The 72089-nt window shown below is 50.1% G+C and overlaps 1 long non-coding RNA gene across 1 annotated transcript; it reads left to right on the top strand.

Annotated features, from left to right (window-relative positions):
• Nucleotides 1-22846: 22846 nt before the first annotated feature.
• On the top strand, nt 22847-50643 carry LOC144165282 (uncharacterized). Its single transcript, XR_013321439.1, has 3 exons — nt 22847-23017; nt 33805-33950; nt 48471-50643. It is a non-coding gene; the product is annotated as an uncharacterized LOC144165282 (long non-coding RNA).
• The last annotated feature ends 21446 nt before the right edge of the window (nt 50644-72089 follow it).

Genomic DNA, 72089 nt, shown 5'->3' with positions numbered 1-72089 from the left:
GAACGCTTTTCCGTCTACGAAATGCAATTGCTAGACGTGAGCTACTGTGGAAACTCGGGCGACGCTTACTGCACGAGCGTAGTACAACAAATAGTCACCTAAGCTGCTTGAAATGCCAAAACAAAATAAAAGTGTAAACCGGTTGTACAATATATACCCTATATTATGACGGCCTTCGCATTGACCACTGTTTTGTGCTGTGCCGTGACGCGGTGTTTTTCTGGGACGTTTTGCAACGGACACTAAAAAAGGACATTGATATCACCCCATACACCATTCGCTTCTTGCCATTTGAGGACGTTAATCGGGTGCCGTATGACGTTTTTGTGCTCCTAGGTTTGTTTAGCTTGTGGAAGTGCCGCATGACTGATCGGCATGCTGAACCACCTAGGCCGACCAAGGTCATTTTTCGGGAACAGGCGGCGTTGGTACGGAGCGTTTACGTTGCGCAGAGTGATCCACCAGAGGGGCTGCATCTTTTGGATGCGTGCGTTTGCTTGCCTGAGTTTTGAATTGGTGCCGACCTTTGTTAGACTGACGTGCTTACCCTTTGCTGTCTGTTAGTGTTTATATTGTGTGTCAATTGTCTTGGCTGACTTCTCTCTAAAATTTCGATGTATGAAAGAAAAAAAAAAAAAGTTCCGTTGCTCAGTGGTCTGGGGCGCTAGGTATGTCACCGCAAGTGTTTCGCAAGTCACGAGTTCGAATCCCCGCGGGTACGTGTTTTTTTTTTTTTTTGTAAGGTAACTTTTTTGTTTTCCGCCGATGTTTTCTATATTGAGTTCACCTTTTTTTGGGCCTCAACGTTCATGGCTACACGAACTAGTTCACAAAACGCGCGCAGGCTGGCACTGGCGCGCTAACGAGTTCTCGTTGGCGTGCTGTTGCCATAAGCACCGACTGCTTGCGGGCAGTGGGCACAGGCCCGAATGAACAGACCCTTGGCCTGGTGCGAACACGCTTTTTACGATACAGACATGAGGGAGGCAAGCTCCAAATATGGGGGAAAAGCGCATGACATTTGGGCGTCTGCGGGTACGCGGAGGGCGTTCATGCACTGCGTAGGTCTCGGCTAGTGAATGCTACGACTACAAGTCGTCCTGGGAGGCTTATCTTGTGCATTTTACAGCCGACAACATGGCAGAAGCGCGGTACGATGATTACTGAGATATTGAGAATGCCCATCCAACAACACCATTGGTTGTGTTTTACAGAACCGAAACCGAAACCGAAACTTGTTTGATTGCTAACCTTGTGCATCGTCCAATCACGGCGCCCCTCCTCCCAACGTCACAGCCTTAGTTGGTGCGGCCGCCGCAAACCGCGCATGGCAGTTTTTCTTCTTTCGCGCTTTGTAAAATAATTACCGATTTGTCAACCGGATAAACGATGAAAAGTGTGCTAATTTGAGCCAGTCTACGCAGTGCAAGCAAAAACGGGAGCTTGACAAATTCACTTCAGTGTCCCTTTAAAAGTGTGGTAATTTATTTTTGTTACGCTCACAATCAAGTGACCGCGGTCACCAAACTTGCAATTTCGCGTCTAACAGCCAAAACCGCAGATTGCGATAACCGCGGTTAAAGTTTAGTAACCACGGTTAAACTTAACTGCGGTTACTTTAGCCGTGTAACCAGGGTATAAGTTTGCCACCCAACGCCGGTATAAATCCGGCTTAGAGCGAGGGAATCTGCGAAACAAGAGCGACAGCTTAAAAACGCAACTGATTTGACATTTGCGTTTCGCTGCGTATCACGCACGTCGTACAGAATATTGTAATACTTCCAAGTGGAACGTCTTCCCAGACGACTTCTCTGGTCTGCTTGTGCAGTTGACGGCGCAACAAGCAGACATTTTTGGCGGAATGCGCGCGAAACCAGCCCTATAGGCTCCGTGCAGTCAAGTTTGCCGAGCGAGCGCAGCGCCATCTACCGCGCCTCCGCGCAACACTGGGAAGGCCGAGCCGCACCGTCCTGGCCGGCCGCCTGCTTTACGCACTGTGCACGCGCCCTTGCAAAGGTGTCTATCAAGTGGTTATGTGCGCTATAAGTGGCTTAAGTTTGCGTGATACGCTGCAACGGCGACAGGATGGAGTGTTATCGACTGAGAGGCGTTAAAAGAAACAGCGCAGATGGAACGCTACCGCCTTCGCTGCCCTAAATCGTCCGAGTTGGGAAGGCGGTCACAGCCTCAGGCGGCACATGTCTCCGTGAAATTTTTAGAAAATACAACGGCGATGACTACCAAGCAGATTACATGCTGCTGTCAAAATAAAATATATCGGTTTGCCAGCTGTTAATACTCGTGAGCTTACAATAAATTGGTTGGTTTCTCTGCTTTGTGCCTGCGTCTTCCGCGGCGTTTATAATGAAAATTCATGCGGCATGTAACACTCAGCCGTATTTTAATTGTAAGAGAACTAATTGATGGCTGCAACATCTCACCCGTTTTTTGGAAAAAAATATGATTGTTCTTAAACACGGTAGGGCCATTTGTTTGAAAATAAGCTGTCAAAAAGTCGAAATACCTACGTCAGTACAAGAAGCAATGCATGTGGGATTTTTGCGCTGCAAATAAATGCTGTTCAAAAAAACAAAGTCGTTTTAACGGGGCTCACAACAGCAACATCAGAGAGCAATAAAAAATAAACGGAGTATATGATGATTCTAATATTTGGAGGCCCTGCGTACCCCGTAAAAAGGAAGAGGTAGTCTCAAATCGTTCACGGGCATTTTCTGGAGGGTTTGGAGCGAAACCCATGTACGTTGTGAATGTATTCACGGAAAAGGAGACGGAAGGCACAGAGGTTGAGTCTTCCTTTCGCTCATGAGGCGATACTGCTTGAACTCGTACGCGGAGCAAGAAAACGTGCTCGCTCTGTGATCTAGGGGTGGGACGAACCGGCACCAGCGGAAACGAACTGTCAGGGGCGAGGAGCAGGACGCATTCTGGGAATGTTTGGCGATAATTGAAGCCGTGAAGTTGAAAATCGTCGTCAGGTTCGTTTCCCGGCCGCAGCGGCCGCTTTCCCGATTGAGGCGAAAAGCGAAAACGCCCGTGTGCTCGAGATTCCGGCCACGTGAAAGATCCCCAGGTGGTCAAAATTAATCCCGATCCCTCCACTACGGCGCGCCTCATCGCCCGTCTGGCGTCGGCGGGTTGAACCGCACAATCAATCAATCGAAAATCGCCGCCAGTTGGTTCGCAGTTCTCAATGCTTCCCACCCGCCTGATACACATTAGAGCCCGCGTATTTCAGGTAATTATATTTGCTTTGAAGTCAATGCTACTAGCACGTAGCGCAGCGTACAGAGCGCACTACACCCAAACAATCGATCCTGTGAGACGGAGCACCGTACTCGCAAAACCACGGCGGTTCGATCTCAAGTATGCGAACAAAACGGATTCTCTGCAATGCTGTGAACAGCTAATTAATGTGTGCTTTCTAGCGGAAACACAAATTCACTGAAAAAAAAAACTATGTGGAAACGTGCGCACGAAATGCTGCACTTGCGTTCTGGCTATGCGTGGCACTGGGAAGTCAATATCGCCTGCCCCCTTCCTCCGTACGTGTAGTCAACAGTTCAGTCCTTCGGTGTATTCCTAGCAAAACTATGTGGAAACGTGCGCACGAAATGCTGCACTTGCGTTCTGGCTATGCGTGGCACTGGGAAGTCAATATCGCCTGCCCCCTTCCTCCGTACGTGTAGTCAACAGTTCAGTCCTTCGGTGTATTCCTAGCCCGGTGCGGTAGAATTACTGCAGCATGCTTTAGTTAATATAATCCGGTTGCGCCAATCAGGAGCGCAACCGAAACACGAGCACGCTGGCGAGCGGCGGCCGACCCAGTATTTTTCTTATTCCCCGATGGCGGCGCTGGGCGTCGCGGCTCAGTGTCGCCCTCTGTTCACTGCACGGCGCCTATAGTGTAGGGGGAGGGGTGCGGACCTGTTGTTGAGAGCGAGGAGGTTAGCGCGATTCGGGAGAGGAGGAGTGGGGGATAGGGCACACCTGGAACGGTTGTTGCGGATGCCGAGGCACGCCAACGCCGACAACGCCGGGTGATAGCGTGAGTTAAAGAAATGCTCTGCATTTAAAAAAAAAAAATCGCGCCAATCCACCCCGTGAATGTGGTTTGAAAGCAAAGCTGTAAACGGCACCCATAACGATTACCCATGCGACGTCACTTAAGTTCACTCACAACGCTCTACAAATAGCAAAACCAGAGAGAAGTGAAATGCACCTAACCACACCATTTATTACTTCTTGTTAAGGTTAAATCAATGCATGAAGCATGAACAGTGTATGGTTGAGTTGTATTGGTGTAGCACAAGAGTGGAAACTTTTTTTATAAAATTAGTAAGCTCCAACCCGGTGTTAGACGATCTGTCTTCTCCGTCTCTGCGCCGCGGACAGAGGCGACGAGATTTGCATCAGAGAAGGAGGAGGAGGAATAAATACTTCTGTTGAGATTTCTGAACGGCCCAGAGTGCAGCCCTGGGGAGTGATTCCTTCTTCTGTGGGGCCCATATGCAGTCCGCGCGGCCTGTGTTGTGTCCACCCGCTGAAGCTGGGTAGGTAGAGAGGGCCTGGACAGCACCCCAAGCAGCAGAAATTGCCAAGCCCAAGCATGGCAAAACATCAGTGGCCAATGTGTCCGAGCTTGGCAATACCTCGGCCGCCAATATTGGCTGGTGTTTGGGAAAGGTGACAAGCCAACAATTGGCCAAGCCCTGGAAGGCCAATATTGGACAACGCTTGGCAAAGTACCTTGCCATGATAATGCCAATGGGTGGACCCCACGCTATTTCCATGCACATTTTTGGCTTTGTGGCCAGTCCTTATGACCAATGCTTATTTTACGAGTTGCCTCGCGGCCCGATTTCTGCTTTATACATGCCAGTATACAGGAAATTATTAAACGGGTGGGCATTATTTATTTAATGCGCACTCGTTAAATAATTTCCTGTACAATGGCATGTATAAAACAGAAATGGGACCGCGAGGCACAATAAGCAAACTGCATCAACTTTGCGAAGCAATTATACATACGTGACTTGCCAAAAACAATGGAGCAACACAACACACCGGGTCTCTCTGTGTAGCTTTTTTATTATGAACATCAAATATACGAGAAACCTGGCTTAACAGTGGCAAAAATACGAACACAAACATGAAAGCAAACACAAATAACAGTCGAGAAAAAATTTTAAAAAGCGCTGCTCATGAAGCGCGAACCGATTATCATTCGTTTAACTGCTTGAGATGCCTACAAAACAGAAGCATTCAGGTAAATGAAAACAGGACCCTCATTCCCGGTAATTCGCCGACCTGCCAAGACCACAATATGTTTTTGAACAGCACTATTGTCGAATAGCCCAGCTTGGAAAGCTTGTCACTGCTGCATCCGCCACTTGTCCACGGGAAACACCTGTGCGTCGTAGCGCCTGTAATAAGTAAAAAAAAAATAGTTCACTATAATGCTAAATTCACGCTGCTTACTAAATTCAGCACCTATACAAGCCTTACCACATATCCGTGTGAAAATATTCAGCCTAAAGTTCTAGCTTGTTAACACTCGCTATGAAACATAAAACGTACTGCACTATTCATTTTTCAATACTGCGTTTTACGGTAGCAGTTACTTGGCTCGTTCTTGAGAAAACAGTCCGCAATTTCACCGAAAATGGGCTTCACTCTTATTGCAGTAGCGCAAAGTAATATAAAAAGTCCAATAGACAAAGCGACACGCCAGCGGTTCCGTGAAATTTTGTTGTGCCTTCGCTCACTTCTACCCCGTCAGACGCGGAATTCAGACGCGAACGGAACCGACGGAGAAGCCCAGCGGTAGTGTAATTACTTTGTCGCTCGACAATACCTTTACGTTGCTCAAGAAAATAATGAAACGAAAGCTTCATTAATAGGTAGAGTTTAATTAAGCCAGCTTAATACATCCGCAACTCTTATACTGCACACGAGTCTTGCTTCAACGCATGCTGAACGTCGTGAACCTGCAGTGGGAGCACGGCTGCTTGTTCGGAAAACACAAAGCCGGAAAAGGATAGCTAGAACTGGCGTCACACAATTGGAAGCACATGTATGTGACCACTTTTTTCTTCGCAAGAACCAACAACACTAAGCAGCACTCGCGAGCGCCAGTTATAAACGACAGCTGAAGTTTTGGCGGAAACGAGCGCGAGCACTCCCGCACCGCGAAAAAATGAAATGGTGACTTACGTTTTCAGCGGCGGCCGTAGCAGGCAAACGATGTTATTACACCAGTCAGGTATACTTCACACAGCCACCGACACCAAAACGCACCTCACAGACACGTACAGGAGTACTACCGCAGTTTCAATGCCACAAAAGAGACGGAGCCGTCGGTGCAACGCGCCCGTCCACCGGACCCGCCGCGGGTTCAAAGAACGCGCAAAGGCACAACGCTGAAGTAGTTCGACGTTCACCGTTGCGTTAGGACACACAAATGACCAATTCCTACTGAACGTTTAACACTCTCTCTCTCTCACGCTGTTTTGAATAAGCTGCACTTTAGTTTAAGTACGCTTTGTTTCGTGGCACGGTGCTGTGGCTCTTTAGGTAACTACTTTTTGCTGCGTTTTGGCCTGTTCACCGCGCTCTAACCGTCGTAATCCGTCATGTTGGGGAACCGCCGCGGGCAACGACCGCAGTGCTGCCCTCGAGTGGTGCTGCTTGCGCGCCGGGTGCGCATATACACATGCAAAATAACGCACACGAGTGCTCTACAGTGAGACTTCATGCAACAATATGCAACAACCGGCAAGGCTGTCGGCATTTACACCTGCCAATACTTTTTATTTAAATGTGCTACTTGACACAAGCTTGAAAATGATTTGGAACTACTTTTTTTGTTGTGCGCTGCGCGTGAAAACAAATTCAAAAACACGCTAACTTCAGTAATATTTTGAGTGAACGTGAGTGGTCATTCAACTAAGAACATGCCAAGACGTGCGTAAAGGCACTCATAAATACCTGCGTCACATATAGGCTACTACTCTTCATAAAATTTTATGATAAAAAAAAATTGCCCCCACCTCCCCGAAGGGAATCGTGAGGAAGTGCGAATGCATTTCTTGCGCCGAGAGTACACGGCGTAGTAATTCTGCCATCGCCTTGAGAGGCGCAGTACCGGCGAGGGGGAGCTGTCAGGCGAGGGGAGAGGCGCGCGCCAAGGGTGAGTGCAAACCTAACGGGGGGAGAGGCGCGCCAGCTGCAGAGCATGTGACGTCACGGCGCGAGGAGAGGGGGAGCAGACGCAAAGGCGCCAGCGCGCGGTCACGTGGGAGTGTGACGTCACGGCGCGAGGAGCGGTGCGGGAGCCGGCGCGGGCGCGCGCAGCCACGGCGCGGGAGGCGGAGCGCGCGCGGGTCACGTGGGGTGTGACGTCGCTGCGCCGTTGCTACAGACGCTCCTCTCCGCTCCTCGCGCCGTTGCTAGGGGAGAGGAGGAGGAGCAATGCGGACGGCGGATTCAGGGTCGCTTATAAAGTGCATCGCACTTAAAATTACGTCTGAATGAGCGCGCTGTCCGGTGTGATTTTTTGCGCACCGGCCAATGCGTGTCCTCAAGGCCGGTCGTATAGCGCTCGTTGTCCACGAATGGCTTTTGCGTACAGGCCGGCGTCTGGCCAAGCTATCGGAAGCCAAAGGGAAGCCAAGGGGCGTCCAATGATTGGCTATCGGCCAATGCTGCTTGGGAGCATCTCCCATTGCTCTTGTTGGGTAGTTGACGGAAAGAGAGGAGGGTGCTCAGGGCTAAAGTCGCACACCCCGATTACGGGGCGGAGTGTTTCTACTTCTGAGCAAAATTTATATTCAGCGTCGTAGCGATTCGGATACATTAGGTGAAGACGCGTAGGCTGTGGGAAGGAGCCCGGATTGTATGAGCCGCAGGGTAGTCTGTTGTTCTCTGGAAACGTCAGGGTAAGGCGCAGGTACGGTCTGTCTCAGAAGGCGATAAGGCTGGGTTATCTCCCTGAACGTGACAAGCTTGTGACTATTCTCGTGCAGCTCCATAGCACGGGAGGTAAAAGCGCAGGCTTGTTGGGTGGGTGTATTTGTTGCCCTCCATTGAAGCGTGAGATGGTGTCCAGATGAGCTTAATTGAACCGTTTGGGGAGTGGTTTTTTATCACGCGCAGTGCCGGTCAGGACACCCAACCCTACTGGTAATTCCAGTAGGCTTGCTGGGAATCGATGACTACCCTCCGAACCCCTGGTTGAGCGAGAGCCAAGGTGATGGCTGCCTCTTAAGCTGCCGTCATTTTTTGGGTCCTAAGCGAGGTAAACGCAAGGAGGTTGGTTCTGGAGGTAGCCACAATGATGGCGTATTGCTGCCCTCGATGTTTGGAGGCGTCTGTGTAGATAACTGCATGATCCCCACCGAGGGTGGTGTATAGCGCTTGAGCCCGTGCTTTTCGGTGCCCCTTGTCATGTGAGGGGTTCATATTTCTAAGCAAAGGGGGCATCTTTAGTTTTAGTCGCCAAGAGTCTGGGAGTACGTCAAGCGGAGTGACATTCGGGGCTGCCCAGCCAATCTGGTGAAGCATGCGGTTACCCATCGCAGTTCTGAGTCGGACCTTCTGGTTAGAAAGATGGCCTTCTATCACCTCTTCAGCTCTTCCACCGTGTTGTGGAGCCCCGTGCTAAGGAGCATCTGTGCGGGCGCACTCATGAGAAGACCAATGGCCTGCTCGACCGCCTTTCTAATCATTATATAAAGCATCTCTATGTCTTCCTTGTCGAGAAGAAGACAGGGGATTGACGTAAGTGACTCTCGAGAGGACAACAGCTTCAATTAATCGAAAGGTCATGATTGACAATCCAGCGCGCGAAAACACGGCACAAACAGAACGAGAGTCAATCATGAACTTTCACCAACTCGCCCAAATCACAGTCCTCTTAATGGAAAGGTACCGGATTCCTTTAGGCCTCGGTCCTTGGTGGCAACTCGCCTGATCATGTGTGTAATTTATTAATGCTGTTTTTGAGGCGCTGCAAGGAGACGTCACTCTTGGTGTTAGCCTCGAGAAGTAGGCCCAGGATCTTGATGCTGGGGTTTAGAGTGATGGCCTGACCATCAAAGAGTATTTGAATGTATGCCTTGCTTTGGCGTGAGGGCGGACGAGAAGGAGCTGTGATTGTTTACGTGAACACTGGAGGCCACAGGCTTTATTGGCGTACTAGAAGTGAGATGCCATGCATTGGTGTGAGCTTCCTTTAATTTTTGTAACTCTTAGCACATGAGCAAGGTGCGCAAGGGGCCGCTAGACGGGCGTGAGTGGTCGCGTGACGCTTTCACGTGGCATTCAGCGAGAACGCAGGGGGTAAACCCGTAGATGTGCGTAGTGAGTACACCACCTGTCTTCACTGTCTTCACGTGGGCTTGTAGCTGGAGGCCACAGGCTTTATTGGCGTTAACAGCGGAGTCTCCCGTCGGACACCGAAGGGAGCGGTCATGTCAGGAGCGAGCTCCTCGCGTTCGGCAGGCGCACCCGCGTCAAACCGGTCCTTCCCCGGCACATCGGCGACCGTCCCCGGCTCATCGGAGTACAGGATGCTTCTCCCCACCCTGCCCACGGGAAAGAAAGGTGACGGAGAATTCGCTGTTTCTGCACTGTGATCCGGCAGCCCGTCCATACGGAATCCAAGATATCGCAGCGGGCCTCTCAGCTGTTATCGAGCTGAAAGGCATCGCCAGCCTTGGAGGCTTCCAGTTCAATCACGTATGGATGATCACTTTCAAGACGGGAGAAGACATGGCTCCCCTGGCATCCAAGTCCGAAATCACAGTCAAAGGGAGGAAGTGCGTCGTGATCGACCCGAACGTACAGGAGAAAGAGATCAAGGCGCACTGGGTTCCACACCACGTCCCGGACGTCCTCATCGCCCAACAACTTGGCCGCTGCGGGAAAGTGAAGCGGGTCGTTCGTGAGAAATGGAGGATCCCGGGCCTAGAGGAGGCTGAAACGAACACCAGAGTCGTGCAGCTGGCACCCCGCGACGCCGAGGCGCTCAACGAGGTGCCCCACCAAGCGAAGATCGACGGCGTGCCGATTCTGATCGCCGTACCGGGACGGCCCCCCCTTTGCTTACGCTGCAGGCAACTAAGCCACATACGCAGGCAATGCAGAGCCACGTGGTGCCGGAAATGTCGTTCTTTCGGCCACATTGACGCGGACTGCGTACAAACCTACGCGTCTAAAACCAAGCAACGGTCGGCCCCGCAAACGATGGACGACTTTATGGACGCGGAGGATATCGAGGCGGCGAAATCGACAGCGGCTGCGCCCGGGGCCATTGCTGCAGCTGAGAGCAAGGCAGGCGGTGACCCCAAGGAACCGGTTACGGAGAGCGCGACCGAGACTTCCCCCCCACCCACCGCCAAGCCCAACGCGGACGAGCAGCAGAGCGGAGAGGAGAAGCCGGCCGAACCGGAGGGAGAGGAGGTGCCCGCCCCGAGCGACCAGCCAGGAGGGACCGACGGAGCCGACGCCGACGAGTATCCCCCGACAAAGGACGCAGCAGCACCGCGCCAACCCGCCACCGCGGGCGTGGAGACGCGGCGGAGGGCGCGCGGGAAACAAGGCGGCGCAGCCCCCAACCATCCAAGCCAGGGAGAGACCGGGTCAACGAACCCCGAGGGCAGCTCAACGAGCGGAAGGAGTTGAAGACCCAGTCGGTAAGCGCCTTTCACACCATGACACCACAACAGAGCGCAGTGACGCTTGCCACATTAAATGTGGTAAGTCTAACCTCGCAGAAACGGAAGCATTGGCTGGCCGACCTCCTTAATGAAAACAAGATAGACGTTGCTTTTTTACAAGAAACCAAAATTGCTTCTCGAGAGGACGCTCAAAATTTTGTACGTTTTTTTTGGCCACCAATTTTGGTGTTTTTACACCCTTACAGCTACCCGTGCGGGCGGAACCGCTATTCTAATTCGCAAACATAATTCCTTAACCGTAATTGACTGCGAGCTGGCGTGGGACGGGCGTTTTTGCACCGTCGATGTCCTGGTGGGAGGGGAGCTTACGCGCTTTGTTTGCGTTTATGCACCGAACGATCAGGCGGCGCGCGCCGATTTCTTCTCTTCCCTTCGTGACATCCTGGTGATTCCGGGTCGACTCGTCCTGGCAGGCGACTTCAATCCGCCTCTTTCACAACCCCATTGCGCATGCGCAATCCCCTAGCGGCCAAGTCCCTAAGCAGTCCAGTAGGGGCAGCAGACGACATTCCCCACAGCTCCCGCACAAGCGGGAAGGGGTCGTGGTTGTATTTACATCGTTTGATTTTTTGTGTGTGCTCGTTGTGCGCGGAACAATGCCCACAACTTGTGCTGCGTTCCGCTGTAACTCGGAGTGCCGAAAAGGGAACGGTGTCAGCTTGTATCGCTTCCCGTCGGCCGCACGCGATCGGCTACGGCGGCTTGCGTCGCTCGCGTCGGCTCGGGTGTTGGGAACATTAGGCTTGGCATCCTGGCGGATATTTGATCGCTGCTATCTGTGCAACTGCGAATAACAATCCGCAACACAACTTTTCACTACACTATCATCCCCTTTCTCGCATGTGGAACTCCATTTAGGTTATAACTGCCGTTTGAGAGATCGGTGACCGAGACATCTGCGTAGCCTGTTTCGATGCTTCCGCGCAGATCGCCATCTCTGGGCCGCTCGGCGCAACGCGCGCCGCGGCGACCGGTCAGCGTATACGCTTGCATCGCGGCAGATATATCTGATCGCCGCTTTTAAAATAAGCCCTGACAACAATCTCTAGCACAATTTTTCACCACACTAACACCTACTTTCTCGCATGTGGAACTTTTTAGCGATCAGATTGACAGAGCAGCGACAAGCGCGGTTGCTACCATGGTCTGCGCCGGTTCGAGCCGCTGAGTGCGTCGAGCTGGCAGGCGCGGCCGGCGTGTGCGCGGACTGTTTCCGAAGGCAGAAAACGCTTCACGATTGCTTGCTTTATCCATTTCTTGCGAACAAAAGCGCAGAATCTACAAATTCAGCTCAGCGATCATCGTAGTTGACCGTGGAGCAAAAACAGTGGGCGGAGCGACGCCGACGACGCATCTCATGCGCGCATCGGGCCGTCTCAAATTCACGCGTACGACTAGTCGTGGCGACAGTCGTAACGATCAGTCGCATGCGAATCGCGTGTACCAATCGTACATGTGTCCAGCGCTTAAAGGCATTTTGCGAACTGCCGGCCTTTGTTGAGCTGGCGATCGCACTTCATGCCAGGCGACTCCAAGTACTGCTCGCTCTGCTACTCGGCCGGCACACCGGGCACACGGATCTGTCCGAGATTTCTTTGCCAGCCCTCATTCAGTGATAAGAAGCCGCCTGGTATTATGTGATGACCAGGGGCTGTCATCTTAAGGCGTTATAACACCAACACAGAAGAAAAACTTCGGCTGCTCCTCGCCGTAATGGGATTGCCGTGCATACAACGAGAACGCAGCCGGAGGAAACGCCGGCAAACCCTACGGCTTCAATTTCCGCTAGGCACGCTAGGTGGCAGCACACCGCAATGAAAGAGGTGGATTGCAGAGCAGGTGCTAGGGGCGTGGCGGACGCTTCGGCGCGTGTTTTGAAAGCAGTCCTTCGAGAGGGTGACGTGAACGATGTCGCCCTCCAGCGTGGGTGGTCAACTTCTCGCTACACCAGATGGCGTGGCACGTCACAGGCTCGCTTAGATCGGGTGTACTTGACGAGCGATGCGCTGCCGTTAGTGACTGACTACGCCGTCACCCCTGTTGCTTTCTCGGACCACGGTTTGGTAACATGTACCATCAGAATTGAGCGCGAAATCAAGGGAGGGGTTGGCAGCCGTTGGCTGATGAACACTACGGTCCTCGATAATGCGGCCTTCACTGATCGCATAAGAGGCGAAATTGAAGCACTCAATGCTGCACCCATCGATGGGGTCGCCTGGGAGCGCTTCAAAAAACGGGTTAAAAATGCAGCAATCGCAATCGGACGACAGGAAGCGAGAGACAGAAAGGCGAAATTAAGTCGACTGACGGAGTGCCTACGCTCTCTTGTGGAAGCGGACGAGGAGAGGCCGGGGGAATTCTCGGAGGACATTCGCAGTGTTAAAGAGGAGATCCGTACTGAGCTGGAAAAGCGGTACTGGGGGGCTCTTGTGCGGAGTAGGGAGCAGCGAGTGGTGGCCGAGGCACAGCCGTCGAAACTTTTTGGTGCTTTCGAGCGGGCAAGGACTGCCACTAAAGCGATTTCCGAGGTCAACCACCCTAAGGGGCTCGCTCGTGGGAGCAGGGAGGTGGCGGCTGCCTTCGGCGACTACTACGAAAACTTGTTCTCGCGCGCTGTTCCCGATGTTCCTCCGCCGGATGTCCTCGATGAGCTGCCCAAGGTCCCGGAGGACGTTAAGGCCGTCATAAACAACCCCATCACGGTCGAAGAGGTCAAAAGCGCTATAAAGGAATTGCCAAAGAATAAGTCACCGGGGCCGGATGGGATCGTTTCGGAGTTCTACCAGGTATTCCGAGAGGAGATCAGCCCTGTTTTGGCGTCGGTATTCGAAAACGTCAAAAACACAAAGTTGCTGCCACCTTCAATGCGGAGCAGTAATTTGGTCCTTATACCGAAAAAAACGTCTCACGATACGGCACCCAGTGTTGAAGATTTCAGGCCTATCAGTCTGCTATCAACAGACTACAAAATCCTATCCCGAATCCTGTCCAGACGGCTCGACTTCTCGAGCCCTCAGCAGTGTGGTGGGACCACATCAGACATGCGGATTCAGAGGCCGCTCAATAAACACCAACCTACACCGCATGAGGACTGTCTGTGAGGTGGCGGAGTCAGGGTTTTTTCCCCTTGCTGTCTTGCAACTCGACCTCAGAAAGGCCTTCGACCAAGTAGACCACGCCTTTCTGTTGATGCTCCTCCATCGGTGCGGGATAGGGGACGAAATGGTGGAGTGGATCAAGATCTGCTATACTGAAATCACCACCAGCATCATTATGAATGGGGAGGTGGGGAGCCCCATCGCCGTGAGAAGGTCGGTCAGGCAGGGCTGTCCCATGTCCCCGATTCTGTTTGCATTATATATAGAGCCACTTTGCAGAATGGCAATGGCATCGAAGTCAGTCAAAGGCTTGGTTCTCGGCGACGAAGAACTAAGAGTCCTGGCTTACGCGGATGATGTCGCCTTCGTATGTTCATCGAAAAATCAGGTGAGGGAGATCGTCGCGCTCGCGCAATCATTCTGTCGGTTTTCGGGTGCTCAGCTGAATCTTTCTAAGTGTGAGGGAGCATGGCTAGGTGAATGGCCCACCAAACCATCACAGCTCTACGGAGTCCGATGGAGGGAGGCCATCACCCGCTACCTCGGAGTCAACCTGGACTGCGGCCGAGCCATTGCCCCCCGCTGGCAGTCAAAGCTGGCAGCCGCGGGTGGGAAGTTGGAGCCCTGGCGAGCGCGACACATCGCCTTTTTCTCAAGGGCACATGTTTGCAATGCCGTGTTATACCCGGCCGTCCTGTACGTGGCCAGAGTATCGACCATCGACGCAGGCTCAGTGGCCAAGCTACACCGGATGTTCGCAGTATTCCTCTGGCGATCCACCTACGAGCCTATGCGTCGCACGAACATTTTCTGGAGTCCGGAAGCGGGTACGTGGCCTCGGGCTTGTTAACGTGGAGCTCAAGCTGACAGTGCAACGTTTTTTGTTCTTCCGGGATCGTCGCGACGGTTTCCTTCGGGCTGCTCTGCAAAACGTAGGCTCCTCACATTTGGCCCCTTGGCTGCCAACAACAGCGGAGTTTACACATAGTAACCGGGCAACGGGCTTTTACAAAGAAGTGGCGGCAGCGGTGGACCTTTTGCAGGGACTGTTCTCTTGGGAGTACCTGTGCGCAGTGGCCCCGAAGAAGTTGTACTGGGACCTGGTGGAACAGATCCTTCCACCCCCCATGTATCGCTCACCACCTCTTGGGCGCATGAAAAGTGACGTCCTCCGGCGAGTGCGGAAGCTCCCCATTCCTTCTGGTTCGAAGGATTTCTTCTTCCGCTTTCACACAGGGGTTCTACCCACTAAGGCAAGACAGGGGGAGAGGGGCTTCTTTCTTCCTGGAGGGACCAACTGCTTGTTGTGTGGAAGGAGGGAGACGGCAGAGCACGTCTTTTTGGAGTGCAACACGGCATCGTATTTCTGGGACGAGCTGCAGTGCTCTTTCGACACGTACTGGCAGCTCACCTGGATGAACTTGAGGTTCTTGGAGGCGGCCTCGGAGCACCCGCTCCTCCGTGACTGCGTCCACGTCATAGGTCTCCACTCGCTATGGAGGTCGAGAGTCGACGTGGTTGAATGTGCCGAAAACCCGCGGCCAGCGTGGAGGCACTTTGTACAGAAGGCGCAGTGGGCAGTGGCCGCCCTCGACGGGCCCGATTCAGACACTGAACTTCGCGACTCACTGGCGCGGGGCTCACGAGCCCTCATGGAGTTTAAGGTAGAACAGCAAAGGAGATGGGGCTTGATCTGAGGGTCGGAAGCGGGACAGCACCATGGGCCACTTCTGCCCACTAACGACTTCTACGCCCAACCCCTCGTCCCTATTACATTACCGTATACTGTAAACTAATGACACCATCGCCCATTTGTAAGTGTTTCTAATAGGAACCACGCCAGCACTGCGTGGCTTTGCTGGCACTGTCTACGAATAGTTTCCACTTCCCTGGCGAAACACGCTGAATCTTGTCTTGGCTTGTTCAGTTCCCGAACGCGATTATTTGTCTGTGTGAGCAAAGGATGTTACACTGTTCTCTGAAACCTCTGTAACCACTTCATCTGGCCCTGTATGTACATTTGTAAATAAAGTTACTGTTACAAAAAAAAAAGTGGGCTTGTAGCTAAATCGGTAAGACAACAGGCTCTCGCTTTGTTAGTCCATTAGTCCCAGGTTCGATGCCCGGTGGTGCCAGTAAATTCTTTTATTTGTTCGCTGGAGTTTTCTGGTGACACCAACGGTCGCGAAAGAACCCTTGCGGGGTAGAGGTAAAAAGCTTTGCTTTAAAAGCGTACTAACGTCTGCTAACGTACTAACCCTAACGCAATGCACTCGCGCGCGGCGAGGAGAGGGGCTTCCCCAACAGCTCGCAACCGGCTTGGTTTGCTTATCTGTTCGGTGTTGGGAACTTTCGGCTTAGCATCGCGGTAGATATTTGACCGCCGCTATCTCTTCAACGGCGAATAACAATCCATAGCACAATTTTTCACCGCACTAACATCCATTTTCTCGCACGTGGAAGTTCTTTTCCGCGTTCAGATTGTTTTCCAAGAGCGGCGATAAGCTGTTGCTGCCGTGGTCTGGGCCGGTTTGGGCCGCTAGCAGTGCCGTGCGGGCAGGCGCACCGGCGTGTTTGCAGGCACGGCCGACGCGCGCGCCGATCGTTTCTGAGTGCTGAAAACGCTTCAGGGTTGCCTGCTATATCCATTTTTGGCGGACGACGCGCGGAATTTCCAAATTTAGCACGGCTTTTGTCGTAGTTGATCGGGCGGATAGGGAAACGAGCCGCTGCTGACGGGCAGTCGCGCTGATTGAGAGAGCGATGCAAAGAACGCAAGCGCGTCTTGGGGACAGCTATGGGGCGCCCGCTATTTGAGAACCTTCGTCTCTCCCGAACGCCAGGTGATTTTTTTTTTTTCACCTACGCTGATGCGCCGGCACTTGCGTCCGAACTGACTTGTGCGATTTTGAGCACTGCGGCTGCGGAAACTGCGGTTAGCGTGACCGAACTGAGGTGGACAAGCTGTTTGCGTTAACCATGGTTAGCGACGTAACAGCAGTTTCGTCTGTCGTGTAACGCAGCAAACTGTGGTTTTGTCGAACCGCGGTTCGCTTAACCATGGTTAACTGTGCTCGTGTAACTAGGGCATTAAGAAGGGACAAAAGTGCTCCATCCCCAGGCAGCAGGCTCTGCAGTGACCACTTTACTGAGTCCTTTTTGACAGCGGGGTCGCGCACACACTTTAGTCCCTATCCCCCCTTTTTCGCCTGCCATCTCTTTTATCCCCTGAACACCCCTTCCCCAGTGCCGAGTAGCAATCCGGGCTCTAAGCCTGGATAACCTCTCGGCCTTTCCTTTCGCTTTTCTCCTCCTCCTCCTTTTTGACAGAACGGGCGCACGAACTCGGCTACAGCCTGACGCCGTGCCCACGTTGTTTTCTTTCTAGCATAAATCCCTAGCATAAATTTCTAGCATAAATCCTGTTCGAGCTGCGACGTCTTTCAAACCAAGACCCAAGTGACATTTTCGTTCTCCTTCCCAATCAAATTCTGCTTCATACTAACGTCGCATGTTTCGGTATAGCATAACTTGCGATATGAACGCGATGTGTATAGCCAAAATGCAATAAAGTAAGAACAAAATGCCAAAATGCACTAAAGGGGACGCTTATCAGCGGTTGAGAATTTACCTTGGTTGAGAAGCGTAGCAGACGGCCGACTTCCGGGACGAGCCGTTGAACTTCCGGTGGCCGTGCGTGCGCCCCACTGATCTCCACCAGAGTTGCTGGATGGCGCTTCGAGCTCTCCGGCGCACGGCCGCCGGAAGTTCGAGCGCTCGTCCCGGAAGTCGGGCCGTTCCAGCATAGCGCATGCTACGCATGGGCTGGTTTCGCACGCATTTCGCCAAAAATGCCTGCTTGTTGCGCCGTAAACTGCACAAGCAGACCAGAGAAGTCGTCTGGGAGGACGTTCTACTTGGAAGTATTACAATATTCTGAACGATGTGCGTGATACGCAGCGAAACGCAAATGTCATCAGTGTCGTTTTTAAGCTGGGGCTCTTGTTACGCAGATTCCCTCGCTCTAAGCCGGATTTATACCGGCGTTGGGTGGCAAACTTATACCCTAGTTACACGGCGAAAGTAACCGCAGTTAAGTTTAACCGTGGTTACTAAACTTTTACCGCGGTTATCGCCAACTGCGGTTTTGGATGTTGCATGCGAAATTGCAAGTTTGGTAACCGCAGTCACTTGATTATGAGCGCAACAAAAATAAATTACCACACTTTTAACTTCACGATAAAAAAAGAGAAGCAGTGTAGACAAAAAGAAATATCGTTAAAGCATTCGCTTCTGACACAAACGCAACGCACTCGTGCGCGGCGAGAAGAGGGGCTTCCCCAACAGCTCGCAACCGGCTTGGTTTGCTTAGGTCTGTTCGGTGTTGGGAACTTTCATCTTAGCATCGCGGTAGATATTTGACCACCGCTATCTCTACAACTGCGAATTACAATCCATAGCACAATTTTTCACCGCACTAACATTCATTTTCTCGAATGCGGAAGTTCTTTTCCGCGATCATATTGATTTCGAAGAGCGGCGATGCGATAAGCTGTTGCTGCCGTGGTCTGGGATGGTTCGGGCCGCAAGCAGTGCCGTGCGGGCAGGCGCGCCGGCGTGTTTACAGGCACGGCAGACGCGCGCGCCGATCGTTTCCGTGTGCTGAAAACGCTTCAAGATTGCCTGATATATCCATTTCTGGCGGACGACGCGCGGAATTTACAAATTTAGCACGGCGTTTGTCGTAGTTGATCGGGCGGATCGGGAAACGAGCCGCTGCTGACGGGCAGTCGCGCTGATTGCGAGAGCGATGCAAAGAACGTAAGCGCGTCTTGGGGACAGCTTTTGGGCGCCTGCTATTTGAGAACCTTTGTCTCTTCCGAACGCCAGGTGATTTTTTTTTTTTTTCGCCTCCGCTGATGCGCCGCCACTTGCGTCAGAACTGAATTGTGCGATTTTGAGCGCTGCGGCTGCAGAAAGTGCGGTTAGCGTGACCGAACTGAGGTGCCAAGCTCAGTTTGCGCTAACCATGGTTAGCGACGTAACCGCAGTTTCGTCTGTCGTGTAACGCAGCAAACTGCGGGTTTTGTCTAACCGTGGTTAACTGTGCCCGTGTGCTCTCCATCCCCAGGCAGCAGGCTCTGCAGTTACCACTTTACTGACAACTGTTTTGACAGAACGGGCGCACGAACTCGGCTACAGCCTGTCGCCGTGCTCACGTTGTTTTCTTTCTAGCATAAATCCTTAGCATAAATTTCTAGCATAAATCCCGTTACAGCTGCGTCGTCTCTCAAACCAAGACCCAAGTGACATTTTCGTTCTCCTTTGCAATTAAATGCTGCTTCATATTAACGTCGCACATTTCGGTATAGCATATGTTGCGATCTGAACGCAATGTGTATAGCGAAAATGCAATTAAGTGTGAACAAAATGCCAAAATCCGCCAGTCGGGACGCTTATCAGCGGTTGAAAAGCATAGCAGACGCCCGACTTCCGGGACGAGCCGTTGAACTTCCGGTGGCCGTGCGCGCGCCCGGCCGCGACAGCGGCGAAGCGCCATCCAGCAACTAAGTGGAGATCAGTTACAGTGTACTAAAAGGGGCAGTGTAGCGGGCGGAGGCGGCGGCGCATACGTACGCCGGCACCGCTGGTGGCGAACGGAGCGGCGGCGCTGCTGTCGTCCAATCTTCCGTTTCGCCCAATCTTCCGAACCGGCGTTTCGCAGCCTTGCTTGTGAATGTGAGCATGGAGCTCCATGAATGTGAGCTACTACGGCTCACAAATGGCGCAGAAGCAACGCCTGAATCAGTGCTTCGCACCTAGATGCAACACAGGGTACTCCCGAATCAAGCAAGCGCAGAAATTGTCGTTTAAAGCACCCGCTGACTCGGGGAGAAGAAGCGTATGGGAACGCAACCTGCGCAGAAGCGACAGGAGGCTCACGCCGGATTGTGCTATTTGTGAGTTACACTTTGAGAAGGAGTATGTTCATTGTAAAGGACTATTGTATGTTCATTGTCAAGGACTGTTCATCATATTAACGGCACAGAGGCGCGTCTTGAGCGCGGGAGCCCGACCCTCGCACCGGGCGCTGTTCCAACGATTCTACCGAACGTTGCTACGCTTGCCTTCAAAAAGAAACGACAAAAAGAGGAAACACGAAGAGGATGTCCTGCCGTGAAAAAAAGGCACTACTGAGTTCTCCAGACGAGCATATGTTGACAAGCCGGCGACAAGCCGGCGGAGCCGCTGTGACAGGTGCGTCATTGAGTGGAGCGGCATTGCCCAACCAGTACGGGATTTTTCATAAGATGCAAGGTGCCCAGGGAGCGTGTTTTACGTCTTGCTCTCACTGGACGCCGGCACAAGGGATGGGACTGTAGAAGAGGCAGTATTTCTTACTGTAAACAGCGACGTTTTTTTGTTACCCACTCGAGAACGTTTGTACTACGGAAACTTACAGCAGAAGCGGCAGTGGTTACGATGCGGGATGTAGAATATGTATTAATCAAGCCGACGCACCGCACTTGTGTACAGGTGCAGCTACTGAAGCTTTAAACTGTTAACTAGTGGAAGTGAATATTGATTGGTTGATTGTGGGGTTTAACGCGCCGACGCAACGCAGGCGATGAGGCGCGCCGTAGTGGAGGGCTCCGGATTAATTTAGACCACCTGAGGATCTTTAACGTGCGCCAAAATCTCGTACGCACGGGCGTTTTTGCCTCCATCAGAAAAGCGGCCGCCGCGGATGGGAATAGAACCCGCGACCTCGTGCTCAGCAGCGCAACGCCTTAGCCACTGAGCCACCGCGGCGGGACTGGAAGTGAACATGTTTCGTATCTATTTTCTGTAATTGTAATATGTATGTGAACATTTTTTTACTATGCATTGTTAACATATCAGTACTATACACAACTTTCGTGATTATTGTGGTGTAAAATTGCAAACAACATGATTTTTGAATGGAGTAGTCACTTTGCTATTTGTTTCATAGCATACTTTCTGCTTCAGTGTTTGTGTTGAATACTTTTTTCTGCCAAGCTCTTGAGAATAAAATGATTTTGTGGATTCATGCAAGACTAACTTCCTTATTCTGTGAATACATGCCCCACGCCCTCATGTGCATAATTGACGATTTCCTGCAGGTCTTACCATTAATTCTTCTGTGCTTTTATCCACGCAATGTTTGGATTCTCCAGGCTGGCCTTAAAAATATGCAACAAAATGTGGGTAGCTTGCGTTGTAAGTGTTTCATTTGATGAAAGAATTAGAATTGCGGGGCTATTATTTGCTTCCAATTGTACGGCGTTTATTACGGCGGATCTTGGCGCACTCGGCGCCGTGAATGTTTCAGCGAGCGGTGTGGCTCTCCGGTAGAGGTATATAATTTTTTCGTCGTTGTAACCAGAGAATATAAATAAAACGGTTGAAAACGGTAATTTTGGAGCGCGCGAAGGCTTCGCACGGGCACGCTCCGCCGTGCACCGCGAACGCTTCGCCCGCCCCATGGCCCGCCCGCTAGGAAGATTGGTTGACCGCAGCGCCGCCGCTACTGGCGACGTTGCAGGAGTCGGGCGGGGAGCGGCGGCCGCTGCACTGCCCCTTCTAGTACACTGTAGATCAGTGGTGCGCCCGGCCGCGACAGCGGCGAAGCGCCATCCAGCAACTAAGTGGAGATCAGTGGTCGAAGCCTGTAAATCCATCGAAAAGCCTAATTTGCATTAGGGCTTCCGGTTGTGGCATATGAAAGGGTGACGAGTTGCATACATTGTAGGATAAAAGAACCATAAATAAATGTAAATCAATAACTAAACAAACAAACAAATAAAGCAAAAGTATGGCCCCGCTTTGCATAAAGGCTGTGATTTTCTTGTCATCAAGGGCGCATCATTGTTACGAATTGCATTTTGTTTTTTGCAATGATGAAGCACCAACAAGCCGGTTATACAGGAACTGAGGTGGAGGATGTCGAGCAGTCCCAATAACATTAATTGATCGATCCATTCCTCTTGAGCCGAAGTCTCATCAGCTTCTCGAACAAAGCCGACGCAAGGGCTTTAAACAGACCGTAACAAGAAGTTCAAATTACCCGCCAAGTGGCAAACGACAAAAAAGTAATCATGCTGCTGCCGACTTGAGCTACGTTGAATTATTTATAAAATTACACTAACCAGCCAGTGGTCAGACATTGAAATTCTATTGAGTGCGTGCCGCCGTATAAAAACGACGCAGTGCGTTGGTATGGTTGGGGGCGTCGTTGAACGGTGAACTTGAAAACTAGAAGTTTCGAGACGTGTTTTGTTTGTCAAAGCAGGCATTGGGTCTCCTTCACTGTGTAATGGGGTGGGTGCATCGTTTGCACGCATGGAGGAAGAAAAAGTTAGGAGACGGCGCCGCCGGAGAAACGTGAAGCCTATACATAAAAAGTAAAATCGAAGTCGGCCCAGGCGTCACTGCACCACGTGACCCCGCCGCACCGCCTCTGTATGGGCCGCCGCGCTCTTCAATTTCGTCTGCTCGAAACTGCTCTGCGGCCCGTTGTCGCGAAGCCTGCTATATGTTGGTTTTTTTTCCCACGGCTTTTGTCTTCCGCACGTACGCGGCACTCCTGCCCGCACACGGGCATGAGATCGCCGAGCAGACAAATGCAGGAAGGACGGGGAACAGCTACCGCCAACGAAACACGAGAGATGCCCCGGAGTCGGAGACCGCCGCCGCCGCCGGCCCACCCGACCTTGGAGGGCCGACTGCGGCGGCTTGAGAAAGGGAAACGGCGGAGGGAGCGGCTTCAACGGACCTGGGCTTGCGAAGGCTAGCTGCGTGACGTCATGCCGTCTCCTAACTTTTTTTTCCTCCATGTTTGCACGTGTTTGCGATGCACTGTGGTGCTCGTTGGCGCAGTACTCCGATGTATCTAGTGACACTACTCCGATGGACATCTTTCTGAATTGTTTGACAAGAACATGACGTTGGTGAGCTGGCGGGGGAGGACGCTTTTCCATCCGGACTGGAGGCTGACGGCCGTACGGACGAGCGCTTGGTCGCGTCTCGTTGCTTTGTCCGATGCCTCCACTTGTGGAACGGTGTCCCAAGACTAAAATTCCGTGCCGTGGACGAGGACGAAGGATGGGATGGTGAGCGACAGTGTGCGAACATCAGGTAAGTTGTTCCGATATTTTGAGAGGAAGGCCTTTGCGGAGCAACTGTCCGCAGCGCCTGCGCAGCGTCGTGTTGTTTCATGATCTCTGTATTTAGTGCGTGCTTTTTTGTGCGAACGTGCAGAAATGAAACGGCAGTTCTGTTTTCTTTAGCTCGCTTAAATGTTGCCGCGTGTGTATTGGCGCAATCGTTTGTGGCCCAGGACACTTTACGGGTTCTTTTTCGCACCGGCAATAACTCCGCGTTGTGTACACCACAAGAGGAATCAGCGCTGAAGTTTGTCACAGAGGCAGCCAAAACGAAGGAACAGGCGCGCCAACGCAGCAAGTTTTCACTAGCATTAGGCTGCCGGAGCATCCAGCATTAAAATCGCATTATCCCGTTGTAGTGTGTGGTCTGCGATTAGGGCAGCCGTGCCTGTTGCGAACGCAGGCCTCTTGCGTCCTTGCCGCCTATCTGTTACAGCCTTTTGCTGCACTTGTCGGCTGGATCATTCTCTACAGATCACCTCCATGGTTGGAACCGAGCACTCGAAAAGTGAGTGTGCGTACTTTCGAACCTTAGGTCCATCCATATCGCACTTTGTTTTCTTTTTTAGCAGTTCGTGTAAATGTGCGTGCGTGTGTGTATGTGTGTATCCCTAAGCTGCCAAAGGAGCTTCCTGGCTGCTTTTAAAAAGGGATCATTGCACTTTCTGCACGCTTGGTGACAGCAGAAGCTCAAAGATACAAAATTACATTCTGCTGGGTTCCTAGCGTTCCTAGCCATGTAGCAATCAGTGGAAACAAGAGAGCCGATTCATCCGGCGCACAGGCTTGTACCGAAACCGTAAAGGAGGTACAAATTCCTCACAGTGATTGCATGAAATTTATACAGAGTACACTGATAGCCAGATGGCAGTCCTCATGGGATAATGAAACTAACAACAAAGTTCATGCAGTAAAACCAACTCTATCAGAATTGGAATCAAGCAGACATGAAGAACGCCTAACAGAGGTAATTTTATGCCGCTTCCGCATTGGAAATCTGACACACAACTTTCTCCCGATGAAACAAGATAAACCGAGATGTTAAAAATGTGACCAAGATCTAACAGCAAATTCCATCAAGGTCCCCAGGAAAAAACCTTTTCCGCAGTTCTACAACCAACACATCCCCTTTCATCCCAGTTTACTCCTAGGAGACAATGCATTTGTTGAAATTTCCTCCCTTGTTGGTTTTCTATGAGACGCAAACCTCTTGACAGGCTCTAAATTTTCTAAAAACCAGTAAACACACACAAAAGTAAATACACTATCACCTGTGTTTGGCGCATGATAGCCTTGGGTGCTGATGTGCCATAAAACTCGACTCAACTTTCTGCACACTCAAAGGTGTTCTTAATAAAGCAGTGCAGGTCTGACATCTGCCGAAAATCAACTGATTACAGCAGAAGCTACTCATAAATTGTTCGCTTTCTAGTTTCACAGTCCCAACAGCAAGTCACATGGCAAACTACTTGAAGAAAAAGATTTTACGGCCCTTAAACGTTGTGCGGTTTCATTTTCTTATTCTTATTCGGTGTTGTTGGAAGCCCAAGCAGGAGGAGGAAGAAAAATAATGGCGCTGAGGAAAATGCAAGACACATTCAACAGAATTAATTGTTAAAGAAAACAAACCAGCCCTTGTGACATTATCTGCTTGAAAACGAGGTAAGTGAAAAGCAAGTGAAAACCTCCAGTCATTATGAACGTTGAAGTGTTGTAGAAAGGGTGCTGAAGTGTGTTGACGAAAGAAGTTGAAAGAAGTGTGCTTCCGTGTTAACAACAAGGTGTTCGGTATACTGAGAACAAAAAAAAAGTAAAACTGGATTGGTTAGCATAACCATGAGGCTGACAGTGTTTCGCTGCTGCAGTTTAGCTCCGAGATGAACCTCACCCGAGCCTGTTGTCCAAAATTTGTGCCGGAAACTTCGGGTCTAGTAAATTGAACTCGCAATTTTAAAGCTTGGGTGTTATTAGTTGCTTTGTGACCATTTTGTGATGTGAGCCATGCTGATTTTGTCACAATTTCCGAGAACTTGTCAGTTTTATTTCCTGTGTGCCCCCCATACTATCTAAGCATATTCTTGACTAGATATTACGGGGATTGTTTGGGTCAGTTATTGCACTTGAGATGGTGCATGCTGAATTCCTCAGTCGACAAAATTGGCTATAAGCTGGAGCACAGGAGTTGCTGATGAGTATTCCGGTTAATATTATTTGTTGCTGTCGCTTCACACTGCCCACTTTCACTCACGTGCGGTTAGTACTACTGGTGGCTCTAGGTGATGCGGCCTCCCCGGGCATGCGAGAGGACATGGGCTGTCCCATGGACCTGTGACCTTGTGGGGAGCACAGTATTATGTCTGCGTAGTGTGTAGGGAGGGGGCCGTCTGTCCGTGGCCCACTTCCCAAGGCAACCGCAGCGACAGGGCACTGCCCAGGAGCACTCCAGGGGCCTAGTTTGATGAAAGCGGGGTAGGAATAAGTGTGGAGCAAAAGCCATTTGAAATTTTTTTGTGTCTCCATGTGTGTGTGTTAACGAGAAAAGATTGCAAATTATGCAGAAGTCATGATGAATATGTGATGTGGATGCCCGGAAAAGAAAGACACAAAAAGGACAGACAATACAAGCAGTCGCATGTTTAGAAGTTGTATGAAAATTTCACTCGAAACGAATTTACTTGACTTCAGGTTTGCCGTGTTTCACTTGAACAGGGGTGGACCCTTGCGAACCCTATTCTATGTTTATACGGCAGCTGGAAATGCAAAAGTGCGTATTTTGTTCTTGCACTATGCTGGTCTGTTCTGTTTCTGCAATAGGGAGCTTCTTAATGAGTTCCTTTTTGCAACAGCTCTGCCCTGCACAGGAGGTCAGCAGTGGTGCACGGGCAAAGTCACGAGTGCAAGGCCGTGTTTAAGTAACTGCTCAGTAGCCCACAACTGGGGCTGTTGCCCGGGGGTCCTGTCTGGCGTCTGTGACCAAAATTCTTTTTATCAGATATTTAACTGCAGCAGCCATTAATAAATTTGAGAGTGGTCGTGAGCATCTCGTGTACCAGTGTACAGAAGGGCTTTTAGAAGCAAAGCTGTTCACCAATTCATTGATTTCGGTGTCTTACAAATCTCAGTATAACAGTATATATAAAAAAGGAAACCACCACCAGTATTCCAACATTGTGTCTGGTAGATCAACATAGCCAGTTGTCTTACCCACTCGGCTACGACCATGAGTTGCTACCCAAGAGTCTTAGTTGCTCGGCTGGGACTGTGGGGAGAGGGATCACGCCACCTGCTCAGCACAGAACACGTGATGGGGTACACATTGCATCTGCAAGCGCCTTGTTTAAGTTTGAATTTTCGGTTCGTTCGTTCTGCTTCAATTTTGCTTCAGCTTGTGTGTTTCTGTTATGCACTGAGATGGGGTTACTGACACTCAAGCGTGAGTAATAGAAGTTCCTTAGATCGATCGACCCTCGGGTTTGCCATATAAGTGTCTTCGCGACTGCAGAACCAGGGAAAATTTATCAGTGGCTCGTGGAACCCCAAGAAGGTTACGCGGAACCCACTTTGAGAAACCGTGGTCTAGATAGAAAACAATACTCTTCAGAAATGACTTCAACAATGTTATTCAAGTAACGAAGTAGAGGTCTAAGCCCGGTGTTCCATTCCATGCTGTATGTAGCTGGAAGTGCGAGAATTTTGATCCATAGCATTATTAACTTGCTGCCTGGGATTTGGCCAACCACCGGAGAAGTTCAGAAGCTTATGCAGCATCAATGTCTTCAAAGCTGTTGCTGTTGTGTTTGGTGATTAGAACACTGCGGTTTGTTTCCTCAATCTCTGTGCAGTGGGGCCGTCTTGATCCGGGATCCATTCATGGATCCCAAGGCACCTGGCTGAGCTGATGTCTGCAGAGGACACTCTTACTACACAGCCCAGCTGGCTACCCAAGCAGCTGTCGGGAACCAGACCCACGATGAAACGGTTGGTGAGACGTTTCTTACCCTTGAACTCTACAAGGTTGGCACGGCCGATTTTTGCTTGTGTAAGGTGTAACTCGGGGCGAGTTTAACATGACTAGCTATGCCGCAGAAAATCATGCACAAGGTCAAGAACACTACTGATGATGATGATGGTGGTTTCATGGGTGCCCCTTGTAGCGGGGGGGACGGGTCTAGGAGAACTCGTCAAAAGTGAACTCGTCGCAGCCAACTCGTCGTAGGTGACTTCGTCACATAGGGCAAGTCGTCATAGGCCATCTCGCACTAGGGAAACTCGTAACCTAGGGCAACTGGACACTCGGCCAACTCGTCACAATTTACGCTTTTCGTCTATCCTGTTCAAATGAAAGAGTACAAAAGCTTGTATAATTCTCATCTTATGCGTAAACATTCTTACACTCCTCCTTCAATTCACCACCCTTTCCTTTGTCGCCTTCGAGGAACGCGCCAGCCAGACAGCATATCTTATTTTTTTCTTTGTGCAGCTAATTACGTGAGCCCTTTATATTAGATTTAGTTTGCCTGTTCTGTTTTATAATACATTTTTTTTTATTTTTGGTAATTCAGTGACGGCGCTGTATTGGGATTGCGATTTCCTTCTGTGTTTTTGCTTTTTAGTATTTTGATTTTTGTTTTCATGCCTGCTGACAAACGATGATTGTCAAGCTGGGTAACTTTCGTTTTGTTAGTCTTCATATCACGTATATATGGGAGCGAAAGTGAAGGCTGGACTTAAAAGTTGACCCCCCCCCACACACACACACACAAATTAGTGTGAAGAATATTTTTTAGAAGGAGACGAAAAGCAAAAAAAGAAACCGGAAGTTGTGGTGAAACCGAATAGCCAATTTCAACCACCACCTGCAAACAAACAAGAGGCCAACATTTTGCCCTTTTTATAGATATATACACAAGCAGGCAAAAAGCTTCAAAAGATAACGCAAAAAAAAAAGCAAAGGAAAGAAAAGTAAACGCAAAAGAAAGAAAAAGTCGACCCCCCTCCACAGAAAAAGTGACGAATATTTTTTGGAAGGAGAAGAAAAAAATAAACCTGAAAAGAAACCCCTTACCCAGTAAAAAGCTGTGATTTTTTTGGCAGCAAGAAGGAAAATAAGAAGGGGACAGGGGAACATGTGTTAAAAAATACTAACAAAAGCAGAGGACCCCCCCCCCAAACTCTGAAGAGGTCAACCTGGGAGTAATTATAAGATTAGAAGCCACTAACTTGCTCTCCCCATTTCCTCGACATCTGCCAAAAATGGAACCGCGCGACGACTTTTCCCAGCACGAGAAGGTCAGTGCTACCACTTTTCCTAGTACGGGATCACCTAGAACGAGATGCCCTATTTGACCACTTTCCCTATGACCAGTTTTCCTAGGACGAGTTGGCTGCGACGACTGGGCCGGTTCCCCGGGGGGACACTCTTGAGGGCGTAAAATCGTCCTACCCTCAACAGTTTTGTTTGTCGTCGCGTTTCCTCACGCTAACGAGGGTGTCTTCGCCATTCCTCCAGGCAACGCTTCGTAGTGGTGACTGGTTTCAGAGCCTCGTTACAAGTCACCCGCTTCGTTGGAGCTCCACTCGCATCCGTGGTGTCGTCCGTGCATGGTGTGCCCCCTGGCGGGGGATGCGCAACGAAACCTAGCGCCTCCGCCATGGTGGTATCACTAGGGTGGTGGAGATTCAGTTGTTCGCTCTGCAAAACAATGTGTTCTGCCGTCTCATCTTCCTCACCACACACTGCACTCATCACCTCCTCCGTATCGTCCCACCTCCGCCTCCACAACCATGTCCTCAGCACCCCAGCCCGCACACGAAGAGCATCGCACTTTGTGGCAAGTTTTCCGGTAAATAGTGTGCTTGTGTGATGCGTGCAGACGAACAGATGTCTTCACCACGGTCTTTTCCGCCCATCTTCTCGTTTCCGCTGCCACCACTTGCTCCTGCAGCTGTTTCCCGATCAGGCTGGTCTGCTTGCTGTTACTTAAGACCAGTAGAGGCACCTTGTTCTTGTCAGCACCCTCTTTTTCCACCTTGTGGCGTCGCCTGCGAGCAGCATACACTGGCGAACCCGTTGTACCTGGAGCGTGTCGCTTAGCGAGCAATGTGGATTTCGAAACTGAGCTTGGCCACAGCTTCTCGCGCCTCAAATGAGGACCAGCCTACATCCCCTTGGACTGCCTCGTTTGGTGTCGACAGGTGGGCACCCAGCGCCAGTCATCCCACCTCCCTCTGTCGTCTCTCCAAGTACTCCTGGGTGGCTGGGGACAGGCAAAGCATTGCATTGGCAAACGTGAATACCGGAACACGCACCATCTTCCAGAGGCTCCCGACAACCTCCACCCTGTTGAAGGACCAGAGGATTCGGGCCCTGAGGATGTTCTGGCTGCGCAGTGCCTTTCCGCGAAGCCCCCGCTCATGTGCAGCCAAGTAGATGGTCAAGTCCACACCCTGGTATCGATATGTTGCTGCAAAAGTGACAGGCTTCCCGTGCAGTGTGAGTGCCTCTCCCTCCGGCAGTGCGCCCGTGTCGCCCCAGCGAAGTATTGCACACTTTAGTGCGCTGAACCTCAGCCCCAACAGCTCTGCGTGCTTGTTGCAAATGTTCAGGGGTCGCTGCAGGTCTGAATGAGAGTCAGCTGTAAGGACAGTATGATCAGTGTACATGAGGCCGGTTAGTTGCTGGTAGATTGTCCTCCCCTCCTTTATATACCTATTGCGCTTCCCTCCAGCTCTGGCTCCAGATCGCTCAGAATAGCAGAGGGGACAGGGGACAACCCTGATGGAGGCCCTGCTCGACAAGTACTGGCAGGAGTCACTTTCATTTTGTGTGCCCTCCATACTATGGAAGCATATTCTCGACTAGATATTGCGAGGATTGTTTGGGTCAGTTATTGCACCTGAGAGGGTGCATGCTGAATTCTTCAATTGACAAAATTGACATAAGCTGGAGCAGAGGAGTTGCTGATGAGTATTGCAGTAAATATTATTTGTTGCTGTCGCTTCACAGTCTTGCTTTCACTCACGTGCGGTTAGTACTACTGGTGGCTCTAGGTGATGTGGCCTCCCCGGGCACGTGAAAGGACATGGGGTGTCCCTTGGACCTGTGACCTTGTGGGGAGCACAGTATTGTGTCTGCGTGGTGTGTAGGGAGGGGGCCGTCTGTCTCTGGCCCACTTCCCAAGGCAACCGCAGCGACAGGGCACTGCCCGAACGCACTTGAGAGGCCTAATTTGACGAAAGTGTGATAGGGATAAATGTGGAGTGAAAGCCATTTGAATTTTTTTGTGCCTGCATGTGTGTGTTTTAACCAGATACAAAATATTGCAAGTTGAAAAGTTTGATGATGGATACGTGATGTGGATGGCAGTGAAAGACAGACAGAGCAACAATACAAGCAGTGGTCTGTTTAGAACTTCAATGAAAATTTCACTCTAAAGGAATTTAATTAATTTCTTTATTTGCCATCCCGCATGGGAACCCCATTCCATGTTGACATGGCAGCTTGAAATTCAAAAGTGCGTACAGTCTACGCTCGTTACAGCGGATCCGGCAACAACGGACTTTCGGTTACAACAGACCATTTCTGTTGGTTTGTCTGGTCCCCATGCATTTTAAATGGAGTCCACTCCTCTCATAACGGACCCGGCTAGAGCAGACTATCGGCTACAACAGACTAAATTTTAGGCGAAAATTGTTTCGACTGAATGTTTATAGCGGACTTCCGCGGGGCTGGCACCCGATGTGCTTTTTCTGCGTTTATTTTGGCAAGAAAACTGTTATGTCTGGCAACATTGCTGGCAGCCGGGTCGTTGGCGCATCCAAGCCAAGCCAGTGCCAGTGGCTTTTTTTTTTTTGTGCGACAAGCGGCATGAGCGGCAGAAGAGCTGATTTCACTGTCGGAAAAATTAAGCGTAATCAACGTTGTTGAACATGGGGAAAAACAGGCCGACATCGCCAGAAGTACAAGCTTGTCTAAGCAGACGGTCCGCTGTACCGTCAAGAACAAGGCCGCTGCCAATAAACGCGACTCCAGTGAGATTGAAAACAGGGCTAAAAGTTGTGCACCCGGAGGCGAGTCTGCCCTCGTCAGTCTTTTTATGTAATAAAAAACTCGGGTTAAGTGAAGTTCGGGTTTTATTATTCCCACGCATGCGTCGTTCCCGTTCCGTTCGGTGAAAAAGGTAAGAAAGGCCTCAAGTAGGGGGGTTTTTCACCATCCATTGTGTGCAATCTGCCGGTAACCGTGCGCAGCCCAACTTGTCTAACTTTCGTTTTTACACCTGTCCGTCATCAGATTATTTCATTACAGCTGTTTAAATTACAAGACTAAAATCGCTAAAAATGTAAGCTGCCTTGAGGCAATGTCAGGTAGCGATCTGATTTGTTGACAAACGGTTTCGGGAAAACCTGCCACGACGTGAGGGGATTTAAAAGAGCCTAGCTAATGCTGATGGTCACGCCTGATGTTTTATAGCTGGTTAATAATTGCGCCTAGTTATATTCTTACTTTATTTGCTCAGCTCATCATACGTCTTTACACGCTTGACCGCATGCGCAAGGCCTTTTCCAAGTGCCGGGGCTAAGCTTTGGAAACGGTGTTTACACGATTCTTTGCCCTCGGGTGAACACTGTGCACAGGTGATGCAGGCGTGTAGAAAGAAAAAAGTCTATGTACTATGCATATGCAATATCGTCAAAGTACCCACATTAGGGCTCATACACCCCCCCGTTCGGTCGGATACTGCATACTTCGGCTACAGCGGACGTTTTTTTCCGGAGTCAGAGGGTCCGTTGTAACGGGCGTAGACTGTATATTTTGTTCTTGCACTTTGCTGGTCTGTTCTGTTTCTGCAATAGGGAGCTTCTTAATGAGTTCCTCTTTGCAGCAGCTCTGCCCTGCACAGGAGGTCAGCAGTGGTGCACGGGCAAAATTACAAGTGCAAGGCCGTGTTTAAGGAACTGCTCTGTAGCCCACATCATGGGTTGTTGCCTGGGGGTCCTGTCTGGCGTTTGCGACTGAAGTTCTTTTTATCAGATAGACAACTGCAGCAGCTGTTACTACCGTATTTATTCGAATGTAGGCCGGCCCCGATTCTAAGCCGACCCCCTAAAGTCCGAAGGCGCGAAAAAAAAAAAACTTACCTCGAATGTAGGCCGAACAAAAAGGCGAGGTCAGCGTTCACAAAAAGAAAACACGTTTATTGAACATGAAGATGCGGTGCTGGAACTCAATCAGTTTCTCTTCAAAATCACCGGGCAACTTATGCACGATTGAGGTTCGACGACGGAGGCTAAAGCCGAAGTGCTTCATGAATTTCTGTAGCCAGCCCCGACTGGCTTTGAAGTGTGCCCACGATAAGCCTCGTTCCCTTAAAAGCTCCCTTGCTTTTGCCTGGAGCACTTCCGTCGTTACTGGAAGGGCAGCTGCTCGCTGCGTCTGTACGAAGTCAGCCAATGCCATCTCCATTTCATGGTGACAGCATTCTCGTGGTCCGGTGATTGCCAACCTCGTTGCGGCGCACGCAAATATCCTCTTCCGTTGCGTCCTCCAACGACGGACATTTTTTTCATCCACGCCGAAGTCCCGCCCGGCTTGAACGTTCGACGACAACTCCGCGGCTAAAACAACTTTTCTTTTAAAAGCGGCACTATAATGGCACCGCTTCTTTTTGCGCTGTCAAAACCAAACGCCACACCACAGAGCAGGGCCACACCGCACGCAGGCCACTGTCCGCACAATTCAAAATGGCGGCCTATGGCCCTTAAGTGGCTACTGGCTCGTCTAGTAATGGCTACAATACTTTCTTTTCTGGGTGGCGCTAGCTGCGCGCTACTTCGCTTGGAAATTGGCGCGTATTTCAAAATCCTCGAATCCAAGCCGACCCTGGAGTTTGATACATCAGTATTTCAAAAAAACTATTGGCTTAGATTCGAATAAATACGGTAAACTTGTGAGTGGCCGTGAGCATCTCGTGTACCAGTGCACAAAAGGGCTGTTAACAGCGAAGCTATTTACCAGTTGGTTGGTTTCGTCGGTTCACAAAACTCAGAATAACAGTATCAAAACAAAAAAAAAAAACGACACCACCAGCAGCAGGATTCCAACCTTTGTCTGGTAGATTGACATAGCCTTTCGTCATACCCACTCGGCTACGACTGAAGAGTCAAACGGCTTAGTTGCTCGGCTTGGACTGTGGGGAGAGGAATCATGTCCCCTGCTCGACACAGAGCAAGTGATAGCGTACACGTTGCACCCGCGGGAACCTTGTTTAAGTGTGCGCTTTCGGTTTTTCGTTCTGCTTCAATTTTGCTTCATCTCGTGGGTTTCCGTTATGCTTCGAGATGTGCTTACTGACACTCAAGCGGGAGTAATGGAGGTTCCTCAGATCGATCGCACCTCGGGTTTGCCATATAGGTGACTTCGTGACTGCGGAACCAGGGAAAATTTATCAGTGGCTTGCGGAACCCCGAGGGGGTTCCGCGGAACCCACTTTGAGAAACCGTGGTGTAGATACAGAACAATACTCTTCAGAAATTACTTTAACAGTGCTATTCAAGTAACGAAGTAGTGGTCTAAGCCCGGTGTTCCATTCCATGCTGTATGTAACTGCAAGTGCGAGAATTTTGATCCATAGTATTAACTTGCTGCCTGAGATTTGGCCAACCACCAGAGAAGTTCAGAAGCTTATGCAGCATCAATGTCGTCAAAGCTGTTGCTGTTGTGTTTGGTGATTAGAACATTGCGGTTTGTTTCCTCAGTGTCCGTGCAGTGGGGCCCTCTTGATCCAGGATCCATTCATGGACGGGCACCTGGCTGACCTGATGTCTGCAGAAAAGGACATACTTACCATACAACCCAGCAGGCTAGCCAAGCAGCTGTCGGAAACCGGACACAGAATGAAACGGTTGGTGTGACGTTTCTTACCCTTGAACTCTACAAGGTTGGCATGTCTGATTTTTGCTTGTGTAAGGTTGAACTCGGGGCTAGTTGGTTTCACATGACTCTCAAGCTGTGCCGCAGAAAAACACGCACAAGGTGAAGAACACTACTGATGATGATGAACATGACTACCCCTTTGTAGCGGGGGACACTCCTGAGGGCACATAATCGTCCTCGGGTTCTAGCCTCAAGAGTTTTGTTCGTCATCACCTTTCTTCACGCTAACGAGCACGTCTTCGCCATTCCTCCAGCGATGCTTCGTAGTGCCGACTGGTTTCAGCGCCTCGTTACTAGTCACCCGCTTCGTTGGAGCTCCACTCGCATCCGTGGTGTCGTCCGGGCATGGTGCACCCCCTGGCAGGGGATGCGCAACGAAACCTAGCGCCTCCGCCATGGTGGTATCACTAGGGTGGTGAAGATTCAGTTGTTTGCCCTGCAAAAAAATGTGTTCTGCCGTCTCGTCTTCCTCACCACACGCTGCACTCGTCACCTCCTCCGCATCGTCCCACTTCCACCTCCACATCTGCGTCCTCAGCACCCCAGCCCGCGCTTCGAACAGCATCGCACTTCCTGGCGAGTTGTCATAAAAATTCTCCTGGGAAATGGTGTGCTTCTGTAATGCGTACAGACGAAGAGATGTCTTTGCCACGATGTTTTCCGCCTATCTTCTCGTTTCTGCAGCTACCACTTGCTCCCGCAACCGTTTCCCGATCAGGCTGGTCTGCTTGCTGTTACCTAAAGGAGTACTGACACCAAATTTTTACTTCATGTTTTTATTGCTTAGATCAATGCCTACGGGGCTAACTATCATGAAACAGTAGTTCAAATACATCAGCGGACGATAAATGAGGAACTATAACGCAGCAAAAACCGCCGTCAACGGCTGCCATTTCAAAAAGCCTGGAGTTCGCGGGCGGCCAAAAGTACGTTAGGACGTCACGGTTTCCGCTGAACAGGGCCGGCGCTATCACGTTGGTATGCGAAAACCTGTGACGCTCCATCCACGCGCCAGACAGTTGCGCCTTGCCATTAGCTGGGGGCCGGGTGGACGTTGCGGAGTAGGGGAGCACGCGGCTACGTCACCTAGTTTGCTTTACCACACCCTGATGTCACACGATGTTGATTTCGGTGGAAGCCTCCAGCACAGCTGTCTTGTCGGCGCTACATTTGCAATCAATTTAGGATATGTTCCACGCGACGCATGCTGTTCATACTTTACGCAGGGTATCCTGGTGGTAAAGGAAACGAACTGTACAATAATATCAGCCCCGAAAATATGTGTCAGTACCCCTTTAAGACCGGTAGTGGCACCTTGTTCGTGTGGGCCAGTGCTTGCATCCTCTTTTTCCACCTTGTGGCGTCGCCTGCGAGCAGCATACACTGGTGAACCCGGCGTACCTGGAGTGTGTCGCTTAGCGAGCACATGCGGATTTCGAAACCGAGCTTGGCCACAGCCTCTCTTGCCTCAAATGAGGACCAGCCTACAAACCCTTGGACTGCCTCGTTTGGTGTCGACCGGTGGGCACCCTGGGCCACCAGTCATCCCACCTCCCTCTGTCGTCTCTCCAAGTACTCCTGGGGGGCGGAGGACAGGCAAAGCATTGCATTGGAAAACGTGAGCACCAGAACACGCACCATCGTCCACACGCTCCTGACAACCTCCACCCTGTTGAAGGGCCAGCGGATTCGGGCCCTCAGGATGTTCTGGCTGCACAGTGCCTTTCCGCAAAGCCCCGGCTCATCTGCAGCCAAGTAGTCTGGTTCGGTGGTCAAGTCCACACCCAGGCACCGATACGTTGCTTCAAACAGGCTTCTTCTGCACTGTGAGCGCCTCTCCCTCCGGCAGTGCGCCCGTGTCGCCCCAGCGAAGTATTGCACACTTCGGCGCACTGAACCTCAGCCCCAAGTGCCCTGCGTGGTTGGTGCAAATGTTCAGGGGTCGCTGCAGGTCCGAACGAGAGTCAGCTGTAAGGACTATATCATCAGCGTAACATGAGGCCACGTAGTCGCTAGTGGATTATTCTCTCCTCCTCCATATGTGTCCAGTCAGAGCCTATTGTGCTTCCCTCCAGCTCTGCCTCCAGATCGCTCAGAATAGCAGGGGGAGGACAGAGGACAACCGTGACGGGGGCCCTGCTCGACAGGTACCGGATGGGAGCACACGCCTTGCCATTCTACGACCACTTCTGTGCCCGCGTACAGGCGTTTTAGTAATCCCACTACCTCCAATGGGAGGTAGCATCTTCCCCAGTAAGGTGGGGTCAGCCCTGTCGCATGCCTTTTCCACGTCCAGAAGAGCAGCCCGCAGTTCCCGCCTTTGCAAGCGGGCCACCTCTATGCACTGGGTCAGGGCCTAAAGGTTGTCATCCAGCCGTCTGCGAAAGCCGTTTTGGAGATCTCCCAGGACCCCCTCTCGTTCTGCCCATGCCTGCAGCAATCTACGAAGGATCTGGGTGAGGACCCGGTGCAGTGCCGCTGTGACCGTGATTGGCCTGTAGGCCGTCCAGCTGCTGCGATCTCCAGTTCCCTTGGGGATGGACATCATCCGGCTGCAGTTCCACTCTTTGGGCACCTGCCCCGTCACCAGAACGGTGTCGAATATTCCACGCAATGCCTCGCACTGTCTCGGGCCCAGACATTTCAGAAGGGTCGCTGGGAAGCCGTCCAGACCTGTCGCTGTTCAGGCCGGGATACGAGTTAGAGCACGCTTCAACTCTGGTTTTCCTACTGACCCAAGCCACTCTTCTAGACCAGCTTTAGGCCCCCCATCCTGCTCTTGCCCATCTGTGCTTGTCTCTGCGCCGTCCTGCCTAGTGTGTCCATGCTCGATCACTTCTGAGGTACCGTTTGGGTGTTCTTTCTTGAAGAGAGGTGCAACGACATGCACCATGAGCTGTCCTCCTCCGACAGCAGCTGTTGCATCTCTGGGTGTTGCAGCTGCACTTTGGGCTCGGCATGTTTGTGTGAGCATTGAACATGCTGCCAGAACTTCCGGGGTTCCTTCCACACACTCCTATCCAATTCGTGAATGAACTTCTTGTTCACTTATCGGATTCTGTTCTGGATGAAGCAGGCTGCCACATTCTTCTTTTCTGTTTGCGAACTGGCTCCGGTTGCTGAGCCCATACTGTCGTCATCCACATCCCATTTTGTTTTCTTTTTTAGCCGTTGGTTTACATGTCAGTGTGTGCGTGTGTTTCCAGAAGCTGCTAAAGGGAGCTTCCTTGCTGCTTTTGAAAGGGGATTGCACTGTCCGCACACGCAAGCAGTGTAGGTTTGGCATCTGCCCAAATGTAACTGAATACTACTGAAGCTCCTTATACTTTTGCTTCTATTGCAATGTATTTATGCATTGTATTTAAGCTTGTGTAAATTGGCCTTTTTGTGGCTTCACAGACCCGACAGCAAGTCACGTGGCATACAAATTCAGGAAAAAAAATTCTTGATTTGATTGTTTTGTTTTGATTGAAAGTTGTTTGAAAATTGTTTGATTTTCATTTCTTACTGCTTTGTTGTGGGTCGCTAAAGCAGGAGAAGAACGAAATCGTAAGGCTTAGGGAAATACAACGCACAGGAAACAGAAGTAATTCTTAAACGAAGCAGTCCAGCCTCGTGACGTTCTTTGCTCCAAAGTAAGGTACTAGAAGGGAAGGATACACAAAAGTGGTAATGGGTTGAAAATGTTTGAAGTGTTCTGTATTGAAGAAAGGGTGTTGTTGCGGTAGCGGCAATATCCCAGTGCTGGCATGGAGGACCTTCTGTTCCCGAAGGGGCCTGCGGCAACCCAACTGCTCCATTACCTGAAGACGATCGGCTCACGCAGCAGCTGTAGCCCGGAGTGCAGTGACTGGCAGCTTTCTCGGACTGACATCTCTCTTTATACCTTTCTCTCTCTTTGTCTCTCTCCACCTTATCCTGTGACTCCCCCTCTACTTCCCTTCCCCTGCACTGGGTTGTATGCAGGTGAGCTCCCTGCCAAGCTCAAAATATCCCCAGTGCACTGATTTTGTCGCAATTTCGGAGAACTTGTCAGTTTTATTTCCTGTGTGCCCCCCATACTATGGAAGCGTATCCTTGACTAGATATTACGAGGATTGTTCGGGTCAGTTATTGCACTTGAGATGGTGCATGCTGAATCCCTCAGTCGACAAAATCGACAATAAGCTGAAGCACTGCTGGAGTTGCTGATGACTATTTCAGTTAATATTATTTGTTGCTGCCGCTTCCCAGTCTCGCTTTGAAACTCAGTTGAGGTTAGTGTTACTGCTGGTGGCTCTAGGTGATGTGGCCTCCCCGGGCATGCGAGAGGACATGGGCTGTCCCATGGACCTGTGACCTTGTGGGGAGCACAGTATTATGTCTGCGTGGTGTGTAGGGAGGGGGCCGTCTGTCTCTGGCCCACTTCCCAAGGCAACCGCAGGGACAGGGCACTGCATAAACACTCCAGGGGCCTAGTTTGATGAAAGCGTGGTAGGAATAAATGTGGGGTAAAAGCCATTGTAATCTTTTTGTGCCTGCATGTGTGTGTCTTAAGAAAAACGAGATTGCAAGTTAATGAGGAAGTCTGATGATGAATATGTGATGTGGATGCCCGGAAAAGAAAGACATAAAAAAGGACAGGCAAACCGACAATACAAGCAGTGGCTTGTTTAGAATTTGTATGAAAATTTCAGTCTAAACGAATTTATTTCACTTCTTCATTTGCCATGTTTAACTTGTACAGAGGTGGACGCATGGGAACCCTATTCATTGTTAACACGGCAGCTTGATATGCAAAAGTGCATATTTTGTTCCAGCAATAGGCAGTTTTAGAATAGGGGAAGCCAGCGTTTGGGGCCCCCAAGAAGTTAGGGGATCCAAACGCAAGGCGCTCGCGCGCGGCGAGTTTTAGAAGAGGGGCGCCCGCAACCGGCTTGCGTTACTCGGGTTGGGTCGGGTGATGGGAACTTTAGGCTTAGCATCCTGGCGGATATTTGATCACCGCTATTTGTGCAACTGCGAATGATAATCCGTAACTTTTCACCACACTATCATCCCCTTTCTCGCATGTGGAACTCTATTTAAGCTATAATTGCTGTTCGAGTGATTGGTGACCACGACATCTGCGTAGCCTGTTTCGATGCTTCCGCGCAGGTAGCGCCATCTCTCGGCCGCTCGGCGCACCGCGGCGATCGGGTGGATCGCCGAACCCGCCGAACGTCCGCGGCCGGTCAGCGTAGGCTTAGCATCGCGGCAGATATATGATCGCCACTTTTAAAATACGTCCTGACAACAAGCCCTAACACAATTTTTCATCACACTAACACCTATTTTCTCGAATGTGGAGCTTCTTTTTAGCGATCAGATTGATTCGGAAGAGCAGCGACAAGCGGTTGCTACCGTGGTCTGTCTGCGCCGGTTCGAGCCGCTGAGCGTGCCGAACTGGCAGGCGCGGCCGCCGTGTGCGCGGACTGTTTCTGAAGGCAGAAAACGCTTCATGATTACCTGCTTCATCCATTTCTAGCGAACGACGCGCACAATCAACAAATCAGCTCAGCGATCGTCGTAGTTGATCGGGTGAGTCGAGGAACGAACCGCAGGTTTCGCTTCAGCCATGGTCACGCGCAGTCTCGCTGGCTGCGAGAGCGACGCAAGGACGCAAACTCCAGCTTTGGGACGCCCGCTATTTCATCAAAATGCGCGCTAAACGCAAACCCAAAACCCCAAGGACGGCTTGGGTTCTGCGCATGCGCAGTATGACGCCCCAAGACGCTTGGGGGCCCCAGAGCGTTGGGGCCCCCTATTCTAAAACTCCCTAATTTGCTGGTCTGTTCTGTTTCTGTAATAGAAAGCTTCTTAATGAGTTTCTCTTTGCAACAACTGTGCCCCGCAGAGGACGTCGGCATTGTGCACAGGCAAAATCACAATTGCAAGGCCATGTTTAATTGCTCTGTAGACCACATCTTGCGCTGTTATCAGGTGTCCTGTCTCGCATCTGTGACCAAAGTTCTATTTATCAGATATTCAGCTGCAGCAGCCGTTAATAGACTTGCGAGTGGTTGTGAGCATCTTGTGTACCAGTGCACAGATGGACTTTTACCAGCGAAGCTTTTCACCAATTCGTTGATTTCGGCGTTTCACCAAACTAAGTATAACAGTACTGTATTTTTTGGTCTATAAACCGCACCCCCTTCAAAACAACAGTTTTTCCTAAAAAAAAACGTATGTTAGTCTCACTGGTGTACAAGACTCACTTGCTAATTAGGTAAACTCATAGAGGATCAGTTGGTTATAAAGTGTGGCAAAAGTACATTGGTTGCAGCGGCTGCCACCTCTGAACGCATCCCCCAGTAAGCAGGGCTAGACACGGCATCTACCGTCCAAAGTCTAGACACAACTAACTTGTCAAAAATGGTTTATTGATAAGCACAGATGGAATGTACTTACAGGCGGCGTTTACGCAAAACCACCGGAGCCTTGTTCCTCCGACTCTCTAACAAATAATTCAGCAACTTCAAGTGGGAGTTCCGCTGTCACATCGCTGTCATCCTCCGACTCACTGATGTCTTCTTCGCCAACATCTTCACCGCTCGCAGACAGGATCAGTCCAGCCCTTAACCCAGCTACAATTGCTTTTGTAGAAATGGAGCCCGAAGAGTCGCAGACCCATTTGGCCACCTCTCCGAACAACACGCGTGTCATGCGTCCGGTCTTTGTAAAACTGCTTGCCCTCGAACATCCACAACTCCCAGAAGTGTCGCAGCTTTGCTTTGAAACTGTGGTTCACAGAAATGTCCAGCGGCTGCAGCATCTTTCGTCATGCCGCCTGGTATCACCGCTTGGACGCAGTTCTTCTCACTGATCTTCTTTTTTGTGGTATCCGTGATGTGTTCCCGCATGCTGTCCAGCACAAGAATTCCTTCTTACCCGCCGCGGTGGCTCAGTGGCTAAGGCGTTGCGCTGCTGAGCACAAGGTCGCGGGTTCGATTCCCGGCCGCGGCGGCCGCTTTTCTGATGGAGGCGAAAAGCAAAAACGCCCGTGTGTACGAGATTTCGGCGCACGTTAAAGATCCCCAGGTGGTCAAAATTAATCCGGAGCCCTCCACTACGGCGCGCCTCATCGCCTGCGTTGCGTCGGCGCGTTAAACCCCACAATCAATCAATCAAAGAATTCCTTCTTGACGTGAAAAAATCCGTCAGGTTGACGTGAAAAACACTGGTCCAGGCATAGACCCAACATATCTTTGTTCATCCATCCTTTGGCGTTGAATCCTTTGGTAGTGTCTTTCGCTTGAAAATTAACATGGGAGGCAGCTTTGTGCCATCCACGCAGGAGGCGAGAACAAAAGTGAAGTGTGGCTTCTCATGGCCAGTTGTCCTCACCGTTATAGTTTTTTCCCCTTTTTCGGCGATGCTTTTCCCAAGGGGAATATCAAACATGAGCAGAACTTTGTCCATGCTTACACTGTTGCTCACGTTGATGTCCTCGGTCGCGATTTCTTCTTTGACAATCGCACTGAACTTTTCCAGTTGTTCCTGAAAGTCGTCAGGGAGCTTCTGGCACATCATCCGCGCCGCATCACCAACTTATTTTGCCGCATAAAACGAAAACACTCCGACGGACCACCCGTAATGCCAACAGCCTTCATTTCTGTTGCGAGGGTCTTCGCCTTGAGCTGCATTGTAGCGAGTCCCGGCCTTCGGCTCGTTGCTCCAGCACCCACGTGCACAGACGATCCTCATGTTCCAGCCAGCATGCTTTCTTGCCACAGTTGGCCCTCTTCGTTGATTTCATAGCATGGAGCATGCTGGTTGCTTTGCACCAGTCCCGTATAGTTTTCTCACGAACCTCGAACTGCCTTTCCGCAGCTCAGTTTCCATGTTCTCGTGCAAATGCAACTGCACGTAGCTTGAAATTCGCATCGTAACTTTTTTGTCTCGCAGGCGGCGTCATGGTTAGCGAGAACCAGGGCACGACGGATGCTACACATGTGAAGCACGCCGCAACGATCAGTGCAATAAACATGTCAGGGCGGACGGAAGTGACGCTATTGGAAATGGGCCGAAAATTGAAACATGTTATCAGTAAGCTGAAATTTCAAAAATTAGCAGCACATTCCTTCAGAGCACAGTGGAGTAATAGGAGAGGTGTGTGAACAGCGGCGCCTCGCCGTACTGAGCGCGCTCCGACGATTTGCGTGCGTTTCGCCCTCCCTCCGAGAGGTGGCGCTGTATGTTCAGGGGCCATCAATCGCGCAGTTTCATGCGGTGAACACGTATACATGTGTAGCGTTTGCACGGTTTCTTGCGGTATGAATCGTTTTGTGAACCTCTGATGGGGAAAAAGTGCTTCGTCCCGCGTTGCACGACCGGCTACAGGTCGTGTCAGGAGAAGTACTCGCTGTTTTCTGCCCCGAAAGACGACGAGCGTCTCAAACTATGGCGACATACCGTACCGAGGAAAGATCGCCCGCTTCAAGCAACAGACAGTGTTTGCGAGAGACATTTCAAGCCTCATCTCGTGACAAAGACATGGACTGCTCAGTACAACGGCAATGTACTGATGAGCGTGCCACGACGAGCATCGCTGGCGTGTGACGGTTCCCACGGTATTTCCCGATTGCCCGCCCTACCTCTCGAAGAGATCAACGACTCGGAAGCGGCCCGCTGAAAGGCAGCTTTTGGCGCCAGCGAAACGAAAAGGCGTCTAGCGTCAGCAACGACGACGACCCGCTGAACTGTCACATGAGTTGCGATGAGATGCCTGCAGTCCAGGCAGGCATCGACATGGAATCTCTGAAAACGCAGTCAGGACCAGAGGAAGCTCGTTGTTCGCCGTTCGAAAGCTTGTGTGGCGAAATACCACAGTCATTTCTGCCTTCTGATTCATGGGGTCGCCATAAACTTGAGCTTGACGGTGTGAAGAGCGTTGTGTTTTCTCAAATGAAACGCGTGAAGAAACTTGATTGTTCCTCGTCAGAAAAACCTTCGGGAACACGTGCCGTTACGACGTTTGTCAACCCAAGGATCGTCGAAATTGATGAAAAAATGGAGGCGAATGTTGTTCTAATGGGCCAGTCTATTCCCGTTACAAGGCTGCAGTACAGCAGTTCTCTGACCACTGAGGAAGAAGTCCGAGCTCTTCTCAAGCACGTGGATGAAGTCAACATCTGCAGTGGCGGGCCCAGCCCTCTCGAATTCCCACATGTTGAGCCAGAAAGTGCTTATATTGATATTTGCCAGAAATGGCGCCACAAAAAGTGCTGCATGATTCTCAGCGGGGATTCCCCATCATGTGAAAAGTGCGTCAACCTGGCAAACACCTTGCGGACGAGAAAGAAGAGGATGGAGGAGAAGAAACGTCTGTCAAAGCCAGGCCGGCTGCGTCTTCCTTCTTTGCAGAAAAACAATGCTAATGTGGCAGCATTGCGCCGTGCAAATTATGCACTGAAGCGATCGAAAAATCGCCTTCTGAAGCGATTCAGCGAACTTTCGAAGGAGGTGAAACAAGCACGTGATAAGCTGCAGCAAGTGTCGGAAGAGGGAATTGAGACAATTCTGAACAGGCCTGACTTCCCTGCCGCACAGCTGACTGTTGTCAAAGAGTGTATTGCCGCTGCCAAAGTGGCAAACAAAAAAGGCCGGCGGTATACTGAAGAATGGCTGCTGATGTGTCTTCTGCTACATAAACGCAGCCCGTCAGCGTACTGCTTCCTTAGGGACAACAACGTTCTCCCCCTTCCTTGTGCTACAACTGTGCGGAAGTACCTGAGCATGGTGCGCGTGAAGTGCGGCTTCGACACAAGGTTCTTCTCAGCCTTCAAGAAAAAGATGGCAACAAAAGATGAGTTCCAGCGACGTGGCATACTCGTTTTTGATGAGATGAAAGTGAGAAAAGAAATGAGGGTCCATGCCAAGTCGATGACTTACAGTGGGTTCACTGACTTTGGGGACACTGCAGCTGCGAGCGATGACCTTGCAGACCACGGGCTCGTTTTCACTTTCCGCTCCTTCGGCGACCGTTATTCTCAGCCTATTGCTGTTTTTGCAAGCAAAGGGCCCACGAAGGGAATAATCCTCGCGCAGCTTATCTTAAAGGCTATTTTGTTGCTTGAGGAGGCTGGTGCCTTCGTTGATGCGATTGTGTGTGATGGGGCTAGCACCAATCGTCTCATGTGGAAAGAATTTGGTGTGAGTGGAGCGTTGCAGAATACGAAGCACTTCTTCACGCATCCTGCTGACGATAAGCGAAACGTGTTCGTTTTTTCTGATGCGCCGCATCTGATAAAGTGCGTCCGAAACCGACTGCATGCACAGAAAGTGTTGCGAGTGGACGGTGAATGGGTCCACTGGGCACACTTTGACGAGTTGTTTGTTGAAGACACAAAACAAGCTGGGAACTTGCGTGTTTGCCCCAAAATAACATTTGCGCATGTCAATCCTTCCCCCACAGTAAGGATGCGTGTTAAACTGGCTACGCAGTTGTTCAGCCATAGTGTTGCCAAAGGGCTCGAGTTCTATTCCAAAAGAGGCACAAAAGGACTCGAAAACGTGAAGGGCACAGTGGCGTTTAGCCTCAGATTTAATGAGCTGTTTGATGCCCTTAATCGGAGAATCCCAAAGGAAGGTATCCGTCTGGGAAGCAGAGACTTGAGGGTTCTCGCTTCATCGTTGTACTGGCTCAACAAGTGGGAAAAGGAGGTGACTACAGGAGCCATTCCTCCTTCCAACTTTTTGACGACCCAAACTGCAGAGGGCCTTCGTGTGACAATTTTGTCGACTCATGAACTGTGCAGGTTCCTCTTGAAGGAATGCAACTTTAAGTACGTTCCGTCTGAGAAGTTCAACCAAGATGTCCTTGAGCGTTTCTTTGGAATCATCCGACAGGCAGGAGGCCAGAACGACCACCCTTCAATGCCAACGTTTTTACAGTTATACAACATGTTGTCGGTGTATAGCTTGATAAAGCCTCCGAAGTTTGGTAACTGCGAAGTTGAAGCCTCCGAAAGCCCACCTGTGCTTACATTGAGTGACTTGAAGGTCGTGTTTACGGAAGGTGACAAGGCAGAAACATTGCTGCAGCAGTTAAAGAACAAACTAGATGGTCTTGTTTCTGCTGACATTGAGTGCGAAGATGTTTTCGACCATGCACACGGAATGCCTGAGGCTGTCGACTGTATCATTTATTACTTGTGTGGGTTTGTTTGCCGCAAACTGCTAAAAAACACAACATGTTTGAAGTGTCGAGAGAGCCTCGTGGAGGAAACTCAAGTGCACGAGCAAGTAGAAAGTGCCCTTGTAGACTGCAAAAGCAAAGGCGGCTTATTGCACCCTAAACGGGCCACATTTAGGCTGTTGCGGGCAGCAGAGGCAGCATTTCAGGAGCAGTCAACGTGCAGAAATGCATACGAGCTTGCATTGGAAAGCATGCTGGAAAACTACACTTTCCAGTTTCCTTGTCCGGAGCACAAAGAGGAAGTTATGGCCAGCCTCCTGCACAATTACTTATCAATGCGCATGAGGCAGCTCTGCAAGCAAAAGAAAAATCAAATGAAAAGCAGAACGCAGGAGCTCAGGAAGCTTGCAAAGCTTCTATAACCGAGCATCGATGTAAGCGGCATTTTGTGTTATTATTTCATGCCTGCGTCTAATTTTGTTCAGATGTTTTCATTTTGTTACTATTTCGTGTTAGTGTGTGACTGTTCAAATAAACTGTTAAGTGCAAGTTTTGTTGCAATTGTGAGGTGCCCCTTTCAACTTTGACCATTTTCTTTGTTGTATGACAGTGCGAGTTACCTAGAAATTATTTGCAGCTTTAATCATGGGGTGTAGAAAAAGACGCGCGGCTATTTCGTGGTGCGACACACAGAATCACGCTTGCGCTTCACCATTCTGCTACACAGTTCGATGAAACATCTATTTTTTTTGGGGGGGGGGGGGGGGGGGGGGGCAAGAGACTAGTTTTGCTTGCTCTCAAAGAGTGCCTGTAGGCTGCCTATACGAAGACGGTGCAATGAGCTATTTATATCTGGCGCATTCCATACCTACGACGCAGCTATCGTATAATACACGGTCATCAAAAAGCAGCGACAGACCGTAAAATTGCTCCTTGACGAGGAAACTCATTCTGCGAATTTTGTGCCTACATTGCTTTACTGAGTGGTGGAATGCAGACGCGACCAATTGAAACTTTAACTAGCAAATAGCCTCCTGACTTGCTTTCGGCCGAAGTCAATCAGTGAAGAAAAGGGCTGTTTTATATACACGTAGCGAAGTAAACACTGGCGAGAAGTGCCGTCCACTAGTGTCTAGGTGTCGTTTATTACGCTACAGGCTTTTTCATTATGCCACACAGAGTTCCCGCTATGAAATTGCAAAGTAACTAGAAGAGGTTGAAATCACTAGAATCGCGCCGGCCGGCTGCTACAATAGTGCGTCGGCTCCCAAGGTCGCCAAAGCCACTCAGGATTTGTACTTAGAACGCTTGCGCACAGAAAAATGTTACTAAAATTTATAAACGACGTGCAATAATGCACGTAAAGATTATTTTATGAGCTTACATTGCTTTAACAGAGCGAGTATTCACAGTGTTGGGCCCTATGTGTTGTGCTGACCGATGGCCCCCATGCGCGCGCGCCATCCATCGGAAACTGCTCGAAGCGCACGCTAAACCGGTATGCTTGGGCGGGCGCAGTTGAGCCACCTCTCATATTCCTCCACCGTGCTTCAGAGTAACACTGTCTGTAATAATTTATGAGCTGCATTTTGTTTTTGCAACCCAATTTGATGTTACTTCGAATTTATTCTCAACTGTAGTTACTGTGCGGGGCAGAAGGTGGTGCGCGGTTGTTGCAAGCCATTATCATTTTAATTCTGAGTAGAAAAAGCTGCAAATTGTGTGGTTTAACGTCCCGAAGCGACATATGGGCTATTAGAAATGCTGTAGCGGTGGGCTTCAAATACAGTTAGATCGTAGAGCTGTGTCTCCTAACGTGCGCTGACATCACACGGGCACCTTTACGAGTAGGGACCATGTGCAACTGCCACGAACTGGATTTATTTCATGCATAACACGCACCAACGAAAATTTCAGAAGAAAACCTTGACTTATACACCGGGAAATACGGTATAAAGGAAAGAAATCACTAGCACCGGCAGGATTCGAGCCTGTTTGTGGTAGATCAACAGTGTTAGAGTCAGTCGTCTTGCCCACTAGGCTACGACCGCGAGTTAGTACCCAAGGGTCAGACGGCTTATACCCCTGTCACACGGGCACTTTCAATCGCAATTGAAGTGAATCGCGATCGAGTTTTCGAGTTTCAATCGCTATCGAGAAGTTGCACCACTTGCAGTCGTGTACGCCAGATGGCGCTAACTATGTACTTGCGGCTGGCGTCTGGTAACTTCGCGCGGTCGTAGGTATACGTAACTATGGAAATGTTACCGCATGCTTGTTTGGGTCAAGTTATTTGACACAATTTGCAACATTAGTTGAAGTTTTCGCCTTCTGTGTCATTACTGAGTGGGGACGAGAGTATCGCCGCTTTCGTTTGATCGCGCTTGGAAGCCTCGATCGTGCTTGAGAAACCAGGATTGAGTTAGAGCGGGATCGAGCTCAAGTGTGATTGAAACTGCCGTGTAGAATGCGCCCGATCCGGATTGAGCTCGATCCGGATCGACTCAATCGCGATTGAAAGTGCCCGTGTGACGGGTATTACTCACTCGGCTGTGATTGGGGAGAGGAATCATTCCACCTGCTCGACACAGAACACGTGATAGGGTACACATTGCACCTGTGGACGCCTTGTTTAAGTGTGCGTTTTCCATCATTCGTTCCACTTTGATTTGCTTTTTCTTCGCCGTTATAGCAACACATGAAATAAAGGTCGTTTTGGGAGCAAAGAAGAAGCAAATCGGCTGCGATCGTGGACTTAAACCGTCGTGATGGTTGTGAAGGTTGCATGCAGCTTCGCTGCATTCAAGTCTTATGCGTTAGTGTTAGCTAGCTTAATTTTTTTTCGTTAGTGAGTAACCTCTGTGATAGTACATGGGCTGGGACAAACCCAGGCCCGTCTTCACAGATGAGTCTGGCTGAAATTGAGCTGTAAAAGTTGGTGTGGAATTTTTTTTTGTAATTGAGAGGCTTGCTGGCTTTTTGTAATTTTGTCTAATGTCCTATAAGGTGCAACGTCAGAACTTTGTGTATTTTTATCTTCTAATGCATTCGCACCATTACAAAGAATGCAGTTGTCTGCTAACAGCACATCATTCTTCAGAAAGTACTTTAATAAAGTTATTCAACTAATGAAGTAGCAGCCCAAGCCTGCTATTCTAGTCCATGCCGGATGTAGCTGGAATTGAGAGATTTTGATCAATAGAATATATTAACTTGCTGCTTGAGAATTGTCCAATCGCCAGAGAAGTTCAGAAGTTTGTGCAGCATCAATGTCTTTGAAGCCGTCGCTGTTGTGTTTGGTAATTAGAACACTGTGGTTTGTTTCCTCAGTGTCTGTGCAGTGGGGCCCTCTTGATCCGGGATCCATTCATGGACGGGCACCTGGCTGACCTGAAGCCTGCAGACAAGGACATAGGTACTGTACAGCCCAGCTGGCTACTGAAGCAGCTGTCGGGGACCGTACCCAGAATGAAACGGTTGGTGAGACGTTTCCTACCCTTGATCTCTACAAGGTTGGCATGTCTGATTTTTGCTTGTGTAGGGTTAAAGTCAGGGCTAGCTGGTTTAACGTGACTCGAGCTACGCTGCTGTAAAACTAACACAAGGACAAGAACAGCACTACGTATGTCCCTTTCTTGTTCTTGCGTGTGTTTTTTAAAGACCATAGTCTTTCTTGGGCTACTTAAACGCACACATTTTGGCCTGTCAGTGACTCGATTCAGCCACTTGACCAAAGCGAAACAAAATCCGCGCAATAGTCTTATACAGTCTACGCCTATTACAACAGACCCCCTGAATCCGGAAAAAAACGTCCGCTGTAGCCGAAGTATGCAGTATCCGACCGAAGGGGGGGGGTGTATGAGCCCTAAAGTGGGTACTTTGACGATATTGCATATGCATAGTACATACACTTTGTTCTTTCTACACGCCTGCAGCACCTCGGCACAGTGTTCGCGCAAGGGCAAAGAATCGCGTAAACACCGTTTCCAAAGCTTAGCACTGGCACTTGCAAGAGGCGTAGCGCATGCGGTCAAGCGTGTAAAGACGTATGATAAGCTGAGCAAATAAAGTAAGAATATAACTAGGCGCAATTATTAACCAGCTATAACACATCAGTCGTGGCCATCTGAATTAGCTAGGCTCTTTTAAATCCCTCCACGATGAGGCAGGTTTTCCCGAAACCGTTCGTCAATCAAACCGGATCGCTGCCTGACGTTCCCCCGAGGCAGCTTCCACATTTTTAACGATTTTAGTCTGGCCATTGAAACAGCTGTAATGAAATAATCTGATGACGGACAGCTGTGAAATTGAAAGTTAGACCAGTTGGACTACGCACGGTTACCGGCAGATTGCACACAATGGATGGGAAACAAACCTCCTACTTGAGGCATTTCTTACCTTTTTCACCGAACGGAATGGGAACGATGAATGCGTGGGAATAATAGAGACCGAACTTCACTGAACCCAAGTTTTTTATTACATAAAAAAACTGACAAGGGCAGACTTGCCTCCGGGTGCACAACTTTGAGTATTCGATAGCCCTGTTTTCAATCTCACCGGAGTCGTGTTTATCGGCAGCGGCCTTGTTCTTGACGGTAGAGCGGACTGTCTGCTTAGACAGGCCTGTACTTCTGGCAATGTCGGCCTATTTTTCCCCATTTTCGAGAGCGTTAATTACGCTTAATTTATCCGACAGTGAAATCAGCTACCCTGCCGCTTATGCCGCTGGTCGCACAAAAAAAAAAGCCACTGGCACTAGCTTGGCTTGGCTGCGCCAACTGATGATGATGATGATGATGATAGTTAGGCCTTCCCCTTTGTAGCGGGTGATCAACAGGCGCCCCCAAAAAGGCCCTGGATCTGGCCGAGTTCCTTGGCGGAACCCAAGATTTACTCCCCCCCGCGGCACTTGGGTGCTTGCGGTTGGAGTATGCGTCTGAGAAGCACGAATGCGCCACCAAAGTTCTAGGCGTCTCTTTGATGTCTCCACCGCCTGCCAACTAGGCTGCTCTCCCCGCCCGCGGAAACCAAGCGCCATCGCCAGCGAGTGGGCAGCGCCATCCGACGAGGGAGGCCGCAGCTCCGGGCACTCGAGCACAATGTGGCGCACTGTCTCGTCGTCCAGCCCGCAGTTGGGGCACGTTGTGTCGAGCCCCGCTGTGTACTTGGCGCGGAGCTGTCGGGTTCGGAGCATACCGATACGCGCTTCAAACAGTAGGCCACTGCCCGTAGAGTTCTCGTAGAAGAGCTCCTTCCCGGTGCTTGTTTTTTTGGCGCAGTACACGGCCAGCGCCGGCTTTGCCTCGTCTGCCTTCCGCCACCTCTCCTCCTCTGCCTTGTTGACTTGCTGCCGGACCCTCTCCCGCCAGCCCCTCTCTGCGGTCTCGCCAAGGCGTACTGGGGCTACACCGTATCTTTCGGCGAGGCGCCTCGTCCGGGCCACCCATTTGGTGGTAATACATCTCATCGTGATGTATTTGTACACTCATGATTTACCAGCGCAAATTAAACGGGACGAGAGAGGAGTACACAACACGAGCGCTACTAACAACCGAAGGTTTATTGAAAAGAAGAAAAACATAAAAGAGTTGAGCCTGCGCACTAACCACAGGGGTGACGTAGACCACGCGCGATACACACTCTCCACAGCTCAGATAGCTGAAGCTCAAGTACTGTCGAGATAAGCAACTTCGCTATCCAGCAGTGACACCGAGGGCGAGCTAATGCACGTGTCAGAATTCTTTTTTATCAAGAAGGCTTCCCAAATTTCTCTCGTGCGTGTGTCATTGTGTGTAAACAGAACGCTTGTAAGGTTAAACTTGGGGTAACAACCATGCTTAGAGCAATGCGACGCAAGATAGAACTTGGGTGTGCCCTTTAGTGTATTGCGATGTTCCCGCAAGCGCTCATTAATGCACCGCCCCGTCTGTCCAATATATATCTTATCACACGACAAGGGAATGCAGTACACAACTTTGGTTTTGCATTCAACAAACTGTGACTGGTGTTTCACACCACAGCCCTTTTTGTGCGAAGACCCACTTGTTTTGCTATTTAACTTCCTGTCGATCGCAGGACAAAGCTTTTCTAACTTATTTTTTGCTGAAAAAACCACACCCACGTTGAACCTCCCAGCTATCTTTTTCACCCTATGCGAAATTGCGTGCATCATCGAGCCCAGCTGCCAAACTACCGGACAGCCCCCTCAAGGCACGTTCCATTTCGCCCATGGTAATGCTGTCGCTGGCGTCCATCCCATCTCCAGCATCCGCGGTGGCCATAGGTGGAGAGGTCAAGGGGTCAACCCTAGGGATATCCCCAGCTCGGAGCTTGGTGGCCATGAAATTCTCCAAATATTGGAGGCATTCCTCGTCCTTGTATTCTGCTCCAGTGTCCGAGTCGCGTAGTAACATGGGGCAAGAAGCTGTCGTTGGCTGCGTACTGCTTGCAGCGCCACTTGGAGCCATTCCTCAAAGTCTTCATATGTCTGCATGGACACCCATTCTGCATCTTCCTCCAAAAGATCCACCGCCTCTTCAATAGCCTGATCAGGCAGCACGTGGGGCCCTTCAGTGGTGAGCCTGGGCCGCGAGCGTGCACGGTGGCCCGCAAACGTTATGCGGATGCTGTTGTGGTCGCTACCCACACTGCACAATCCGTCGGTGTCTATTGCCATTTCAGTGAGCCAAGGGAGAAGCGCCGGTGTGACAAAGCAGTAGTCTATGCAGGATGTTTTGTCCTGTGATGCCCATGTAGTTGTACCGGTGCACCTGTCCGTACCGTTCAACATCACCAGATCCGTCCTCGCGACCCAATCCCTCAAAGCTTTGCCCATCTTGTCCGTACGCCCGTCAAATTCGTCCATGTGCGCATTAAAATCCCCCATAATGATGACAGGAAGATTGAAGTGCTCCATGTCCTCTTCCAGACAGGCCAGGACTTCCAGGTTTTTGGCGTACGCTGCTTTGCCAGTCCACAGGTAAACCACTCCCAGAGCCACTTCACGGGAACCCAAGCTGGCAATTAACCACATGTGCTCGGTGCAGGTTTTTTGGACTCTCTCCCACTTTCCACTACTTCGACCAAAACAACCCAAACCACCTCCCTGTCGCTCATTTCTTTGCCGATTGAGGCCTTCCCATATATATCCACCGTGCTTCGGGGGTGTTTCAGAGTCACGCAGGTGTGTCTCAGCCAGGCACACCACATCTATGTCTTCCGCGTCCATGATGCCATATAACTCTTCCCACTTAGCCTCCCTGCGTCCTATGGCATGTTTAGGTAGAAAATACTCAGCGCACCTCTTCCCTTTCTGCACTGCCTTCGCTTCCTCTTGGCTTTGGTTCCTCTGCGTGGCACATGCGTTTGATGACTCTTGCTTTGCACCCGGCATGCTGTTGTCCCAGCCCACCCCTCCTCTTCCTGCCCTTCATTAAAGGGGCCATTCACTAGTTGCCGGTCGAAACTCGGCGCCCGAGGGTCCCCGTCAGGCTTGGCTCTGTTGCCAGCCGCCTGACTGCCTGCTCGAGCACCTCCATGAGTATTGCTGTTGAGCTCGCTGTTCCCCGACTCCACAGGTGGCCCTGTCGGGCAGCACGAAGCCCTAAAAAAGCGCAAAGCCTGCGCCCTAGGCGCTGTCCGATCTCTCTGGCCATTGCTTCATGGTACCCTGGGTCGGGCATCTCTTCTACTGACGCCCAGTTGGTGCTCGAAAACTCTACTTTAGGTCCACCTTCCTGGCAGACAGCCCTCAGAGCCCGGTTCCAGGCCTTGAAGCGTTCGTAGAGTGGCCCTGGGGCTGTCGATAGCTCCGGCACTCCATATACCATGAAGTGGTGCCGAGGTGCTTTGCCTTGCCACAAATCCAGGTTCCTGCGTAGTTCTCGCACCAGATCCTCTGGTGGTTCATCCGAGCATGCCACATCAGCCGCACCTACGTGGAGGATGATCATGGCTTCCCCGTCGTCCCAGATGTCTGTGGCCTCGTTCAGCGCACTGCACACCTCCTGCAGTGTACCCCCTTGCTTTGTGCAGAAGGTCCCAGATCTGTGCCACCTGGTTACTCGTAGAGCATTTGGCTTGACGCGTTCGGCATTAGAGTCCCCATGTAGTACATAGGGAACTATGGGAACTATGGTCTGGGCTGTAGAAATAGCAGGGGGGACCTACTAGTTGAGTTTGCAGAACGGAATAACCTACGCATAATGAATACCTTCTTCTGTAAACGGGAGAGTCGCAAGTGGACCTGGAGGAGCCCGAATGGGGAGCACAAAAATGAAATAGACTTCATATTATGCGATAACTCTGGCGTCGTGCAGGATGTGGAAGTGCTCGGAAGGGTAAGGTGTAGTGATCACCGTATGGTAAGATCTCGAATTAGTCTAGATTTAAGGAGGGACCGCAACAAGCTAGTACGTAGGAAGCCGATAAATGAGCTAACAGTAAGACGTAAAGTAGAAGAATTCAGGATCGCGCTGCAGAACCGATATTCCGCCCTTAACGAGGAAGCCGAGCTTACGACACAAGAAGCCAGTGACAACCTTACACGCATTCTCACGGAGTGTGCAGTAGAAGTCGGGGGCACTATAGCTAGACAGGATACTGGTAAACTTTCTCAGGAGACGAAAGATTTAATCAGGAAACGGCAAACCATGAGAATCTCTACCGCAGCTGACAGAATAGAACTAGCCGAGCTCTCGAAGTTAATCAATAAGCGTAAGACAGCTGACATACGGAAGTATAATATGGAGAGGATCGAATACGCTGTAAAGAACGGAGGTAGCCTGAAAGCAGTGAAGAGTCGTCTTGGCGTGGGGAAAAATCAGATGTATGCACTTAAGGATAAGCAAGGCAATGTCATCACAAATAGGGATAAAATAGTCACAGTGGCCGAGGAGTTCTATAGGGATCTGTACAGTAGCCGGGACATACAGGATAATGCCGAACGAGACAGTAGTTCAGAGGAGATAGACATCCCACCAGTAACGACCGAAGAAGTAAGGAAGGCTTTGACAGAAATGAAAGGGGGCAAAGCACCTGGTGAGGATCAGATAACAGCAGTCCTCTTGAAGGATGGCGGAGAAATTGTACTTGAAAAACTGGCAAACCTGTATACGCAATGCCTAATGACCGCAATGGTACCGGAAAATTGGAAGAACGCGAACATCATACTAATCCATAAGAAAGGCGACATGAAGGACTTGAAAAATTACAGGCCGATCAGCTTACTGTACAAGGTATTTACCAAGGTAATCGCCAACCGAATCTCTGCAACCTTAGATTTCAGTCAACATAAAGAACAAGCAGGGTTCCGTAAAGGTTATTCAACAATGGACCATATTCACACGATCAATCAGGTGATAGAGAAGTGCGCTGAGTATACTGAACCCCTATATATAGCCTTCATAGATTATGAGAAAGCATTTGACTCGGTTGAAACCCTAGCAGTCATTCAGGCATTACGGAACCAGGGGGTAGATGAGCATTATGTAAGAATACTAGAGGATATCTATAAGGGGTCTACAGCTACCATCATCCTCCATAGGGAGAGCAGTAAAATACCTATAAGGAAGGGTATCAGACAAGGAGACACAATCTCTCCAATGTTATTCACAGCATGCTTGCAAGAAGTATTCAGAACGTTGGATTGGGAACAGGTGGGAGTAAGGGTTAATGGAGAATACCTCAGTAACCTCAGATTTGCTGATGACGTTGCCTTGCTAAGTAACTCGGGGGACGAATTGCAAAGCATGCTTTCCGTACTGGGCGAACAGAGTAGAACTGTGGGCCTGAAAATTAATATGCAGAAAACTAAAGTAATGATCAATAACTGTGGGACAGCACAGCAGTTTGAGATAAATGGCGAGGCAGTGGAAGTGGTAAGCAAATATATATACTTAGGTCAAGTTGTGGCCCCAGATCCCAACCATGAGGCAGAGATAATTAGAAGGATCAGAATGGGGTGGGGTGCATATGGCAGACATTCTCAGATAATGAATAGCAGCCTACCATTGTCGCTGAAGAAGAAAGTGTATGACAGCTGCATCTTACCGGTACTCACCTATGGGGCAGAAACTTGGAGGCTCACTAAGAGGGTTCAACTTAAATTGAGAACGACTCAGCGGGCAATGGAGCGGAAAATGATAGGTGTAACATTAAGGGACAAGAAGAGAGTGGAGTGGGTTAGGGAGCAAACTGGTGTTAAAGACATATTAGTAGAAATTAAGAAGAAGAAATGGACGTGGGCAGGGCATGTAATGCGAAGGCAAGATCACCGCTGGCAGAGTCCTTCAATGCTTTACTGGTCACGAAACTGCTCCGTAACTCAATGGGCGAGCTTCATATGCTGCGTTGGGCCGCCGCGCGGTGGCGCCACCCTCTCACTGAGGTCAATCCTCGGGCGGCGTTGCGCTGGCTCGAACGGCGGAGCCGCGGCGAGTTGTGTTTGTTTTGTGCGGGAAAAAAATGTAACGTGCATATCGCGCTCTCGTGATGCGACTTAAGTAGTGCAACGACGATGCCGAACATGTGTTGCGTCCCGGGATTTCGTTCCTTGTACAACGATACCATAGAAAATGTTTCCTTGTTCTGTTGACCGAGCGACTGGCAGCTGCGTGAGAATTGGAGGCGCGCCATTCCAAGGCAAGCAACGGGAGATTTCAGCTTCGATAATAAGTGTGCGACAGTGTGTGGAAATGCACTGTGTGTGAGAATGGAAAAAGCAATGTACCATTTTGAGAGAATCGTAGACCTAGAATTGTACAAGGCTAACTTAAAGCCGGATTTTTGTCATATAAGTCAGGTTGTAGCGGTGCTTCATTACCTGTTTGCAAACTTGTATTACCTTGCGCTCAGGCTCGCGTGTAAAAAAGCTTTGGGACGTCCTTGGGCTTTTACTTTTCATATTTCCGCGAATTATCCCTTAGGGTTTGTTTTGTTTGTTCTGTAACCGCGTGTGGGCGATTCCGGTTTCTTATCTGGCGTTTCAACCGGAGCGCCCGTTTGCTCTGTTTGACGTTTGTCCCGTGGGGCAATATTGTTTGATATGGAAAGGGTGCCACCTTGTCGCTAACTTGATTTTTTGTTTCTTCGACAATGTCCTCGATCCTATTTCCATGGATCTGAAATTAATAACGTTCCGAGAGTAATGCATACATGCATAGCAAACGCCGCGCAACCCACTTTATCGACGTTCATCTGTGCACGTCACACTGCGGACTGCTTCTTCGACGTTTGTGTTTCATTCTAGTCTTTTGTAGTGCAGGAGATCGCTAGCTCGCTGCGTTCAGAAAAGCTTTGCTTCGTTCTTGGCTACGTGGAAATATTCTGTTTCCTCCGTGTGCTGCACATCGCAGCGCGGAAAAATAAATTTTTGTACGCTGGACCACGCTCTTTTGTCTGCCTTCGTAACATTGAATTTTTTAGTTGCGTGTGATAAAATCAGTTTTATTGTTATTTTTTCGCTTTCTTGATTGATTGATTGTTGGGTTTAACGCGCCGACGCAACGCAGGCGATGAGGCGCGCCGTAGTGGAGGGCTCCGGAATAATTTTGACCACCTGGGGATCTTTAACGTGCGCCGAAATCTCGTACACAGGGGCGTTTTTGCTTTTCGCCTCCATCAGAAAAGCGACCGCCGCGGCCGGGAATCGAACCCGCGACCTCGTGCTCAGCTTTTTTCGCTTTCTGTTTTTGCAAGTATTGCAAAGCGTGGATGCAGAAAGACACATGGTGCAACATATACCTCTTCGTGTTTTGATCCTTCGCGTTTCTGCAGCGTTTTTAGATGTTCTCAAGTATGTACCCACTCATCGAAACGACAATACTATTGGGCTCTCTTTTGTCGTTCTGTGCATACCAGAGCAATCGACGGAATCATTAAGCGTAATCTGAACGACGCGTATTTGGTTTCTTTCAGTTTTTTTATTGTATTATCGATAGGCCCGCAGCAGTCCGTGACTACACAGCTACCGCATATGTGGTAATTACAACTTTGCTTTAAGAAAAGAAGCAAAATAGATTTGAAAATCCGTAAGCACGACGGCGCAGCGCTTGTGCCAGAGCACACAGAAGCCGTTGCCGTTCGCGGCCGAAGTCTACGGTAATTTACTTCGAAAAATAAAACCCCATTGAAGGCAGGTGATATACACAATGACTGGACTATTCATCGCTAACTACTACAAAAGAAAACACACTTAATCAGCGAGCAGACACCAAAAGCAGCAAGCATTTGCACGCCAAGAGCTGGCCAATACGCCGCACGCGCGGCGGCTGGATGACCTTCGTGCGGCGGTGGCGCCTGTAGTGGCACGCGCGGTCCCTATATGAAACGAGCGCCGAAGTTTCGTGACCAGTAAAGCATTGAAGGACTCTGCCGCTGGTCATTAAGGGTAACAGAGTGGATCCCTCGAGAAGGCAAGCGTTGCAGGGGGCGGCAGAAAGTTAGATGGGCAGATGAGATCAAGAAGTTTGCGGGGATAAATTGGTCACAGTTGGCACAGGACCGAGGTAATTGGAGAATAATGGGAGAGGCCTTTGCCCTGCAGTGGGCGTAGATAGGCTGGTGGTGGTGATGATGATGATGATGATGATGATGATGATGATGTAGTACATAGGCTCGGCGACCCCTTTCTGCCCTCATGCCATCAGGCCCCTTGATTTGGCCTTGGCTGGTCTTTGTGCTCCTGGCCTGCTCCTCTAGCTCTCGGAGCATGGGAGAGTCAGTTGGTGCCTCGTTGTCCTGCGTCCCTGGGTTGCATGCCGCCGTTGATGCCTCTTCTGCCTGCGCCCCCTGGCTGCTAGTCAGCGGTAGGTGCCGTATCTCTTGAGCCAGTGCCACCTGGGGTGTGACGTAGCCTGCACCGCCGCTTTGTTCGGCTTAGTTGTGAGCGAGGCCGAGGTCCGTTTCTTTTTCTTTTTCTTTTTACTGCTCTCTCTAAAGCTCTCCCGGGAGTTATCTTTGACAGCATCCGCCATCACTCCTGCCGACGTTGCCTCTCCCTCTTCTACCTGGGGTGAGTGACTCACTCCACCGGTCGTTCTGATCACTCCTGTTAGGTTCGCCTCTCCGTCTTCTTGGGGCAAGTGGTGGTTCTCCCTGCCCTTCCCAAAGGCCTCCTCCGTTAGAGGGGTTGGATTTAGACTCCTCTCTCGCTGAGCATCCTGGTCTTTCTGCCTTTGCTGCGAAGGCCCATCCTGTTGGTCCGGCTCGCCCTCTGATCTTTCGTTTTCGAGGTATTCTACGTGCTGGGTCATGTGAACTAGCAGGGTCTTGTTTTCTTCTGCCTGCATTAAGGTCTCCTCCAGTTTCCTTATTCTCCCTTGCAGGCTTTCCCACTTTTCTTGCTGCTCCCCAAGGAGCCGGCACATTCCGCAGATGTACGTTTCCTTCGGGGATATCTGCGCACCCACTTCGCTAAGGGTAGCTACCCAGCCGCAGCTCCCGCATTTAACTACCGATATTTCTTCCCCGAAATCCACAGCCCGCGGGGGAGCTGGGGGGGAGGGGGAGGCGGGGGAGGAGCGTGGTTCACCGCTCATGGGGAGTGCTGTATATGGAGCCCCCTATCGCAGCCTTCATTCACCACGTCTGCCGCGGTCTGTAAGGAGAGCCCGCAATGCCACGCGGCTTGCGTGCGCGCGGGACGAGACGTGATAGCCGACACCTTGTGGACACCTGGAGGTTCACAACCTCTATCCTTCATTCACTGCACTGCCTGGACGCTCCCGCATACGAGCGAACAGAAGCAGCAGACACACGCCATGCACAGAGGCACCAAAACACGACATACGCACTACGGTACACACATTCGCACCCAACAACCTGCAATCGCATGAAACCGCTAGTAGCTCGAAAGGAGCCGAAGCCCGGGATCACTACTATCGCTCTCTCATGCGAACACCGGTCGCCACACACACCATGAGTGAAACTATTTCAGGATCAGACTTCCAATCGATCGATCACATGCTGTCATCGTGGCCATGGGAACGACCCGGCTGCCAGCAATGTTGCCAGACATGAGAGTAATGACATGAAATAAAACATGAAATAAACAAAAAAAAGCATATCGGGTGCCGGCCCCACGGAAGTCCACTATAAACATTCAGTCGAAACAATTTTCGCCTAAAATTTAGTCTGTTGTAGCCGATAGTCTGCTCTAGCCGGGTCCGTTATGAGCGTAGTGGACTCCATTTAAAATGGATGGGGACCAGACAAACCAACAAAAATGGTCTGTTGTAACCGAAAGTCCGTTGTTGCCGGATCCGCTGTAACGAGTGTAGACTGTATACCCACAGCCTAAATGTAGAAGTCTGTTGTAAATGTTCATACTTGTCAACATTGTTGAGATTATGAAGCAAAAATCAGTACATAAGTGATATTTGCAGTTTTTCTCTATTAAGAAATTCAGGATGCTTGATTTTTGAAATATTTTACATCCACTGCAGAAAAAGAAAAATTAACTCTGTCGCCTGCTGTTGCACACGCCACTATGTTTTTTGGTGGCATTTTTAAGAAATGAAACGGCAACAGTAACGAAATGTCCACTGGATAGGTTCGATATGTGGAGTTGGGCAACGTGGTTCAATAAATGTTGAAGTAGCGTGCCTCGCTTCACGCGCGCCTCGGCCGTACGGCAGCGCTGGCATCGAGGCACCCAGCCTGGAGCAGAGGAACGCGGTAAATTTACTGTATTTGCACGATTATAACGCGCCACCGATTGTACTGCGCGGGTAGGTTCGCGCAGGAAAATTCGAAAAAATTATTGGACGTGGGCTTTACCGCGCAGGTGTAAAATACATGACACTACTTACCTAGAAGAAGGAGATTTTATTTTGCCCGTGCAACTGTGGCAGCCAAAAATAATTTGTGCTTCGTAAACTTGCTTATCCAGCTCCTGCAGGGAATAAAACTATAGTGGGAAACATTGAAGCTGTTTGCGATTTCAAGTGTCTAGACCTTCATAATTCTACGTGTGACGGGATACATGCGATAGTAGAAAAATGTGTAACTGCTGACCAAGGTATGTCATTCAGGAATGAGTGCGCTGAAATTCACTCGCGTGATATAGACGGATTTTTTGATTGGATTGAGTTAGAGCTTGGGAGGACCTCGTGCCTATGGCAATGTTGTTGGCTGATTTAAAACCTGTTTTGGTTTTGAGCTCGATTGTAACAGCACACAAATTTTAAGGCTAGTTTTAGCAAAAGAAGGTGCGCGCTAGAATCGTAAAAATATGGTAAATTGTCTTGAGCAAACCTTCAGCGTGTTTATCTTGGCTGCAACGAGACGGGAGAGGAACAGCATGAGAGGTGAGTGGGAAAGTGAAGGGGGCATTTACTTTGGAATTGTCCGCGATAGTCTATCGTCTTCCGTTGACATTTGCAACAAAAGGAGCAGATACGTGGCCAACTTTTTTGCGCTGTAGCTTTAGTGAGTTGTGCTTGCGTGTTTCATTTGTGGCAGATTTGGCCTACCCTTCCTTGCTTTTTGCTTTGAAACAATAGTGTTAGCTTTTTCTTGGCAACAGACTGTTCTTGCATGACTGCAGGGTCTGTATTTAATGAAGATGGTCTGTATTTAATGAAGAAATAGTGGATACCTCATAAATGACTGCCCTTGCACTCTGTGTTTATTGCAGTTCTAACAAATGTGGCTACATTCTAGTTCTCTGGTGCTACTAACATTAAGCTGGCATGAGAAAGGTACCACTGTATTTTAGTGTGATGAGTACAAACCAAATGTAAGGCAACGGACTCAACGTTTGGTTTGTAAATATTTGTAAATATTGTAAATATTGTAATAAAGTGTAAATATCGTATAGTAGACCGTCGTGAGCTACCGTATAATGCGGAATATAGGTCGAGGTTTTTTACAGAAAAATTTGCCGAAAAGTCACCCCTCGACCTATATTGCAGTCATTTGGCGGTTGTCATCTGGCGACCGGGCAGCCCATCGAGCCCATCCAAACCCCAAAGGCACCATCGCCACCACTATCAATCGGGCGCGACGCCATCTTTGTTTTGTTGCTTCTCTCGCTGTCGGCGAGTGTGTGTGTGCTATTTTCTTCTTGCTCAAAATGAGTTTAGGCACTTGGTGCCAGTTCACAACAGCATTTAAAGAAAGGGTGGGGGTTTTCCAAGGCCAATGACGCGTCTGCCTTGCGCCAGTTCGGTATCACCAAGTGTTGCTAGCGGCGTTACCTGAAGGGGCAGCTCTCAGTATGCAACGCTAGGACGACCTCGCTTCATGGGCGCTGCTCTGTGCACCTGTGCTGCTGTACAAAGGGGCAAATTTTGTCCGCTAGCGTCGTGCGATGTCTCTACGAATGGATACCCCAAGATGTTTGCTGACCGCCTGCACAGACTGGCTGTCGCTACGGTCTGCACACGAGTGTCCCATGCTTTGCGCTCGCTTCACGATGACATGGTCTTGCGAGTGTTTAAGAAGTGCTGCATAAGCAATTCCCTGGACTGCACCGAGGACGACCTGCTGTGTGGGTGACAGCGAGCCATAAGCAGTCGTCCGACGATACTTCAGACAGTTTTAAATGAGTAATCTGAGACGAAACAAGTTACAGTCTCAATAAAACAATGGTTGGTACCTAATTATTTTTTTTTTTTGCATTTTTCAGCTACAAGGTAAGGGGGTCGACCTATATTCCGCCTCGACCTATATTCCGCATTATACGGTACGTGTCTCCAATAAGCCAGCCACCTTCAACATCGTCGATCGACCAATCCACTTGTTAGGGGCAAACACACGTATTTAACTTGGCAGTAGCTGGGGGGGAGCTTGAATAGAAGCGAATGTCACCCACTGACGGCACCCATGCTACTGCACTAGTGCGTCACCAGCTACCACCAAATTACCTGGGCCTTTGTTGTAGCGCCAGTCTCCCGTTTCCGCCACCACATTGGGCACCTGTCTTCTGTGCAGGTGCGCCTGGTTCCTGGGTCTCCCGTTTCCGCCACCACATTGGGCACCTGTCTTCTGTGCAGGTGCGCCTGGTTCCTGGGCTGTCAGCCAAGGGTCGCCACCTCCTCGAGTGGACCATCCGTCAGGGCTGCCGCACCTACCCCCTGTGGTCCACTCCTGAGGTGCCAGGCGAGGGTTCCGTGCTTGCTGTGCTGGGCTGCACAACAGGGCTCACGCAGTGGGTCACTTGTGGTTCCGGTTGACATGAGGGGCTGGCTCAACATAACTAAGTCTGCGGTTTCAGACTACCACCCACGATGGACTACCGATGTGAGCCTGTTCCCGATTTTCACGTTTGCATCCATTTCCTCCGATTTTCGCACACCCGGCTTCTTTCCATAGAGCTGTGTGACTGTGTTCTCCTTTCCACGCTTTCTTTTAGGTGCGGAGTACCTTAGGACCGCACAATGTTTGTGCGCATAGCATTTACAATCGCAAAAAATCACACAGGCACTGGCAGGATTCCAGTCTGTGTCTGGTAGACCAAACAGAGTTAGTGTCAGTCGTCTTGCCCATTGGGCTACGACCGTTAGTTAGTTAGTACCCGAGAGTCAAACGGCTTACTCCCTCACCTGTAGCAGTGCAAATACCTTAGGACCTCCCAATGTCCGTCTGCGTCCATCCGTGCGCGCACCACCATCAAGCAAAATTCGATTTCAGGCGTGAGTTGCAGTTTTATTTAGGGAATAATCAAGGTGCAACTCACGGCTCAAATCGAATGACGGTCGGGGCGCAAATCGGATGTCACTGAGGGCGCAACTTGGACGTCATTTCGAGTCTCCCTACTCCGTACCCTCGTCATCATTCATAGAGTGGAGATGCTGCCATTTTATTTATATTTTTACTTCGTAGTTTTTTTTAGATACCGTATTTACTCGAATCTAATGCGCCCTCGATTGTAACGCGCACCCGCTTTTCACGGTCCGAAAAAAAAAAAAAAAAAGGCTACGTCCTTGATTGTAAAGCGCCCTATATTTTTATGATTTCATACAAAAATGCAGCTTTTTTCTAGTTGGAACAAACAAGGTTTATTCTAAATGCGCCACAAAATGAACGGTGCTGGTTATCGCCGGCAACAGTCACCACAACGATGGTCCGGGGCAGCACCCGTTGGGGGGCACATTATCACTCGTCGTCGCTGTCGGACGACTCCTTGTCGCTCTCGGCGGCCCAAAGCATGTCATCCTCTGTTCCATCCATTGCATTCGAAATGCCGCACTTCTTGAATGCCTTACTCACCATGGTAGGCGGGATCATGCACCACGCATCTTTCGCCCATCCGGCGAAGTGTTGCAGAGAGCCGCGCTTGATCCTGTTTGTAGGCGTAAGTTCATGGCCGTCACCAACAAGCCACTCCGTGTACAGCGCCCGAATCCGGTCTTTCACTGGCTTGTTCAGCGAAACATCCAGTGGCTGCAGTTGCGATGTCATGCCACCAGGTATCACGACAAGGTCTGTATTGCAAGCGTGGAGCTTGTCCTTGATGCGCTCGTCGAGGTGGCACCTGAATGCGTCCAGAACGAGCGTCGCGCGCAGGCCCAAGCTTGCGCCTGGTCACTTCCGCCACATGTGGTCAATCCAATCGGCAACCAAGTCCGTGGTCATCCACCCCTTCTCGTTTGTGCGTATGATCACCCCACTGGGGAACACAATCCCTTTTGGGAGCGTCTTGTGTTTAAATATGAGATAGGGGGTGTTGAGTAGTGTTTTCTTTGTCGAAAACAGTACGGAAAACCGCAGGCGTGAACTTGTCTTTAGATATTACGAGTTCCTGCTCGACTGCGCGTAACTTAACGGGGTGGCTGGTGCCGCGGGCGCAGGAGATCTCCAAGGAACGATGCGAACAGTGTGGGGTTCACTTTAAGAACTGTTTATTATACGCACAGGTATACACTACTGAAAGAGGGTAAGGGCACGAACAAAGAGGAGAGTCTCGGTGCCTCAAATGGCGATGGTTGGCGTCGGTTCGTCTGCAAGCGCGCACACATATAAACACACGTCGCTCGCTGGCACCGCACCGTCCGGGGGTCTGTGGCACTTCGGATGCGCCGCATGGTGTAAACAGCGGCCGCTTTTCGTTCCGATCCTCGTCTTCGGTTACTTGATCCGGGGCCTCCAAAGTCCTCCCGAGCTCTTCCCTGTCAGCGACGTGTAAACTTTAGACACGCCTTCCGAGAACGGAGGAATTCTTAACAGGGGGGAAGGTTGTGCCCGTCCGCAGTGCAGCAAAGCATTGCCGTCACTCTCGTTTTCTCGTGACCAGATGACAACACTCGAACTTGCTTGGTACCCTTCTTCTGTACCGTTGTGGTGGCGGGCATGTCAAAGTATAGCGGTGTTTGATCCGCGTTTCCGATTTGCCCAAGCTGGTAGTTGTTGTTGCGGCACAAGTTCAATACGTACCGCTGAAATGCGTCCAGCTTTTCCTTATACTCAGCCGGCAACTTCTGGCATATGCCTGTCCGCCGGCGAAGTGAAAAGCCCTTTCTCTTCATAAAAGTAGCGATCCAACACCTGCTGGCCTTGAACTCCATACGAGTCAGCCCTTGCCCTAACACTAGCTGCATCGCCCGTATCTTCAGCAGCTCTGTCATTACGGGCTTCTGAGCCGCTCGCTGCTGCTGCACGTACTCCGCCGGCGGGTCTTCTATTTCGGAATATCGCCCCGTTTTTGGTCCGCTGAAACCTTTCCGTGTGGCCTTGCTTGAAAAAATCTTCTCTTTCTGCTTCCGCCAGTCCCGCACGCAAGTCTCCAGAACACTGAACGCACGTAAGGCGACCCGATTTTCATTGCTTTTTTCCGCGCACACGATTACCTTTCTTTTGAATGCAGCATTGTGGTGAACCCGCCGTGTCTTCGCAGTAGGAACTTCCATGGCGGTAAGGACAGAGGAACGCAAAAAAAAAATTGACTACGCTGACAGAGGCAAACGTGCGCCGACTACGAAGAGCTGGCTACGCATTCAGCGCTTAGTCAAGCGGCCATTTTGAAATGCCGATGGCGATATGGCACTGCAGTTTTGACTCGTACTCGAATGTAATGCGCACGCAGTTTTGGGGCCTATTTTTCCGGAAAAAAGGTGCGCGTTAGATTCGAGTAAATACGGTATATCTTTTTTCCATCCTGATTTACTCATCCCATTTTTTTTCTTACTTGCGATAATTCTGCGCCTTTCTGTTCGGCATCTATGTCATTTCTCCATCTCTTCTGGCTCTGGGCATGAATGTCGTTGCGCAAGACATCCTGCAATAACATTGGATTTTGTTCTGTGTGCCCATTTCAGAGTCTGGGGCTTAAGTAATAGTAGTCTTCTCCAATTTGTTTCAGTGTACAGGATAAATGTCACACATAATTGTATTTTGTGCTCACAATTGTCGCAGTGTTCTTTGGCTGTGGTACTTTTTCTAGATGTCTTTGCACGGCATGATTCACTCAGGAAGGTATTTCATAAGTATATCGAGGGACACTCAGTGTGGATGGCTTTGTATACGACTCCACATTTCTTCTCCTTGGTTGCATTTCTTTAAATAGAGTAAACGACCCTGAGGAAGTGGCCTTGTGTGTGTGCAGCCTTGTATGTGATTTGCGTCTTCCTCGTTTTCAAATGCCAAGAATACCACCTGACTGGTTATTTGCGCTTGTACACGGGGTGTTCCAGCTCACCAAGATTTTAAAAAAGAGCAATCGCATTAATCGAAGAAAACCTAGTGCAAAATGTTTCCAGTACGGTGGAGTAGTGGAAAGTAAGTTTTTCGTTGACGAGGTTTAATTACAGTGTAGACTGCTTATAAGGCAGGTCACAGAAGTTGCGAAAATCCGCGCTATAAGCGGTACCGCGTTGTAACCAAAACATGGAGTTTTCAAGCTCCAAGACATGCGAACGGGCCACCTACCTTTTAAAACACAATTTATTGCACACTGCACGTAAAAAAATCGGTAGTGAGCGTAAAAAACGAGTCACGCTTGCAAGCGCCCCATCATGGAAAGAACGAGGTCATCTTCGTCCAGCGCTGCTTTTTCACTGCACTGCGAATAATCTTGTTCTCAACTACACTCATGCACTGCAGTGTATTGTCGCTCAAACTGTTCTGGGTGCAGTACATTCGCACTCTGTGCAAGCACTCGTTTTCAAATGCCGAGAATACCATCGAGAATACCGCTTCCTTACTTGGCACATCTGGTGTTGGGTCGCCATCGTAATCAGACCCGTCTTCGACCGCAGCATCTGCACTACTGCGCACTGCTGCCGCAACCTCGTCATTGTTCCTTGCCTCCTCGCAGAGAACCAATTCATCCTCACCAGCATCGACGTAGTCTTAAAAATGTTCTGTGGTGGCAACAATGTTGTTTCCGACGAGGCTGGACCACACTTGCCCGGCATTCACTGGCTCACCGACAAAGTTTCTGCGCTCATTGGGCTCTAAAGCCGCAGCATTGCGCACGAAGCCAGCTTTCGCAAAATGCTCACTTTCGTGGACTTGACTGGCCACCACAAGCCAACCGCTGTGTCAACTGCACCCCTCATGTCCATTTTCAGGGGCTCATGCCGTTGCATGTTCAGTGGGACCCTCTCGCAAATGCGCTTTTTATACCGTGCTTTCACAGTGGTAATGACTGCCTCGTCTAGTAGTGGCCGACTCTTGGCCGTGGTGTTGGCAGGCAGGAATTTCAGACTGACTGCTGTCGGCTTCGGTCGAACGTTGTGGGCCGTGCTGTCATCGAGGATGAGCGCGACCCGTCGCTTCTCAGCCACCGTGTCCACTTCAAATTTGCACAATCAACTCGCAAACAACTCTAGGGCCATCCACGCTTTTTTGTTTGCTTGGTACGTCACTGGCAAGTATTCACGCTTTTTAAAGCAATGCGGCCTCGCTGATTTTCCGATGACAACGATACGATGCTTGTCGAAGCCATCCATACGGCACAGAACAAACCTCTGATGCGCTCCTTGGACACCGTGAGGCCAGAGCAGGGTTCGCCTCTCATTGCACAGGTGCGGTTCGGCAGCAGATTGTAAAAAATTGCCAGCTTCATTGGCATTGTAAATATCCATGTATGTCGACAGCATGGTCTCCAAGTGTAATAATAAGCAAAGCCAGGCTTTGATGGACGCATTGTCCACTTCTCCACTTTCGCCACAGCTGATGGCAGTGTTGGTGAATTTTGCCGTTGGCACGTGAGGGGGCAGTTTGTGCTTGTGAGGTGGCAGTGATCTGCCTGGGCGATTGCACGATTGTGCAGGCTCCAGGAGTGAATCTCACTGGGACAGGGGTCAAGGTGTGGCTCATAGGGTGTGGATGTAATGTGGTAGTAATAAGTGGCCATAAAGGCCTTCTCCGTGCCAAGAACAAAGAACATCATTGGTGTGACTCTTAATGGCCCAGCCATGATAGTTTCGTAACTTTTTATCAGGCCCTGAGTCGACCCACTGTTGCCACCCATGCTCGGTTCTCGGCACTTCAACTTGTGGTTCTTAAGGGGGGACATGGGTCTTGAAACAATTTCGCTTACTTTCTAAGCAAACTTGATGAAACTTGCCAGTCTTGTTGCTTTTTTTTCTGCTGATTTGAAATGTGCAATTATTTTTTCCGTCAGCGAATTAGTTCTCAAGATAACTAGAGGTAATCCGCCATGTTTTCCCCCTAATAATACAGTCTACGCCCCTTACAACGGACCCTCTGAATCCGGAAAAAAACGTCCGCTGTAGCCAAAGTATGCAGTATCCGACGAGGGGGCGGGAGGGGGTTATGAGCCCTAAAGTGGGTACTTTGATTGACATTGCATATGCTTAGTACATACACTTTGGTCTTTATAAACGCCTGCAACACCTCTGCACAGTGTTCGCACGAGGGAAAAGAATCGCGTAAACACCGTTTCCAAAGCTTAGCCCCGGCACTTGGAGAAGGCCTAGCGCATGCGGTCAAGAGTGTAAAGACGCATGATAAGCTGAGCAAATAAAGCAAGAATATAACTAGGCGCAATTATTAACCAGCTATAAAACATCAGTCGTGGCTATCGACATTAGCTAGGGTCTTTTAAATCCCCTCACAACGAGGCAGGTTTTCCCGAAACCGTTCGTCAAACAAATCGGATTGCTGCCTGACGTTCCCTCAAGGCAGCTCCCACATTTTTAGCGATTTTAGTCTGGTCATTGAAACAGCTGTAATGAAATAATCTGATGACGGTCAGCTGTAAAATTGGAAGTTAGTCCAGTTGGACTGCGCACGGTTACCAGATTGCACACGATGGATGGGGAACAACCCCCCTACTTGAGGCATTTCTTACCTTTTTTCACCGAATGGAATGGGAACGATGCTTGCGTGGGAATAATAAAAGCCGAACTTCACTGAACCAGAGTTTTTTATTACATAAAAAAAACTGGCGGGGGCAGAATTTCCTCCGAGTGCACCACTTCGTGTATTCAATAGCCGTTTTCAATCTCACCGGAGTCACGTTTATCGACAGCGGCCTTGTTCTTGACAGTAGAGCGGAGTGTCTGCTTAGACAGGCCTATACTTCTGGCGATGTCGGCCTGTTTTTCCCCATGTTCAACAGGGTTAATTACGCTTAATTTATCTGACAGTGAAATCAGCTACCCTGCCGCTCATGCCGCTAGTCGCACAAAAAAAAGCCAGTGGCACTGGCTTGGCTTGGCTGCGCCAATGACCCGGCTGCCAGCAATGTTGTCAGACATAACAGTTTTCTTGCAAAAATAAACAAAGAAAAAGCACATCGGGTGCCGGCATAGTGGAAGTCCACTATGAACTTTCAGTCGAAACAATTTTCACTGAAATTTAGTCTGTTGTAGCCGATAGCCTGCTCTAGCCGGGTCTGCTGTGAGCGGAGCGGACTCCATTTAAAATGCATGGGGACCAGACAAACCAACAGAAATGGTCTGTTGTAACCGAAAGTCCGTTGTTGCCGGATCCGCTGTAACGAGCGTAGACTGTAGAAAAAAAAGTACCGTATTTACTCGCGTAATGAACGCACTTTTTTTTAGGCAAAACTTAAGCAAAGTTAGGGGTGCGTTTATTACGCGGGGTATATTTTCAGAAACATTTTTCGGGATGATCAAAAAAGGCAGTAATCCTAAAAAAAATGCGTTAGACAACCTACCTTTTGCAGGAAATATACGCGTACACAATTTGCACACAGACACCGTTTTATTGCACGTCACTCATCGTTTCTGGACGCTCACTCTTCGTCTGAGTCGCTGGACCCGTCGTCCAGGTCGCTGGCCGCTTCCGCGTCTTGCTCCCACAACTGGTCGTCCTCGCTGCCGTCCAGTGCGTTTGCGATGCCGGTCTTCTTGAAGCTCTTGGAGATCAAGTCGGCTGGCAGCGAGCGCCAAGCCTCCAAAATCCACGAGCACACAAGCTCGACGGATGGCCTCTTAACCTTGCCGGTCGGCGTCAAAGCGTGCCCTCCCCCGGCCATCCAGTCAATGTACAAGCGCCGCACACCGTCCTTAAAGGGCTTGTTGACGCAGACATCAAGGGGCTGCAGCACCGAAGTGAGGCTGCCCGGAATGACGGCGATCTCGGTGCGCAGCTCCTCCAGTTCCCGGCGTACGTTTTCGCACAGGTGGCCGCGAAAACTGTCGAGCACGAGGAGAGACGGGAGAAGCAGGGCGCCTGGTCGCCGTCCCCAGACTGTGCGGACCCAATCAGCCATTAGGTCGGCCGACATCCAGCCCTTCTCTTGGGCTCGTACGTATATGCCGGCTGGAAGGTTGGCCTTCGGCAGAGTTTTTCTTTTAAAGATAACGTACGGAGGCAACTTCCTTCCGTCTGCCGTGATGGCCAGCATTACGGTAAAACGCTGTTTCTCAGCGCCTGTCGTCTTGACGAGCACGCTGCGTGCTCCTTTTTCATTCACCGTCCTGCTCATGGGCATGTCAAAGTTGATGGGAGTCTGGTCGGCGTTCCCGATTTGTGACAGAATGAACTGTCGGTCCCGCCACAGACGTATCACGAACCCGTGAAAGTCCACAACTTTCTGTTCGTAGTAAGGAGGCAGTCGCTGGCAGAGCGAGGTGCGCCTCCTCAAACACAGTCCGTTGCGCCGCATGAAGCGGGTTGTCCACCCATTGCTTGCTTTGAAAGCGGTGGACGCAATGCCGTGCTTCCTGGCTGTGGCTCGCGCTTGCGTAGGGATCATTTCGTGAGAAACGACACAGCCTTCCTTTCTCAGGTCCCGGACGTATTGTAGCACTTCCTCTTCCACATCAGGAAACTTTCCGGTCTTCGGTCCCCTGAAGGCACGACGATCCCGATTCGTAGTGCACAGCTTGTCCTCTTGCTTACGCCAGTAACGCAGGCGGACTTCCTCAATTCCGAAGTGCCTACCGGCAGCACGATTACCGTGCTTCAGGGCGTACTCCACCGCCTTTAACTTAAACCCGGCCGTGTAACTGATGTTTCGGCCCATCGCCCACGGAAGAACGCAACACAGGGATAGAAACAAGCAGAGAAACGAGCAAACAGATAACAGAAAAAAGTAGGGATAGAACATCGTCGCTTTGATTGGCTGTCCCACTGACACCGCGGTGGGGAGCGTTCATTTTCCTTCCGACAGATGGCTCTCAGTTACATGCACTATCATCATCAGCCGAAGCGAGTGAAGTGGGAAAGCTTGTTGACGGGACTGCAGGGGATCGAAGTTGGCGGTGCGTTTATTACCGGGAGAAAAAAAAATCCAAATTTTGGCGACTAAAGTTGGGGGTGCGTTCATTATGTGAGTGCGTTCATTACGCGAGTAAATACGGTATTCATCAAAAAACTATAATCTGTATATGTCAGATACTGGAAACACTGGTGAGTGAAGCATAGCAAGCAGTTTTTTGATTAATTGCTTGTAAGAAATTTTAGACCTACTTGAAGTAGAGTGCTTGAAATAGTGCCACCAGTCAGTCACCCAGAAATAAAGCAAATTTAAAATTTTTTACAAAGAAATTTTAAAAATCTGTTTTCTACTCAAACACTGCACCATTGGCCTTGTCCTGAAAAAAGAATTATAGCTCTATCTGCCCGGAGTGCTGAGATACTGCTTCGGCAAGCTTGGAAGAAGTCAGAAATTCAGCGTTTGAGAAAATGAGCAAAAACACAAAACGTCAAATTTAATTACAAACACGAGAAAATATTTACATGCTTACACTTACAAGTGCCTAGTATCCACCAGGAACATGGTCCTGTTGACTTTTGTCAGTTCTCTGGCGCTTTCCCAGGGCCTGCTTCACATTTGCTTAGGAGCTAGGTGTTCTCACATTCACGGGGGTGATGGTGGGCAGAGTCACTAGAGTCGTCAGTCCGGACAAGAACCTTTCTGGCGCAGAAGCTCAAACACAGGCAAATCCAGATAAACACTTGCCCTAACAAATCCTGGCTATCCAAAATGTTCCCTCAAACACACACAGAGGCATGCAGTAAATGCGGAAACCCTTCCAACTCATTTCATGCAACATGGGCCTGCCCCATCATCCGGCCTTCAGGAAACAACACCGCAGATACGGGCGCGCTATGGGAGGCAGCTCTGGCCAGCTCCGACTTCGGGATTCAGAAGGATTTAATTCTCCGAGCCCGGAGAGGAGCAGAAGAGTCTGAAATAAAAATGTAAAACATGCAAAACCAAACAATCGATCACCCCGATAAAATTAAATAAAATGAAGGGTGGAGACAAGTCATAAAAAAGCATTAGAAGCAGCATAAAAAATGACATCACAGTAGTGCGTAGAAGTCAAGGAGTTTACACGAGGTAAATTTCAACATACTGCGTGCAGTTGTACAATTATTACTAATCAGAAATGGTGGGCTTTGCACCTCTTCCATACTGCTGCTCATTCAACTGATGAGTGCCAAACAATCTGATATGAGTGACCTGATTTTCGAGTTTCGAAAGCATACTGCTCAATTCTCCTTCCCACACAAAATATTTGTAAGGCAAAGAAGCTTGCAACAGATGCTTATGTGTAGGAC

Source organism: Haemaphysalis longicornis, unplaced genomic scaffold, assembly GCF_048455015.1.
Source record: "Haemaphysalis longicornis isolate Haplotype H1 unplaced genomic scaffold, Haemaphysalis longicornis Haplotype H1 scaffold_14, whole genome shotgun sequence".
NCBI classification, from domain to species: Eukaryota; Metazoa; Arthropoda; class Arachnida; order Ixodida; family Ixodidae; genus Haemaphysalis; species Haemaphysalis longicornis.
This window is presented reverse-complemented; position numbering and strand designations above follow the sequence as displayed.